At 34.4% G+C, this 72,089-nt stretch overlaps 3 protein-coding genes, 2 long non-coding RNA genes and 1 pseudogene across 5 annotated transcripts; 1 reads left to right on the forward strand and 5 right to left on the reverse strand.

Moving 5' to 3' along the window:
* Positions 1–9,381: 9,381 nt before the first annotated feature.
* LOC118046657 (uncharacterized) lies at positions 9,382–10,295 on the reverse strand. The gene is made up of 3 exons (XR_012168655.1): positions 10,188–10,295; positions 9,665–9,746; positions 9,382–9,526 (listed from the first exon to the last, which is right to left on the reverse strand). It is a non-coding gene; the product is annotated as an uncharacterized lncRNA (long non-coding RNA).
* Positions 10,296–14,706: 4,411 nt separating this feature from the next.
* On the reverse strand, positions 14,707–16,665 carry LOC118046656 (uncharacterized). The gene is made up of 3 exons (XR_004687214.2): positions 16,453–16,665; positions 15,647–15,703; positions 14,707–14,931 (listed from the first exon to the last, which is right to left on the reverse strand). It is a non-coding gene; the product is annotated as an uncharacterized lncRNA (long non-coding RNA).
* A 12,225-nt stretch (positions 16,666–28,890) lies between these two features.
* On the reverse strand, positions 28,891–30,285 carry LOC118046654 (histone deacetylase 9). The gene is made up of 3 exons (XM_035055630.2): positions 29,412–30,285; positions 29,134–29,246; positions 28,891–29,028 (listed from the first exon to the last, which is right to left on the reverse strand). The coding sequence occupies exons 1-3, from the start codon at positions 29,611–29,613 to the stop codon at positions 28,891–28,893; spliced, it is 453 nt and encodes a 150-aa protein (XP_034911521.2). The 5' UTR covers positions 29,614–30,285.
* On the reverse strand, positions 28,908–56,479 carry LOC140954960 (uncharacterized). The gene is made up of 3 exons (XM_073406190.1): positions 56,308–56,479; positions 54,342–56,165; positions 28,908–28,992 (listed from the first exon to the last, which is right to left on the reverse strand). Exon 2 carries the CDS (start codon positions 56,081–56,083, stop codon positions 55,136–55,138), a length of 948 nt encoding a protein of 315 aa, XP_073262291.1. The 5' UTR covers positions 56,084–56,165; positions 56,308–56,479; the 3' UTR covers positions 28,908–28,992; positions 54,342–55,135.
* LOC118046649 (putative disease resistance protein RGA3) lies at positions 36,296–42,078 on the forward strand (annotated as a pseudogene).
* On the reverse strand, positions 43,885–45,516 carry LOC140954965 (pentatricopeptide repeat-containing protein At1g30610, chloroplastic-like). Its single transcript, XM_073406204.1, has 3 exons — positions 45,323–45,516; positions 44,484–44,726; positions 43,885–44,306 (listed from the first exon to the last, which is right to left on the reverse strand). Exons 1-3 carry the CDS (start codon positions 45,350–45,352, stop codon positions 44,184–44,186), a joined length of 396 nt encoding a protein of 131 aa, XP_073262305.1. The 5' UTR covers positions 45,353–45,516; the 3' UTR covers positions 43,885–44,183.
* Positions 56,480–72,089: the final 15,610 nt, after the last annotated feature.

Genomic DNA, 72,089 nt, shown 5'->3' on the forward strand with positions numbered 1-72,089 from the left:
AAATGCCACAATCACCGACGTCCATACCGATGAAAAGTAGTCCATCGGCATCTCACAAAGAGTTCGAAAATAATTACACTGAAATACCACAATGATCGACGTCCATACCGACGAAAAGGAGTCCATCGGCATCTCACAGAGAGTTCGAAAAAAATTACACCGAAATGCCACAATCACCGACGTCCATACCGACGAATATATCGACGTCTATACCGACGGAATTTTTCCGTCGGTTAGTTGTCGGTGGGCAAATTTTACCGACCAAAATACCGACGGACTGCACGAATTCCAAAGGGTGTGAATTGAATGCACCTCTGACCGTGTCAGATCACCGACGGACCGCGAAAATTTTGGAGGGCAATTAAAAAATTCGGAGCGAAATTCAAAATTTACCGACGGCTTGTTTAACTGTTATCGACGGATTTAAAAAATTAATAATATTTTTTTAATATCCGTCAGTAAATCTGTGACATAACATATAACTTCCAGCGGCCGCCGCTTCCCCTCATTTTTTCTTCTCCTCCGTTTTTCTTCTCCTCCGGACAAGCAAATTTTTAGTTTTTTGCTCTCAATCCTTCAACGCTTTCACCTTGAATCTCTTGCAAGATTTGAATAAAGATATGTGGTTTTTTCTATTTTCTTTTATTTTAGTTGTAGTTGTTTTTATTTTTGTTATTTTATTGTTTTGGTGTATTTTTTTGTAATGTAGATAAAGTTTTGAATTGGACATATTATTAAGGTATGTATATTTCGTTCCTTTTATTGATGTAGGTTTTTTTTTTTGAATTTTTTTGAATATTTTTTTGAATTGTGTTGTTATAATTGGTATTAGTTAATTTATTGGATGTTTGTTGTTAAAGTTGAATCTAACTTAGAATTAGTAATTGTTAGAATAATTAGTAATTTTACTCTATTATTGCATGATTTGTATTTAATAATTTCCATTGATTTTAATTGTTAGATTATTTCCATTGATTTTAATTGTTAGATTATTTCCATTGATTTTAATTGTTAGTTTATATATTTTTTTAATTTATTGAATATAATTTATTGTTGTATTGCCATTTATAATTATTGATTAATTTGTTGAATTAATATTGTTAATGTTGAATTTACTTTAGAATAATTTTATTGTTGTATTGCCATAATGAATATTTAATAATTTGTTGAATTAATATTGTTAATGTTGAATTTATCTTAGATTTAGTAATTGAATATGTTGGAAGAATTATTAATTTTACTCTAACTTGATGATTTGTGTTTAATTGTTTATATTTATTTTGAATTTATAGTTTTGTTGTCAATTGGTTTGTGGATTTGGTAGTATCCAAGTATATAGGGAGGTGTTGCCGAATTTTTTTTAACATTTCAATTGAATTATATATTTATTTATATAAAATTGGTTAGATGCACAGAATGAAATCCAGAGCTTCACGTCCAGTCGCATCAAGTTCGTTTAGTAGCAACGAAGACATTTCCTTAGGTGCCTCTCAAGAAGAGGCACCTACACCACTTGCGTCGTCAGCTGATGCTGCCGCTTCCAGCGCAGCTTCACATCGCAGAAGCGGCCTGCCTTCGCAGCGGAATTGATTTAGCCGCAAGTACGAGGCACAATGGAAGGACGATCTTTCAATGTAAGTTTGTTAAGGTTTAATTTTTTTTAAAAAAAAAACAAATTTATGTAGTCACTATTTAATTAATTTCAATTCTTTTCAGGTTCACAAACATTGAGGCCGCTCGAGTAATATCATCGACGTTTAAAGCGTCGATGGAGATTCCATTGTTTCAATGGAGTCAGATATCTAGATATCCTGAATGGATGCCTCAAATCAATGCATGGTTTTCCAGATTTGAGGTTCGTGTTAATATATAATTTTCAGCTTATTTCTAATAAATTCTTAATATAATTGTAAATAAATTATTAACATTTTTAAAAATTATTTGTTATACACAGAAACAATTCTGCTGGGATGACGAACATAACAATGTTGTGAGGAGGGTGTGGGAAAATCATGCGGCAACTAGGTAACATCGAAAACAATACAACTTTTTTTTACAAAAAAATTTATGTTTTGAAATGTAATTTTTTATTGCGTTAAGTAGGTTGCGTGATTTTTGGTACGAAGCCCAAAAAAAGGCAAAAAAAACTGCGAGGGATAGGGGGTTCCAAGGCTGGAACGATGTTGCGGTTTAGAGGGATTTCAAACCGATATACATCCCGGAGGATATATGGCCGCACTATCTTGAGCACGTGACGTTTGAGCGGTTCACACGACGCTCACAGTCCGGTGCTGGCAACCGGAATTGGCCAATTCATGGCTCGGTGACAACGCACACCGGCGGCTCCGTTCCGTTTGCTGCACATGCGAAACGGATGGTAAGATTAATTTAAATGAAATATATCGTTCAATTAATTTGTTGTTAATAATTTTTTTTCATTATAGGCTACGTCTCTTAGACGTGAGCCGAGCCCTATGGAGCTGTTTATGGAGACGCACGTGCGGAGTCAAGACCGCCAAAAGGGGGTGCAACAGTTCGTTGACAGCCGCGCCCAACATTTTGTGGTATGTTTATTCATCCATTTTATTTTTTAAGTTATTATTATGTTTATTGAATTGAATATGATTATTACTTTTTTTTTTTATTTTCAGGAGACCTATAATAATCGGTTGAGGGAGGCATACGGGGACGATCCTTCGACCCATCCGGAGTTTGACCCAGATTTGTGGATGGAGGCTGGATCGTCAGGTGGACCCGATAAGAATCGGGTTTACGGGCTCTCCAACACTAGGGCCGACAACTTGCGGACGACCCGTACTGCTTCAACTGTCGGGAGCTCCCAATCTAAGGAGTACATGGCCTTGCAGCAAAGGTGCGACCAGATATCAGAGGCGTACACACAACTCAAACAACAATACATAGCAGAATCTGCACAACAAAGAGCGGCCTATGAAGAGCTTCGTCAAATGGTCATAAACATGTCACAAGGTGGAACATGTGCACCCAATCCAAATTGGCCGCATAACAGTCAGCCTCCTCCTCCTCCTGATCCTCCTCAACCTCCTTTATATTAATTTTTGATAAAAATTATTTACATTTAATGTTTTTTTGAACAATTTCATTTTGTAATGAATATTATTTATCTTACATTTTTGTTTTTTATGCTTAATAATAAATTTTATTTGCATAATTGGTTTTTTTATTACCATTAATTTATATCATTTTATATTATGTATAATAAATAATTATAAAAAAAAATCAAAAAAAATTACAAAGGGATTTACCGACGGAATAAATCCGTCGGCATTAGACAGTAGCCGCGACCATCACCGACAAATTTCCAGACGAATAAATTCGGTCGGTGTTTTCATGACTCACCAACAGATTTACCGACTTATTAATTCTGTCAGTATTATATATTACCGATGAATTCACAGACGATATATTCTGTCGGTATGTCAACAATTCACCGACTAAGTTACCGACGGACATTAACCGTCGGTATCACCGACGGAATAACAATCCGTTGGTATTATTGAAGCGGGAATTTTTTTTTTGGCGTGCAAATTTCGTCTGTAAAATCTTCGGTAAATGGTTTTTTTGTTTTGCTGACCGATATAGCGACGGAATGGGGAATCACCGATGAAAGGTAAGCCGACGGACGTATTCCATCGGTAATTGGGTCGGTAAATATTTTACCGACGTACTATCACTCACAGACCGACAGAATATTTCCGTCGGTAAAACTGTGAATTCTTGTTATGAGGGACCACAAAGCACCCTTTCAGGTCATCTCAAATTTAACAAAGCATGCTTATTGTTTAATCTGTTGATAACAACATCAGTTCATACCTAGAGAACATGCAGAAAACTATAGATTTTTAGATAACAAAGATAAGTCAAAACTTAACTTAATGGGTATCATTTGGAAAGGTGTAGATTCAATGAAAAGAACTTGTCATCCAAAAATTTCAGAGGGCTATTATGTCATCCAGCATAAGCATAAGGTGATGCAATATATTGGGTTTAGCAATTTCTTAAATATCCATAACATTAGCTTCTACCTTGATAATAGTTTTGAACTATCATGTATTTCCGGCTGACTTTGAGCACATTCCCACAAACACATGCATGTAGAGTTAATTGTAGAATTTCAGGTTATAAAAAGAAAAGTTTGTAGAGAAGAAGATGAGAAGATTTCTTGTATTTCCTTTGTATTTTTTCTTACTGTTCCATTAGTGTAGAACTCTGCTTTTATACACATTTTTTTTATGTAATCAATAACAGAATTCTAGACTTTAGGAATCAATTCATCTCAACCATTCCTTGATTGAGGGCTATGATTCTTACACATGTAAGAAATGGTTTGTAACAGAAAAAACAGTTATAACAACTATAACTACTTTAACTGTTTTTTAACTGCTGTAACTGCTTGTAACAGACTCTTCTTCTATTAATTCATTCTTCGTCCATTCTTCATTCTTCTCGTTATCACCACAGGATTTACTTCTGAAGCTTTAACAACAAGTAATCAACTTAACTTCCGACAGCCTCTCCTAAGTTGCTTACTGGTTTAACTCCAAGATTCAATCTTAATTGCTTGAATCTGTCTTTAGGTAATGCCTTTGTGAAAATGTCTGCAAGCTGTTCTTCACTTCTGCAGAATTTCATATTTATTACTCCCTCTTGCAGAGCCTCTCTTATGAAATGATACTTCTTGTTTATGTGTCTAGTTCTTTGATGAAAAACAGGATTTTTAGCCATTGAAATTGCTGACATGTTGTCATAGAACAAGGATGTTGCTTCGGCTTACATTTCACAAAAATCATCAAGAACAAATCTTAACCAAATTGCCTGAGCTGTTGCTTCAGATGCTGAGACATACTCAGCTTCTGCAGTTGATAATGCCACTGTGTTAAGTTTCACAGAAGCCCAAGAGAATGCTCCACTTCCAAAATTGAATGCATAACTAGAGGTGCTCCTACTGTCATCTTCACTTCCTGCCCAATCAGCATCACAAAATCCAATAAGAGTTGTTGATTGATCCCTTACGTATTCAATCCCATAGCTTAGAGTTCCTTGCACATATCTTAGGACTCTCTTTGCAGCTCCCATGTGAATTTTGGTAGGTCCAGTCATGAACCATGACAGTAAGCTTGCAGCATACATCAGATCAGGTCTTGTTGCTATCAAATATACTAAACTTCCTACTATTTTTCTATAAAGGCCTTCATCAGCCAACTCACTCCTATCCACCTTCTTTAGTTTCTCACCAGTGACCAAAGGAATAGAGACTGGTTTACTGTCCTCAAGCCCAAACTTCTTAAGCAAGGACTTTGCATACTTGCTTTGATGAATGAATACTCTTTGATTAGTTTGCAGTATTCCCATGCCCAGAAAATGATGAAGAAGTCCAAGATCAGACATCTCATATCTCTGCATCATTTCTCTTTTGAATTCACTAAGCATTCTTTCACTACTGCCAGTATATACAATATCATCAACATAGATTGAAACAATGATTAGGTTACCTTCTCGATCAGACCTTGTATACAAAGTAACCTCACTTGTGCTCCTTTTGAATTTGCACATAGAGAGGTATGCATCAATTTCACTATACTAGGCCCTCGGTGCCTGTTTTAGTCCATATAATGCCTTCCTCAGTTTGTAAACTTTGTGTCCTGCATTCTTTACAAGAAAACCTTCAGGCTGCTCAACATACACTTCTTCTTTAAGTACACCATTTAGGAATGCTAACTTGACATCCAATTGAAACAACTTCCACCCCTTTTGTGCTGCAAATGCAATCAGAGTTCGAATTGTGTCTAACCTTGCTACTGGTGTAAAGATTTCATTGTAATCAATTCTAGATTTCTGTGCATATCCCTTTGCTACAAGTCGAGCCTTGTGTTTTTGAACTGTTCCATCAAGATGTAGCTTAGTTTTGTACACCCATTTCACTCCTATCACAGGTTTATCAATAGGTCTCTCCACCAATTCCCAAGTATTGTTCTTCTCTATCACTTCCAATTCTTCCTTTATAGCCTCCTACCAGGCTTTGTCTCCTGAAGCTTCTTGATAATTATCAGGTTCTATGATGCACATGTGACACCTTGCATATATCTCTTCCAAGGTTTTCAATTTTACTAGAGTAGAGCTAGGTGAAGATTGTTGACTGTTATTACTGTCAATATTCTCAGCTAACTCTCCAACTGTAGAATTTTGATTGTGTTTTTCTACATCATCGGGTTGGACTGCAGCAGAGTGTTCCTCAGAATTTTCACCTCCAACTTCACCTTCTTCAAGATTGAAAGACAAATGACTTGGGTTCATCAGATTTCTTTCCCAACTCCATGCTCTATCTTCACTGAAAATCACACTTCTTGAGAGAACAATCTTCTCAGTTTTCAGGTCATATATTCTATACTCTTTCTCACAGCTGCCATATCCAACAAACACTCCCTTTCCATCTTTGCTATCCCATTTCTGCCTTAGTGATGATGGGATATGAGTGTAGCACAAACAACCGAAGACTTTTAGATGCTTGACTCCTGGCTTTCTACCCATGAAAGCTTTAAATGGAGTCTTTTCGATAATTGATGTTGTATAACATCTATTTTGAATATACACACCTGTATTCATAGCTTCTGCCCAGAAGATTACTGGCATTTCTTTTTCTATCAGCATGGACCTTGCCATTTCGTAAATTATTCTGTTTCTCCTCTCTGCAACTCCATTCTGTTGAGGAGAGTATGCAATTGTCAGCTGCCTCTCCATTCCTTGTTTTACACAGAATTCTTCAAACTCATTTGAAGTATATTCACCACCTTTGTCACTTCTTAGCTTCTTCAGTTTATATCCACTTTGCAGCTCAACAAATGCTTTGAATTTCTTGAACACATTGAGTGCATCAGATTTGTTTCTGAGGAAGTATACCCAACATATTCTTGAGTAATCATCAATGAATGTGATGAAGTATTTGTTCCCTCCCACATATTCATTCTGCATTGGTCCACACAGATCAGTGTGGATTAATTCCAGTGGATAGCTTGCTCTCCATGCTTGCTCTTTGTTGAATTTCTCCCTGTGATGTTTGCCTGATGCACAGCCTGCACAAACATCTTCTACTTCAGTCAGAACAGGGAGCCCACATACCATCTCTTTCTGCTGCATCTTCTTCATGCTGGTAAAATTCAAGTGTCCCAGTCTTCTATGCCATATCCAGGAATCCTCAGTCACTGAAGCTTTTCTTGTTGCGGGTGTGATGGACTCAAGTGAAAGTGGGAAGCATTGATTTCCTCCCATGATCACTATTTCTATAACATTGTTGAGGCTTTCATCATCAAATATTACTGCTTTGTTACCTCCAAACAGAATGTAATAACCATGCTCCATCATCTGGCCTACACTTAGTAAATTTTCATCCAATCCGGGAACAAGCGATACTTATTTTATGTATCTTTTCCCATGCCGAGTTTCCACAACCAATGTACCTTTTCCAGTTGCTTGCACAAGGTCTCCTGAGCCCATCTTTACTTTGCAGGTTACTGTTCTATCAATGTTGATTAGTTCAGATTCTTGAGAAGTCATGTGATTGCTGCAGGCACTATCCACAAACCATACCTTCTTGTCTTGCAGACTTGCAGAATGACAAGCATAGAACATGGTTCCAGTGGTGACTCTTTCTTCTTTGGCATAATTTGCTAGTTGTTTGTGACTGTGACTTTCACAATCTTTTGCAATATGACCAAACCGATTGCATCTTCCACATCTTGGCTTTGGCTTTCCTTTGTGTCTGCATAGTCCAAAGTGTTGCTTCTGGCAGACTTGGCATTGTGGCTTTACACTCACTTGACTACTTCTGTAGGCAGTGTTGTTCCAGCTTGAATTATTGTAGTTGGTTCCGTTTCTGATTAGAAATGAATTTGGTCCTCTCTTGTCCTGTGATTGCCATCTTTGAGGAGGTTTGCCTTGGAAACCCTTGTGTGAGCTGTAGGCTTGATTGTTTCCAATCTTTAAACTGCTAAATGCTTTATCTGTTCCTGTTAGCTTATCCCTTTCATCATGTAGATCCTCCCTCTTGTCATAAACTTTAACAGAAGCAATGACTTCTTCTGCTCTCAGAACATCAAGATCTCGTGTCTCCTCAATGATTGACACAATAGACTTATATCTTCAGCTTAGACTCATTAGCAGTTTCTGCATAATTCTGTTTTCTGATACATCTTCTCCTAACGATTTCAGGTTATTCACAGTTGCAAAGAATTTAGCTAGATATCCATCTAAGCTTTCACTATCTGCCATTCTCAGGTATTCAAAGTCAGCTCTCACTGCTTGAAGTTTTACAGCTCTAACCTTTTTATCTCCTCTCAAGATGTCCCAAGCTCCTTTTGCAGTCTTCTCATTTCTTATACGTGGGAAAAGATCATCTATTAATGCTCCTTGTATGAGGCTTAACGCCTTTGCATTCTTGATTTTTTCTTCTCTGGATGTCGTGGATGCATGCAATGTAGTTTGCTCAGCTTCACTCTCTTCATCGCCTCATCCAGTTGCAATCTTAGGTGATTGATGAGATTTTATTCCAACTTCTATTACTTCCCATAGATCAAATGCTATGAGGATTGTTTCTATTTTTACAGCCCAAAAATCATAATTTGTGCCATTAAACTGTGGAGTTCTTAAATCTCCTCCAGCTGAGCTTGATCCTACCATTTTTTTGAGTAATTAACAGTTTAATCAATCTGTTTTTCACAGTATACGCCCCTCTTAGGAATCAGTTTGTGAGCTCTGATACCATGTAGAATTTCAGGTTATAAAAAGAAAAGTTTGCAGAGAAGAAGATGAGAAGATTTCTTGTATTTCCTTTGTATTTTTTCTTACTGTTCCATTAGTGCAGAACTCTGCTTTTATACATATTTTTTTTTTTATGTAATCAATATCAGAATTCTAGACTTTAGGAATCAATTCATCTCAACCATTCATTGATTGAGGGCTACGATTCTTACACATGTAAGAAACGGTTTGTAACAGAAAAAACAATTATAACAACTATAACTACTTTAACTATTTTTTAACTGTTGTAATTGTTTGTAACATACTCTTCTTCTATTAATTCATTCTTCGTCCATTCTTCATTCTTCTTGTTATCACCACAGGATTTACTTCTGAAGCTTTAACAACAAGTAATCAGCTTAACTTCCAACATTAATTACATGTGACATGCTTGGGACAACTAACAGTCATCAATATGGGTTTTGAAGTAAAAATTATAGTGCAGAGGTTACAGACAAATGTTTTCCAGATATAGACGGCTACTTTACTGCCAAGTGTCACTAACCGCATTGTAGACAACAATATCAGGTTCCAAACTTAGGTCCCGCTTCCCAAGTGCCCCAGATTTGAACTTCGTGGGAGGAGATCGCATGCTATCTATGACATCAAAAAGTTCCTTCATATATCCTGCTTGCCCGAGAGTGACAGCTATAGAACGATAAGCTACTAGGTCAGGATACAAACACATTTCTTGCTGGAGAGAACAGGGGAAAAAAAGAAGAAGAAGCAATGACCCAAGTCAGTGAGGATTTCCTTTTATATTGTTCAATTAAATAACCTTGTATTAAACGAGAAAGGAGCAAGGCATCAGATGAAAATTCTTTAGCATTACCTGCATTGCATGAAATAAATTGAGTGCCTCCACTGGTCTTTTTGCCTTGCCAAGTACATGAAGTGCAGTTGTGTAAACATGCCTGTATCACGACATGATGATTTACCAAAATTACCAATCAAAATTTACAATTTTGTGAACTAATTCAAGAGAGGATGAAATTTTGGATTGAGTGATACAAGTCATGAAAACTATATTTAGAAACAGAAAAAGCTTTTTTTCTGCAACTTTAAAAGGTAAAAGAATACATGTTGCAAAAAAGCTACACTCCAAAGAACTAAAGTGGGCTTCTCTTTCCTTACAGGAAAGAGATTCACCCTGCAGTATGATGATGTTCAATTTAATCAATTATGTAGAACAATCTAGATTTTGTCTGGGAAGAAATTCTGAGAGATTATCTTTGAAATTTACCAAGCATCAAGATAAATTCAATTGCTCCTTGAATTTTAGTACTCCATACTCTAGAAAGGTATTGTCGTTCATGCATACAAACAGCAGTGCAAAGAAGATGAGAAGATGTTACCTTAGCCTGTGGGATTTATAGCGTTCTCGTATGTTAAGCCACTCGATAACTTGTAGCTGTCGCCTCCAATTGCCCAATTTACCCAATATCTGGATAATCCTCAATACAAATCATTCTGTATATTTAACTCTAGCACTACGCATTGCCTTAGAGAACATCCACTCAGGCATATCAATATCAGCACCATTTAACCTGCCGAAATGAGCTACTTCAACTTGGCATGATAAATGAATCATCAAAGATACAAAGAATGAGACTGGTTCAAATGAAGCATAGAAAAGATAGATGTACATATTTAATGTAAGAGAATTTGTATGTTCACAAGGTTATTGACACAAGCACACATGCCCACATTGAAAAATGAATAGACAACTAATAGAAATTAGAAAGTTAATTTGATCTGATGTAAAATTGGGAATAGACAATTATTAGGAATTAGAAAGTTAACTTATCTATGATGTAAAAATTTTACCTAAACTTAATATTTATGACTTGATTTTATACTGGTATATAAAAATTACATCTAAAAATACAAAGAAAGGATATGCTAAAAAACCAAGACAAAAAAAACAAAATTTGAATTAGAAATTATCAGGAACAAATTTCATTCCTTGTAAAATAAAAAATTATTAGGAATTGCTAAAAATATTTAGAATATGAGCATTTTAAGCACATTGATTTAGTTAGGAATTCCACTGGAATGCAGGCTCTCGAGAATTACTTTCTAAAACAAAACATCATCCACACAAAAAGATATTCCCTTCATTGATGTCCTAACAACTTGTTACTCCATAATTTGTTTACTTTTATATGAACTGTTCCACCACAACAAAACCAGGTAAGAAACCAGTGGCACCCCTTGCCCCCCAAGGCTAAGGCTGTCCCACCACAACAAAACTGCTTGGTGTGACTGTAATCTAAACATGGAGTGAGGAGAAGGGGCACATTAATCTCTGGACCACTTGTTACAGTGGCAAATAAGAGTCGAATGAATCTATCAGGTATCAGTACACAAAGTTGGAAAAATAAACAGGGACGGACACATTGTATTGGAAATGCTTCTTTTGACATGAATCAGATTGCTTTGCTCTGTTACATGAAGACTGGTACAATTACACAGCATAGATCAAAATACAAAATAGCTTAGCTACACAGAATTTGCACACACATGCCAATAGAATCTTGTTAGTTGTAATGAAAGGATAGTTAAAGTTCAGTTGAGCTTATGAAGAAAAAAAGAGAGAATATATAAGAGTATAGATTACACACCAGTTTCCTAGCTTCTGAATCTTCTCCTCTATTTTCCACATCGGAACTTTTGTCTTGCCAATAACATCATTGGATTGCTCAAAGCTTTTGAAGGCAGCCCTTTCCACTTCAAAATCCTCACCATAGCCCCTTTCAAGAAAAGCCTGATCACTTCTTCTTGACAATCCGTTTTTCTACACATATCTCTTGTCAGTAATTTTATCAGCTTGACTACGATTCCTGACAATTCCACCGTTCATTTTGTCAGTAATGTGTTTGGTTAATAATGCTTTTAAAATTGAGGTTATAAAATAATTTTAAAAAATATATATTAAATATTGATGATTTTAATTTAAATATTGTGGATTTAACTATTGCTATTACATTATAAAATAAATCATACTTTATATAAAATATTTTTTTTTTCAAACCACAATCACAACAGCTACAATAATACCAAACTCTTGTATTGTTAGCACTTGATTCTGCTCATATGCTCATTTAACAAGTATTCTTAAATCTTCATTTTCACACACACTTTAACATATGATTGTGGGTTACACATTGGATTATTACATTATTTATATTTTTTTGTTAAAGGTAACAACTAAGGGAAATGGATAGTACATAATTTGCAAAAAAAAAAAACAAAAAACAAAAAAAATAATGATAATAAAAAGGTAGATAAGTTTGGTTTCGTAGCCTCCCTAATCTAAGCAATTAAGCCCGAAGGGGTGTTTTAACACTTAATACCCTAAAGTCAACTGACTTGGGAGCTATTGGCACAACGCTTGTTACATGGGTTGAGGAGAAAAGCTTAAGAGAATCAAACATTGCACTATCTACGTATCAGTATCTGCAACCCGAGTTACTAAGCTCGTAGGGGTGTCTCAAACACCTAATGCCCTAAGACCAACTGGTCTGGGAGTCATTAGCCGAAAACTCGCTACATGGGTTAAAGATGCATTGTGTTTTAAGTTATATATTATATATATATATATATATATATATATATATATATAAAGATAATAATCTTAACCCAAGGAAGTTAACCTTAAACATTAGAGCAAAAATTTGTTTTTCTTCCAAGTAAAGCCTCAATAACTATATGTTGATTTTTGAGCACAAAAGAAAGGTTTAGTAATATCTTGTTTAAGAGGTATTGAGCATATATATGCATTTAATGAGAGTTTGTTTATCTGGATAGATTAATGGAAGTTGAATGATGAATGCCTTGCTTTATAGAATTTGCAAATTGTTTTTCTATTTTAACGCTTTGATTACTAGGGACTAGTGATAAGCTGGTTAGGGGGTGTGATTAGTACTTAAAAGTGCATATTTATTAAGGTTTTATATCATCATTTTGCACTTAAAGTATTACTAACTCCTTAACTAAAGCATGTTTTATAATAACAAGTCTAATACTATAAAATGCCTTAATATATAGTAAATGTTCATCTTAAATGCAGACCTATCACATAAATCAAAGGATTGGTTGATGAGTTCAAGTATGGAAATTGAAAGGACAACGAGAGGGTCAAACTTAGAAAAAAGATGTTGGTGCAGTCCAAAATGGAACACTATTCGGTAATTGGGTCATATCTCGAGTTCTAGATGTCCAAATGATCTCAAATGTTTACACAAATTCAGTAAGACATAGGCCTACAACTTTCATGTGGAGGCCAAGATCTAAGAAGGTCATTTTCAAGTCCAAATTATAGCAACAACGGAGAAGCCCGAATCTGTCTTGCAGCCTAGACATTGTTCAGTGTTCAGCCCATAACTGGAGTTCTAGAAGTCCAAATGAACTCCATTTTTTTTCCTGGAAATATGAGTCAATTTCCTACAACTTTCATGTTTTCAAGTGGTCCTAGTTCTAATGCTAGCAATTTCGTTTTATTCAGACAAGAAGATAAGGATTTTCACAAAGTCAGGAGTTGGCCAACCACTCAACAATTAGTCATCAAATCAATAATTCTGAATTTTGGACTATAAAAGGAGGCATTTGCCATGTATTTAGGGGCTTGGTGGTTCAGATCAAGAACTTTCCCTTCCTCTCTCTCTTTATATTTTTGTAATTCTTAAGTTTTGCTTTCATTAATATCTTGTTTATGCTTTTCATTTCCTCTCCTTTACTTAGTTAACTTGTATTTTCTGTATGTTCTTGTTTTGTTTATTTATGTTTCTCTACTTCATTATGTTTAGCTAAGTTTATTATGTCAAGGTGAAAAAGTTACACTAATGGTGTAAGAATAAGTATAGTGTAAACTCAACATGGACCTTAATGTTTAATATTAACATGTCTTATCTTTTTATCTTACTAATTCTTAATATCTTGCTTGTTAAATGGTTAATCTAGATTTGTGTTGTATAACACTTGTTACAACAAATGCTTGGCACTCTCATAGCCCAACCGTATGGTATTACCTACACCTGTGCTATGAAAGGAACTTGATTTGTTGTCAACATAAGTTAGCATCATGAATTCCTGATAATATTTAAAAGTTTGGTGTTACGTAAATAAGATCATTAATATGATCATGATAATAATTTATAATGAGCTATTAATGAGAAATCAGCCGATTGGAACCTCTTTTGTGTGTGGTTTCCAGTTGAGTAATAAGAGTTTATACTATACTTGTTTGAAATACCATTAGTGGATCCTTTAACCTTGACATTTGTTTTTATCATTGTTTAATCTTTATAGTAATCTTCCATCTCAAAGTTCTCATTAATTTCTTCCTCTTCTTCTTCTTTTTTTTTTATTATTATTATTATTTACATTCTTGTTATATTCTATGTACGTTAAGTATGCTCTATGTTTGATCAAGGATCCTGACATTGTTGGTCTTGCCTTATTCATTCACATCAAAAATCTGTTTATATTATATAATATATCTCTTTGATTGTAACAGTCTCAAATCATAATGTCATGAAATTTCCAAACATTTATTTACCAATGTCAAGTATTGGGTAATATGTCTAAATTTATGGGATTTTTTTTTTTTGAAAATTTTGGCAGAATTTCCTCTATTTTTGTTGGTACCAAGTTATCGACAACACTTCTAATATGTATCATTATGACTTCCATCTTGATCCAATCATCCTGGATCATATTCCAATCATCAAACAATAACGCAATGCTTATACTTATCAATTAATAATCAACATAAATGTACTCCCAAAGCAACCCAAAGGATAAACAAATTCATCACAAACATAATAAATGCTAACTAACTAGATAAATACAACATTAAGATTAAGAGTCATATTATGTTTATAATAAATCTTATCTTATCATTTTGAAAATGATTTGATCATACTAATAACTATACATATATATAATACATCCACTACCTATTACACCTTCTACTTGATTTTTACATCACAAAAGGATTTACATTGAAAGTAAAGACATGAATATTACATTCCAAAATGGTAATTCATAAACAGGAGAATTCCTACATCTAACGATCTGCATCACCTCGTGGCATACCTCTTTCAACAACAACCATATTAATTAACTTTCTCATTATATTAATCTAACATTAAATAATTACTCTTAACCTTTGAAATTTAGTACTTCTACTTCAATCTAACTTACTCCTATAATTTACATAATCTTTCTAGGACTTAAAAATCCAACTAATTCCTCTTAATTACCAAAATACATCTAACACTTCCATATAGATACCAAAATTCATTTTTTTCCTTCCTCGGTTACCAATAGACCCAGTAATTCCATTCGAATTACCTATCATCCAGCTAACCTCTTTTGTTAGCCAATCAATCCGGTAATTCCATATAAATTACTCTTTATCCAGTTAACCTCTTTGTTAACCAATAAACCCGGTAATTCTCTTTATTACCCAAAAAACCAACTAACCCATTTCGGTTAGCAAAATCAATCCGGTAATTCCATATGAATCACCCAGTATCCGGCTAATCTCTTTTGTTAGCCAATCAATCCGGTAATTCCATTCGAATTACCTAGCATCCGACTAATCTCTTGTATTAGTCAAACAATCCGGTAATTCCATATGAATTACCCCATATCCGGTTAACCTCTTTGTTAACCAATAAAACCAGTAATTTCACATAATTATAACTCAAATTATTCATTTGCTCCATTCATTTAATATCAATTAAATAAGCAACATAGATAATTAGGAAAACTAAAAATTACAAAAAGAGGTGACGAATTCACCTACCTTCTGTTCGGGATGACTCAGCTCCTCCTGTCTGATAACCAGCTCCAGACACAGCTCCTGAATCAATCAAGTGTCATTATATCATTAGTCCATCAATATTTTTTTCTTATGTGCCGAAACATAAAGCACATAATATTTTTATTTGTAATTTGTTCTAATAAAAATTCATTCTCAAATATAACATCATTATTTTACATACAACCTCATATTTAACTCAAGTTACTTCTTTGTTTTCTCTATGTTCATAATTCCTCCATCAAATTATTCTTCTATTCTTTATACCCTCACATCATATTATTTATTTTATTTAAATACTATATTCAAACACAATCTAGGCATCTTGTCTTCATATTTTCTTTTAACTAGTTTATTTCTCTTTTAATTTGAATTTACATATTATTATTATTATTATTTTCTCAACTTAAATGCTATCTCTTCATTTAGTCTTTCTTACATTTTCATTTATCATGATTAAACATGGTTTTTTTCTAAACATTAACATCAAAACTAATTCTCCCATTTTTATTTTTTTTCCTTCATTGGCCGAATGTGATGTTTCTTTTTGCTCCCTCAAATCTCTCTTCATTTACTTGTTATTTCAACTTGTTTTCATTCTATTCCTCTTCAACTTCATCATTTTCCCTTCCCCTCCTAATTCCCCCAAATTCACATAAGAACCCTAAGTTCAATAATCTAGGATTTAAGGGAAACTAAGGTAAAGTTCCATGAAATTACTTCCTAATTTAATCAAATAAGCTTAGGAAAAACATCTAAATCAACATTAAATCCAAACTTCTCATGCTTACCTATTGTTTTTCTTCCAATTTCTCTTCTCTTCCAAGGTTAGCTGAATTCCCCTTCTCAAATCCTCCTTCCTTCACTTGATTTAGTGTTTTATAGGTTTAACTTGCAAGTTTATAAAGTTACTCTCTCAATTTCCTTATTGTTTTTCTTTACTTTTCTCTCTATCTCTCACGTTATGCTCTGTTTTTCTTTTCATCTTTTTGTTTCTACCCATTCGGCAGTTAATAAAAGAGAAGGAGGGCTTATATATTTTCTTTTCAATGGCAAATAACTATTCTACCCCTAATGAGCATTTTTGCCTCTATTTGATGGTCCTTATTTTTTTTCTAGCACTACCGAGCTCCATTCATCTTAAAATTTTAACCAGGTTTTATTTAGTATATTTTAAGGTTCCTCAAAAAATTTCGGCTCAATCCGATGGTCGGATTAAAAATTACGTCCAATAACGTAAAACTAGTCGAATTGTGATTTTTCGTCAAATTTCTGAATTTCTCTAAAAATTATGAAATTTTAACCCAAGCTAAGGCATGATATTAGAACACTCAACGCAAATTTTCAGAATTTTCTGATCACCCAATCAAGAGTTACAAATTATTTTGTTTTACCTAAAACTAGTCAATTTATGATTTTTCTTCAAATTTCAGAATTTCTCTAAAAATTCTGAAATTTTAACCCAATATAAGGCATGATATTAGAACATCCCACGAAAATTTTCAGAATTGTTTGATCACTCAATCAAGAGTTACGAATTATTTTGTTTTACCTAAAACTAGTCAATTTATGATTTTTCACCTGGAGGTTTTACATTGATCTTTTCATAAAATCAGTATATAGGCTGGAAACCTGTGACCCGATCTTTTAGATCATTCTCAAGTATAACAACGTCATGTACTGAGTATTATTATTGTTGTTGTTGTTGTTGTTGTTGTTGTATTGTTATTTATAATTTATACAATTAACCTCTTTGTGGTTCGACCCCGGTCTTGTCGGGTTATATATTATTTCGACACTCCTGCACTTGGGAGAAGACATCAATCTTTTGGTCGTGTCACCAGGTAATGTTCTTCGCACTTCACCTGAAAAATTTTTTAGATCATGCCTTATCTGCTAAACACACTGTTTTCTCTAACCAAAAATTTTGTTTGCTGTGTGTTTTCTTTGCCAGAACCAAATACACCATCGAAATCATCCTCCTGGAAAGCTGAAGGCCAAGCATCTTACCAATCTCTGTCTCGGTTGCAAAGGAAAAATCAAGGTCAGTTTCTGTTGCACAATTAATGTAGTCTTTAATTTTCAATTGTTGTGTGATGTTTGAGAATAAAAATTTTTGTTATTGTTGTGTTTGATTATGTATTTTTCGGTTGAATTATTCTGTTACTTTGTTATGCCAATTGTATATTACATTTTATGCGTTGTTGCTGCATGATATGCTTTTCTTCCGGTTTGTGATGCCCTGTTACTGTGTTTGTGTTCCTTTTCCTTTTTATTTGGACTTCTTATGTGTTATAATTATACTCTGTTTTTTTAATGTCAAAAAGAGTGGTACCTACGAGTGATTTATTCAGCTATCTCTCTTGTCTTTTCTGTCTTTCATGGTATAACATATGTACATGTATATTCTAAATTTGTAATCCCCCTATCATCTAGTGTTAGTTCAGGTTCTTCAAATATTTTTAAAATGTATTGTGTTGTTACTCATGTGGGGTTCTGTTGATGGCCTAAGGTTGAGTTCAAATATGTGCGTTTTTCTGAGTGCCTAAGGTTGAGTTTAACTAGTTGATGTGTTTAAGATTAGAAAACAATTTCAGAACTGAAGGAGGATTCCATTTTAACATGTTTTTAGTAATTTCTTCAAAACTCCAATGCAAATCAGTACTTGAATATTGCTATATACACTGAAGGCTGGACATTGTCTCTTTAGCATGCCTTCTTACGCTTAGGCAATGAATACATTGGCTTGTACACACTTTAATGGAAATAAACCTATCAATTTGGTTAAAACTGTGGTTGAAATTGAGGTTGAAGAAAAAATAATTTAATGTGTTTGGTTAAGAATGCTTTTAAAATTGAGGTTATAAAAATAATTTTAAAAAATATATATTAATATTGATGATTTTTAATTTAAATATTGTGAATTTAGCTATTGCTATTACATCATAAAATAAATCATACTTTATATAAAATATTTTTTTTATTATTCCATTGAACGATCTACAATTCCATCACGTCTGAAATACATCCGACAATTTTCTTGGTTTCTTTAACACGCAACAACATAACTTGTAAAATATAATCAGGAACAAATTAGAATTGTGATCAAATTTTGCAAATACTATGTCATCAAGCAAATAAAACACAATTAAAAAATAAAAAAATATTTTTTTTACTGGGTCGGACCCGGTTCAATGCATTTTACTACTCCATGAAAGGCAACCATGCTACACTGTTCAGTGAGCAGTGTAGCATGGTTGCCTTTTGTTGCCGCGCAAGAAAGCAGCAATTTATTGTGGGACCGATGCACATTAAGTATTTTTTTTCCTTAACCAAACATTTATTCAGTGCGTTTTTTAAGAAACGCAAACTCTAACGCGTAGCCAAACGGGCTCTTAGTGGCCATAGAAATGGCCGTCCCAAGCCACCGTCGACTTGCTCCTAGTGTTGTTACTGGTTTTATAACAGTTTGATGGCATTATAGTAAATTATAAAAGAAAATAATTCACGACACAAGAAAAACTTAACCAAGATTTCTTGATGTGTAATTGTATAATAATATTTTATACATTGTCGGATGGGAAAAAAAATCAAAGCTAAAAGTATTTAATTGATTAAAAAAATGTGGTTAAATTTGTGATATCTAATCCTTGATCAGTAGCAACTATATGCTATATTACTCTATTCACGAAAATATCTTCATATTGGACTTTAAATTAAATATAATCTCAGTTCCATCTAATACATATAAATATCACCAACAAGTGATATATATGTTGATAGAGCTTTCAAAATAACTTTTAAAAATCTTTCAAACACTTAGCTTTTAAGGGGGGAAAAAAGGAGACAAAAGCCACTAGTTCTCAAACAGGCACTAATAGAGTGTTCAAGAGTGTGATTGTGGTTATTTTTAAAAGTATTTTTTTACTAAAATAAATTAAAATATATTTTTTTTATTTTTTTACAAATTATTTTTAATATCAGCACATCAAAATGATATGAAAATACCAAAAAAAATATCAATTTGAAGCAAATAAAAAAATAGTTTTTTAATTTTTTTAAAAACACTTCTGAAATGAAAAAAACAAACAGAGTTTAAATATACTATTTGCCTTACATTTTTTAAAAACAAAATAAATTATCGTCCAAAGAAAAAAAAATCTTAAAATCTTAAAAAAAAATATATTAATTTAATATTTTTCAAGTAAAATAAACTCTTTTTTTTTTTACTCTTCATTGATCATTTTATTCATTTTCATCTCCTTTTCAGAGATAAAAAGAAGATAGCAAAGAGATGAAGGCATGTGTAGTAGTTTTTTTTTTATTTTTGTTGCTGGAAAATGACACGATGAGAATGGCTAAAAAGTCCTGAAGATTAGTAATAGTTTTATATTAGTATAAGATTTAGACAGTCCTCCTAAAGCTTTATTCCCATTGCATACAAAATTTGATTTCTTGTCATTTGATATCACTTCAAGTATAATTAGACCCATCAAACAAATTGCAAGTGGTTCGGAGCATAGTTATCAAACCCGGTCTACGGGTTGACTTGGCTAAGGAACCGAGTCCCGGATTTTATGGGTCAACCCAGGTTAACCTAGAAAAATTTTTAAAAATTAAAAATTTCATATTTCATATTTCATATGAATTTTTTTAAAAAAAAATCAATGTGAATATATGTTATACATGTTGTAAATAATAAAGTTTAAAAGAATATTTAAAAAAAATTATCGCACATTGAAAAGATACTATGTTATGCTTTTAAGTTGAAGTATTTAAACTAAAAAAGTATTTTATTCCATATTGAAAAAACATAACTTTTTTTCTTGTGAACATAAAGTATATTTATACAAGGACTTCATATCTCATTGAAAAGATACTATGTTATATTTTTAAGTTGAAGTATTTAAACCAAAAAAAAATTTATTTTTTATTTAAAAAACATAATTTTTTTACATTGAAAGTGTGAAAAAACTCTTATGTTTTAGTTTATTTCTTATTATTGTAAAACTATAAAATAAACTTTATGCATTTATAATTTTTTTGAATAAAAAAACTAAAATAATTATTTAATGGATTGGAATAAAAACCCTCCACGTCACCCCCCAGCTTAGGCAATTACTGCTCTTCAATCTTCACCCCCTCCCCAGCTCACTTTCTATCTAAAATGAAAAAAAACCGCTCTCTCCATCAGATCCCACCTTCACTGGCGATCGCCATGTCCTCACTCCTCAGCAACCACTGCTCGATCACTTCCTCTTGTTGACTTCATTTCCCACCTTCTCCCCTCTCCTGCTCTTCCCCTGAGTCAGTAGTAACTTGTGAGCTCGTTATTTAAGTTTTATGTGTTTCATTCCCGAGTTTAACTCAGATCTGATAGTTTTTGCGAGATTTAAATGTTATGTTGATTATGTTCATGGATCGAGTTTTGATTTTGCAAATGGCAGTTTATGCATTACAAACACCGGGTCTCGTATGGATTTGCTCGGGTCGCCTAGGTCTTGCCGGTTTCTTGCATTTACCGGTCTTTCTCCTAACCCGAACCGGTCCAGTCACCGGGTCGACCGGTTCTCGGGTTGACCCGCCGGTCCAGTCCGGGTTTAATAACTATGGTTTGGAGAGATCGGATTTTCGCCAAAGACTAAAGAAGATGGATGCTTGCCATAAGTGTTTCATGTATAAGCCTTCTAAGCCCACTAAGTATTTCAACTGGAGAAGGCTTCCATGCTAAAGAAATGAGATGTTCCTCGTCAGAATTCAACAAGAACTAAATCCATTGGAAACTTGAATTGAACTCTTTGGTTGGTTTGGTTTGGTTAGTGTTGAGGATTGTAGAAACAGATGTAAAAGCGACAAAAACATATTTGGTTGAGGAGATGATTCTTCGCCATGTGCCCCAAATGGCCACAGATAAAACAAGGCCCAACATTATTGAAACTGCTAGTATTGGAGCGAAGGAAACTCATGGATCTGCTGCTGTTGCTGCTCCCAGTGATGCTCTCTCCATGACCAAGTTTTCTGCTGTTTTGAAGCAATCTTCCACCAGGAGCTGTGACATTAATGGCTTGTGTTTTTCCTTTAGAGCCCCTGAGGATTTCGTCCTCGATGGAAGTGTTAGGCTGCAGATGTAGGCAGCCATCTGATTTAAGAAATACATTTTTGCTTCACAGCATGTTGCTGTTCTTCAGCTGGTTTGCAGTGCACTGAAAACAGACAAGTCAAGACTAGAAGATACTTCTACGCGGCAGCTTTTCCTTCTGGGATGAACAGAGAATGGTGATACGAATACAATCTTTCCTTGAGCACAGGAAGCATCAACCGGAATTTTCCATACCATGGGAAACTTAAAGCAACAATCTTATATATCAACACAGAACCTAAAGAAATCCCTGATACAACCTTTTCCTCCTGCCCAAAACAAAATCTTTAGGCATTCAGCCAGAAAATGAATCGAATGGATCTGATCTGATTCAACCACAGATAACCCTCAAGTTTTCTTGAATCACATCACACTTCACACTTTTTCTCATAATATTCAATATCTATAATGAAAGAAACCGTCAATGTTATAAATTGTTAAATGCAGATGCAACCATTTGATATGGTAATCGATTTTTGCAATAAGAGCAAACATAAAATCTAGAATAACTTCTTGGAAACCATCTTACATTTAGACATGTCCTTGTATGGAAAAGCAGGCACGTCCAAATTTCTCTGATCTAACCAACTGATCATGAATTTAGATGTTTGATTACGCCATGTTTCACAAAAACCATCATGTTTCCGATCATATCATACATATCGACAACATGTGTGTTATATGAACTCAAGTGAAAGCTAGAAACTGTTAGGATACTAGCATGCAAGCCCGACAAGACAAAAGGCAAAGGATAGGATAAATGAGAAATGAGACACACAAGAATTTACGTGGTTCACCCAATTAGGCTACGTCCACGGGCAAGTATAGAAGGATTTTACTAAGTAATGTGGGAATTACAACCTCTCTCTAATAATAGGAGAACAACTGAAACCTCTCTATTATTAGGAGAAACACCTCACTTACTCTCCTCTTGCTCTCTCTTAATTCTTTCTTGTGATATGCATAAGGCAAGGATGCACTGCCTATTTATAGGCAAGCTTCCTTGCCTTAGTCATCTTGTAGCACCGAATTGGTGCCTACAATATTTATTTAATTGGCTGGCACCAATTCGTTCCACCACTTCGCGAACAAAGTGATACTGAACATCTATATGTTTTGTTCTTGAATGAAACGCCGGATTCCTTGCAATATGCAAGGCACTCTGACTATCACAATACAAAAGAATCTTCTCTTGTTTGTGCCCGAGCTCCTCCATAAGTTTCTTCATCCATATTGCTTCTTTGCAAGCTTGTGTAGCTGCCATATACTCAGCTTCTGTTGTGGATAACGCTACAACAGTCTGAAGTTTAGAGACCCAGCTCACAGCTCCTCCTGTAATTATGAACACATAGCCTGTAGTGGATTTTCTTTTCTCAAGGTCACCAGCAAAATCTGAGTCAACATAACCTCTGACAGTGAATTCTGATCCTCCATAACATAATGCGGCATCTGAGGTACCCTTGATGTATCTCAAGATCCTCTTGATAGTATTCCAATGCTCTCTACCAGGATTTGCCATATATCGACTAGTTGCTCCCACTGCTTGTGCAATGTCTGGTCTTGTACATATCATGGCAAACATTAAACTTCCCACTGCTGATGCATACGGTACTTGAGACATCTCCATCCTCTCTGCTTCATTGCTAGGAGACATACTTGAGGATAATTTGAAGTTAATAGGAAGTGGGGTGGAAATTGGCTTACAATCTTGCATGTTGAAGCGTCGCAAGATTTTCTTCAAATAATTCTTCTGAGAAAGCCAAATCTTCCTCTTACTTCTGTCTCGGTGAATTTGCATCTCTAGAATCTTGTTTGCTGGTCCCAAGTCCTTCATATCAAACTCCCTAGCCAACTGTGCCTTCAATTCTTGGACTCGATCTTTGTTGGGGCCTATTACCAACATGTCATCCACGTACAACAACAGAATGATGAAAACATCATTTTCTTCAAACCTCTTGTAATACGTACAATGGTCTGAACTGAGTCTGTTGTACCCAAGGCTAATTATGAAGGAATCAAATCTCTTGTACCAACACCTCGGCGCCTGTTTGAGACCGTATAGAGATTTGTTCAACCTGCAAACCAAGTTCTCCTTGCCTGTTTCAGCAAAACCCTCTGGTTGGAGCATATAAATTTCTTCTTCAAGTTCTCCATGAAGAAATGCAGTTTTCACATCTAACTGCTCTAAGTGAAGATCAAATATAGCACACATTGCCAAAACTACTCTGATTGTAGTAAGTCGTACCACCAGAGAAAATATCTCATTAAAGTCTATTCCTTCTTTCTGAGCATATCCTTTCACCACCAATCTTGCACGATACCGCTTCACTTGATCATTGCCATCACGCTTTATCTTGTAAACCCATTTGTTGCCAATGGCCTTTCTTCCTTGTGGTAGCGGAACAAGATCCCAAGTGTTATTCTTGTGCAGAGCTTCAATCTCCTCTTGCATTACTGTCATCCACATAGATACATCTGTGCTTTCGATAGCCTCATAGAAAGTTGATGGCTCTCCATCCTCTGTTAGAAGACAGTATGCAATATTGCTCTCAGTAACATATTCTGAGTGTCAAGCCGGTGGTTTTCTTTCACGAGTTGACCGTCGAACTTCAGGAGTTTCAGACTCTATTTGTTCTTGTTCTTCATGCTCTGGTGCAGCTTCAGAAGAAGTACGATTCTGAGTATTTTCCATCTGGACTTCTATAGTCTCCTTTAAAATGCTATTATTTTCTTCCATTTGCATTTTATCTTCTGCAAATATGACATCTCTACTGATGACTACCTTGTGGGCAGTGGGATCCCACAAGCGATACCCCTTCACTCCATCAGCATATCCCAAGAATACACATTTTCTGGATTTTGAATCCAGCTTGTTGACCTCTTGAGTATTGTACATCACGTACACAGGACTTCCAAATATATGCATTCGAGAATAATCAGTTGGCTTTCCAGTCCACATCTCCATCGGTGTCTTCAACTCAATTGCAGTTGACGGAGATCGATTTATCACATAACAGGCGGTATTGACTGCTTCTGCCCAGAATGACTTTCCTAGACCTGCAGCCTTCAACATTGCTCTTGTTCTTTCTAATAGAGTTCTGTTCATCCGCTCTGCCACTCCATTTTGTTGTGGAGTGTATGCCGTTGTGAACTGCCTTTTGATACCTTCATGTTGACAGAAGTTATCAAATTCATCACTGGTATATTCTCCTTCATTGTCAGTCCTCAAACACTTGATCTTCTTTTCAGATTCAAGTTCTATCCGCGCTTTTAATGTTTTAAAGACTGCGAGCACATCTGCCTTCCTTCTTATTGGATACACCCAACATCTCCTGGAGAAGTCATCTATAAATTATACAAAGTATCTTGCTCCTCCCAAGGATACAACCGGTGCTTGCCAAATATCAGAGTGAATCAGGTCTAAGATGCATTTGCTCTTAGTTGTTGATGTGCCAAACTTCAACCTATGTTGTTTGCTTGTAACACAGTGCTCACAAAAAGGTAAAGTAACCTTTGTAAGCCCAGGGAGTAACTTCTGATCAGAGAGAACCTTTAAACCTTTCTCTGACATGTGGCCTAGTTTTTTATGCCACATCATCGTCTTCTCTTCTACAGGACTGGCTGATGCGATTGATGCTTCTGCCTCATGATGTGTTTCTCTCATTAATACAAACATGTTTGCAACTGTCTTTCTTGCCTTTAAAACCACCAGCGCGCCTTTGACAATTTTCATGATTCCATTGTCTGTTCGGATCTTACAACCAAGACTATCAAATTGTCATACGGATAAAAGATTCTTCTTTAAGTCTTTCACATGTCGCACTCCTGAAATAGTACGAATTAAGCCATCATACATCTTCAATTTGATGGTGTCAATGCCAGAAATCTCTACAGCATGATTATCACCCATGAACATTGTGCCTCCAAAGATAGGTTCTTATGTATGGAACCAATCTCGTCTAGGGGTCATATGCCATGTTGCTCCTGAATCCATTAGCCAGACCTCAGTGAGCTCTTCTCTATCTGTAGAGCTTGTTGCTGCTTCACTATATAAAATCTCTCCATCTTCTGAGGTGCTTACAACACATCCTTGAGGTCTTGATGACTCCAACAATGCCTCAGCTTAGTTTGAACTGTTTCTGTCTCCTTTGTTTTTGCGCCTATTTTCTTCTTCCAAGATAGCAGCTGCAACATCATCGAAGACTAAATAGTCTGAGAGGATATTATTGGTCAAGTTGATAATGAGCTGATCATACGAATCAGGAAGACTTTGAAGTAGAAGCTCTGCACGTTCATGTTCCTCTATTTGTTGACCCAACGTAGTGAGTTGTGAAAATAGAGTTCTTATTGTGTTGATGTGGTCAGTCACCGACGTGGTTTCTGCCATTCGAAGGGTATAAAGTCTCCGCTTTAAGAAAATCTTATTATGCAAAGACTTGGACTCATATAGCTTAGTTAGAGTCTCCCATATTTCCTTAGCTGTTTTCTTCTCCGCCACACTTGATAATACTTCATCAGCTAATGCTAAATGTATGTTAGCAATAGCATTGCCATCCATCTCATTCCATTTTGCATTATCAGTGATCTCCGAGGGCCGATCCCCAATTGCTGCCAAGCAATTGTCTTTCCTCAAGATTGCCTTGATTCTCATTTTCCACAGTGAGAAATTGCTCCCCTTGAACCTTTCAATCTCGTACTTTGCTGCCATTGTATTCACCGAGATCTATTCAGCTATCACCGTTTCACAGATCTATAACGTATATAGAAATAGTATCGTGTGAATAATACTTCACTAAGTAAGTTCCTAGAAAAGATTGGAGGGGTCACAAACGGTCCCGCTTAAAACCTAATCTCCTTAGACAGAACTTCCTAGACTGTATTTAATCACCGCACTGACTTTCTATATACGCCAACAGTAGCGTAAATGAATAGTACCGTATGGATGAATAGTGTCGTATAGGTGAATAGTGCCGTAGACGTGAATAGTAACCATATACACTAATAACTTTTGTGTGTTAACAACACCAACCAAGAAGGCTCTGATACCACTGTTAGGATACTAGCATGCAAACCCGACAAGACAAAAGGCAAAGGATAGGATAAATGAGAAATGAGACACACAAGAATTTACGTGGTTCACCCAATTAGGCTACGTCCACGGGCAAGTATAGAAGGATTTTACTAAGTAATGTGGGAATTACAACCTCTCTCTAATAATAGGAGAACAACTGAAACCTCTCTATTATTAGGAGAAACACCTCACTTACTCTCCTCTTGCTCTCTCTTAATTCTTTCTTGTGATATGCATAAGGCAAGGATGCACTGCCTATTTATAGGCAAGCTTCCTTGCCTTAGTCATCTTGTAGCACCGAATTGGTGCCTACAATATTGATTTAATTGGCTGGCACCAATTCAGTGCCTACAATCTTTGACTTAGCTGGCACCAATTGGTGTCAGCTAGCTTCTGGCTTCTTCTAGCTTCACAGAAACTTGTATTAGAGCAAGCAGAACATCCATAGGAACTATGTTCGATGACTAGGATAGAATAAGAAAGACTTGTCACAAATGGAAAAATATAAAGCTCATAAGCATAAAAGTCTACAAATCTCTACAAATAGGATCATCATATCAAAAACTCTAATTTAAAATCTTATTTCTCCATAATTTACCGTACCAAGTAGTATCATTTTACAATTCCTTAAATAAATTAAGAAAAACAAACTTAACAAATTAGGAAAGCTCTAAATAAATTTTAAAAAAATAGAATCATTAAGCATAAGATTTATTTTTCTAAGATAAATAGGAAAAAAAATAAGAAAACAAATAACTTTTTTTAAAAAAAAAAAAATCCTCTTGCATCAATCTCTTTAGATTGAAAAGAACTCATCCTTGAATTGTGGTCATCCATCCGTCTATATTGTTATTATCAACCATTAAAAATAATATTAGCATCTTTACATTCCATTGACCTCTGGTCTGCTAACACTATATAGTTAACCAACTCAGATAAAATAGGCCAATAATCAATTCCTAAAATGCTCTCAATCTTTGAAGAAGAAGCAATGACACAAGTCAGTGAGGATTTCCTTTTATATTGTTCAATTAAATAACCTTGTATTACTTTTCCACCCACCTTATGATTGAACTCTCTAATTCTACCTCCTCTGTAATCAAGCTCAACATTAACTACATCTTCTTGACCAGAGCATCCATCACTATTGTCACCAAACTCATCACTTTCCATGACTCCAGACACCTTTTCTCGATTGTTAAACCTCCTCAAATCCACATTGCTTTCATGTCTTACTGATGAAGGGGCATCACTCTCCTCTAAATCACCCTTCAAATTATAACTCCTATAATTGAGGTCCTCCAAGTCTGAATTCATGCTACTGGTTCTATTCCTCAACCATCGCTCATCACTTGTAGCTCCTCCCATATTCTTTCTTGCATTAGCATGCACGTGACTTTCTTTGCCACCCACCTTATGATTGAACTTTCTACTTCTACCTCCTCTGTAATTAAGCTCTGCATTAACTACATATTCTTGACCAGAGCATCCATCACCATTGTCACCAAACTCATCACTTTCCATGACTCCAGACACTTTTTCTCGATTGTTAAACCTCCTCAAATTCACACTGCTTTCATGTCTTACCGGTGATGGGGCATCACTCTCCTCTAAATTACCCTTCAACTTATAACTCCTATAATTGAGGTCCTCCAAGTCTGAGTTCGAGCTCCTGGTGCCATTCCTCAACCATCGCTCATCACTTGTAGCTCCTCCCCTCTTCCTTCTTACATTAGCATGCGCATGACTTTCTTTGCCATCCACAACCGAGTTACTATCACTTCATTCATATCTAATCAAGCCAAAAACTTCACAAGGTCAAACACATTATTTAGACCTTGCCGTGAACAATCAAGTAGTCATTCTATCAGCGGTAAAAACCACATCCTTTCACCCCATTCTTCACCTAAACAAAATTCACTTTCATAGCTAATCATCCATAAACCCTAACTCATTCCACGTCTAACAAAAACAACAAATACTTAACAACACAAATAAAAGAAAAACTTCAACTAAATTTCACAACAAAAGAGCCATACATCTAGCCAATTCCCCTGCAAACAAGTGCTGAGTATCCGGCGTAATCCGATGCAAAAATTCAACATAATCCTCGGAATGAAACTGAGCAAGCTCAACAGGATATGCCTTGTGTGGTCTCTGCATAACAAATTCGACAAACAAAAACACCCCACGTCGTTTTTTTTTTTCCCAGAAAACTACACAGAAAAATACTAGAAATATCAAATCTTTAACCTAACTTACATAAATTTCCATCTTCTTGTGTAGCTCATAAGAGAGAACAAGATGGTGTGTCATACAAAGTCTGTGTGGCTTCATTGGATGGTTTGGTCCAAAATAAACACTGCCCACATCACCTATATCAACAAAAACCCATCTTTATAAATCTTCCATAAATTCGTTATAAAAAAAACACTGCAAAGAAAATTTTGGATGCTACATCAGTGAATGCTTGATTGCAAAGATCAAAACAGCTTAAACAAAAACAAAAGACATAGAAAGTTCAAAACTTTTTCACTGACCATCATCGAAATAGGCAATTCTGTCTTTGGAGCGCATTCTCTCAGAGAAAAAATTAGCAACAATTCTGTCAGTGAAATAAATGGCTTCTTCAACACCATCACCATGATGAACATCTATATCACGAGCATGGTGTTTCAGAAGCTCCAAAATCCCCAAAACCAGGTCATTGATGTAACAAAAGCCAGAGGTTCCATCGCTCATCACTTGTAGCTCCTCCCCTCTTCCTTCTTACATTAGCATGCGCATGACTTTCTTTGTCATCCACATGATAATTGAACTCTCTAATTCTTCCTCCTCTGTAATCAAGCTCTGCGTTAACTACATCTTCCTCACCACTGGACCCATTAGCATTCTCGCCAAACTCATCACTTTCCATGACTTTGGACACCTTCACTCGATCCTTAAACCCCCTCAATTTTACACTCCTTTCATCTCTTTCCAACAATGGCGCATCATTCCCCTCTAAATCATCCTTCAACTTATAACTATTTGACTTATGTACTTGATTCTTTTCTCTTCCAGTCTTAACAGACTCCATAGCCTTCAAATACTCACCAAAAGATGGTTTAAATTCTAACTCTTTCTCAATAACCCCACCACCACCAACCAACCGATTATCAGACTCGTCTTTTTGCAATGCCTTAACTCTTAAACCAACAACTCTCATTGCTTTCCCACGCTTGCTCTTCAATGGAACACCAGAAATTGGAGGTCTCCAAGAATTCTAAGGGCCACATGAAGAATATGGTTTCCAGCTACAATTACAGGTTAAGTTCCCATTTCTTTCAAAACCAGATAAACCGTTTTGCCCATTTGTCATAATTATCACCTCCATATTATCAATTCACACCACACAGTCTCACAAGCCAAGCAAACCTCTATCTTGGAGTCACTAATTATATTGATCAGCCTGTTTTATAATTTGATTCGAGATTTGGGTAATGGGTTAAATATATAAAAATTATTGATTATAACGATAAGTTTAACGAGTTTTTTTAATGAAATAATATTATTTTATATAAAAATTATTGATTAGATAATCTTACATGAATTTTTATTGGATTAATCTAGTCATCAAGTTTATCAAATCGAATTAAATAAAGTAAACTGTTCAAACAATTCAAAAACCATCATGATTCGAGAGTTATCAGGCTATTGAATCAACCCAGCACAGGCGGATTTGAGATCTATGAAGAAAGATGATGTAGACGGGTGAAGTAATGCGTTGAACTTCCGCCATAGCCTACACAGTTGACGAAGAAGGTAATTGGGTAATTTGTCACCTCTTTGCCTGTGTCTGGTCTGCATGGATACATCTCTTTCCAAGTGTCTGTCATGAACACTCCCAAAAACACTTAAAAAATGTTTGTTTTTTTAGGTAACTTGTTATTTATGGTTTTTATTTTAAAAAATAAGTTTTTTAAAAAATATAGTTATGTTTGGTTGTTGGATTTAGATATATATTCGATAAAAATTACGATTGAAGTTTATGTATAACAAAAAATATATATAAAATGTTTGGTAGAAGTGTAGTTGCGGTTGCTTTTTACTTGGAAATGCATTAGAATAATTTTTTTTTTATTTTTAAAAAAATTATTTTTGATATTAGTGTATTAAAATGATCTAAAAACATTAAAAATATATTAATTTGAATAAAAAAACATTCAAATTTTTTCAAAAACATTTTTAAAACGCAAAAACAAACAGGATTTTACGAAATTCCGTTAAGAAAACATGTAAAAACTAAAAATTACTATATAAAAACTGCATTTTAAATTTATATTTTTAATAAATTCTATAATATAAAACACAATTTAATTTATTATCAAACACCTTACCATATGTAAGTAAAAACAAATAAAGCCTAAAGCGAAATGAAAAACATAATTTGCATCGTCTGAGGGCCTCTTTTCCCCTGTTGAGGTTTCAATTTCTTGGCCCCCTTACGTTTTCTACTAGAAAGTGATGGGCAAGACAATTCAACACGTGTACAGAGTTTTATAGGACCAAAATCACAGGAACAGAGGTTCTCGGTTGGTTTTTTTTCTTCTATGAAATGTCGGCTGGTTTTTTAATAGGTATAAAATAACTTAGATTATAGGTAAATATATAAAGTTTTTTTTTTAATAAAAGCTTTGTGTATAAAACCATGGTGTTATGTATGATTGATTGATTGATATCTTGATAAGAAGTTAGCTGAAAAAGAACACATCGTTTTCATGGATACAATGAGTTGCTATCATGTTAAATATGTATATATATAAAAAGAATTGGCAGAAAACTGTAAGATTAGGAAATGCAATTAAATATGTTTGTTTTTGTATATCATGTTTTTAAATATGTTTATTTTCTAGATTTCTTGCTTTATTTTGGTATTTTAATGTGAGTTAATTACTTACTTAGTTTATTTTCTTTTTAAGATTTTCTAGTTTTAATATGGATAATATATCTTCTAGATTTGAAAGGCAAGGTAATCTTAGTATAAAAGCCAACTGTAGAGATATTCCTCTAGGTGGCTGGCTACCTAAATGTGCAAGAAGTTATTCTAAATACTTACAATGCTGACAGAGACGAATGTTGAATTTTCTCAGCCGTGGCATGACAAATTGACAATGGTGGTTCGTGGTAGATGCTGCCAACATCCATCAATCAATTAGTATAGGAGGAGGATGTGATTTATTTTATTTTTTAATAATAAATAATTATATTATTTTTAATGAATTGTTTTGTTTTTATTTGATGTTTTTTTATTAGTAGTACCAAACTTCATTCATTTTAAAAGTATAACTAGATTTTATTTAATATATTTTTATATTTCTCGTAAAATTTCAACTTAATCTGATTGTCGAATTAAAAATTACTTCCAATAACGTAAAACTAATTAAATTATGATTTTTTTATCAAATTTATTAATTTCTTTAAAAATTTAAAATTTAATCCAAGCTAAACCATCATATTAGAAGGTTCCACGTAAATTTTCAGAATTTTTTCATAATTCAATCGAGAATTATAAATTTATTTTTATATAAAACTAGTATAAAAATATTGATAAAATCTTAACCTGGGCTATAATAAAAAAAATTAAAAAAAAATAAAAAGGTTAAAGGAGGTTTTGATAGTGGGAAGCTTAGAGGGAGTTTCTTTCTTTCCGAAGAAGCAAATGCGGTTGCTTTGCTTTATGGAAAGAAGAGAAGGGAACAGAAGAAAAGAGAAAAGATGTGTTCACCAAGGGAAGCAATCAAGAATCTTTGCTTTTCCACACAAGAGTGTAGTGCAGGGCAAGGCAATATTACTTTCCTTTGTTACTGCGTCACGATGTCTTTTTGGAAATTTATTGGTATTTAATTTTAAGATAATTAAAATAAGTATTTGTCAAAAAATTGATAAATTAATTTTACATAAAAAAGTCAAAATTCTCTTTTATTATTTATTTTTTATCTTGACAAAAACATATATATTTTTAATTAGCAACATAGTTGTTTTAATAAATAAAAAACTTGGTAATTTAAATAAGTATTCAAGAATTTTTAATTATTTAAATTAAAAGGGAAATCCTGAATGGTTGTTAATAAATTTGTTTTGCTCTCTGTTTTTTAGTCACTTTTTTTTTTTTATATATTTTGTTATATGCTTTGTGTTGGATTCCACTTGTCCAGGCTTTCTTAACATTTGTAGATGGAGCGCATGCGCAGTCCTTCTGCCTGAAGAGTATACCAGTGAGGGTTGAATCGGTCATTTACTATTATCTCACAAATTAATAAAGATGAAATCATAGTTATTAAGATTTTACTTTTACAATCTTTTGATTTATGAATATGCTTTTTTTTTCTTGATTTTTAAGTTTAAATCCTCAAATAAACATTTAGAAATACTTAATAAATTAATTTAAATATAGAAAATCAATATAGAAGCATTACATTTTTATAAAACAGATAATTTAGCCTGGTCACAAAGAGTTTTTGATCTATTAATTGTGGATTTTCTTAAAACCTCACCCCCAGTTTTTATGGGAACACATAAATAAAAAGACTCCCAAAATCTCTTTTCAAATCTAGTTGCAAGTGAAGGATTAGAAGAGCTGCCCAATCTATTATGGATTGGGTGCTTGAAATTCTTCATACTTTATTCATCTTTAATTGTGAAAATCTAGAAAATTTGGCCTTAGAAGTATTTGGATGTGAAAATCTTAGTAGCTTGATTTCTTTGCCAGGAAGCATAACATACCTCACCACTCTAGAAGAATTTTGTATTATTGAAGGTAAAAAGCTTGATTTGATAACAATAAAAGAAGAAAAAGAAGAGAAAAGCTTAGTTATTGGTAAGTCCAAATATTAGAAGGGAAAATGGTGAAGAAACATTTCATTAGGTACGGGTTATGAGGATTTAAATATATCATATTTAGTTTCACATTTGTATCCATTCTTCAATTCCTTTTATTTCGCTTAAATTAATTTTCCTGAAAAGAAAATGCAATGTTTATTTGACAAAACCTCATGTTTTGGAGGGGCAGGTTCAAGTGGAACTCCATCAGATTTAACCAGAGCAAAAGAACAAGACTTGGCATGTCATGATAAAATGCAAAGTTAACTAATTTCATTCAGCAATTTAAATTTCTTTGAACTTAATACTTCATTACTAAATTCTATGTTTGTCTAATTTCTTCGGGTTTACTACTGTGAGGTCCTGTCGGCTAATTTCTTTAATTTCCTTGGCTAGCTGTGTGTGACAATTTGTCATCAATAAATTGATAAACTTTTGGTTGTTCTGAATTATTGGCTTGCCTCTTTATTTTATTCAACTTATCTTATTTAAAATAATTATGTTTAACATATAAACTCGTCCTTTTAAACAAACTGAAAAACTGAAGTTGGGAGGAGATCGAAGTAGCAATTATGCTACTTGTTTCAAATAATACAACAGTCATCAAGAATTTCAAACTTACCGCAATGTCTCATCATGAGTTTCAAAGATCTTAAAGAAGAGACATCCATTTCCGCACCCTTCAAGAACACCTACCCTTTCTTTATATCTGCGGCTAAAAATCTAGTGATAAATTGACGAAAAATGTGGAAGAAGTTATTCTAAATACATACAATGCTGACAGAGGCGAATGTGGAATTTTCTCAGCCGTGGCATGACAAATTGACACCAGCCATTAATCAATTAGTATAGGGAGGAAGGGACCCTCACGCAACTTTCTCTGCTTTAATGTTCAATGCATTCCAATGCTCACTTCATTTCATCTTTAAAATACTTCACAATTAATTTTGTAAAAAACTTAATTTGAACAAAAAAAATTAATTAATTTTTTAAAAAAACATTTTTGAAGATAAAAATAATTATTTTATAAAGTATTTTTTATTTAAAAATATATAATAATAATAATAATAATAATAATAATAATAATTTTTTAAAGCTACCTTTAAATCTGGCTTTCAGTGGGGCAAATCTATATGGAACGTGACTTTCACTTTTTGTTTACTATAGGAATGGGGAGATCCTAGGAAGGAGGTGTTCTACCACTGCATGAAGTCATATTCTCTTGTTGATAATGGAAATAACCTCAACTATAATATTTTTACCAAATACATATCTAAATCCAAATAACCTTATCCAACCATACTTTTTTAAAACTTAATTTTTTAAAATTATAAACACAAAAACTATCTCAAAAATAAATACACCATCAATTTCTCAGGTTCATGATCAATAGCTTGGAATCGTTTCCTCCTGTCGGCATGGTATTTGTATAGTTTAAAAGTGATACCAAATACCATGCCGACAAAGGTTATGAATAATTAGTAACCTTTTAACTTATCTATATATGTTAAAAAAGATGATCTGTGTTGATCTGGAAAAAAAAAAAAAAGATGAATTATGTACGAACTTTTAACAACATTGTTGTTTCCAAACAACTCATGTTTGCAAATCACGACAGAACTGTTAATGGTGCTTACATTAAAGACTGTTGGAAATCAAGCTTTCTACCAAAAAGTTTTTTTTTTTTTAAGTAAACATCGGTCTCTAGGTTTGTTTATATATTTTTTAATTAATTTTATAAATTTTAAAATTAATAATAATATAAATCTTTAACAATATGAAAAAATTCAAACGGATAATTATTAAAAATACAAATACAAAATTTAACCAAAAATTATCCCGTCACTATTGCTTTCTAAGAATAGGTGACAAAGGGTTTCGGGCTCGCTGCTAGTTGTTCAACTAAAAAAACAATCCTATAAATGGGCAAGTAGAATGGTCTTTTTGGTATATAAATAGTGCTCTAGGCAACCACATGGCCCCCACAACCGATCTAAAAACAAAGAAAACATATATTTTTGAGTGGAGGCCGGAATAAGATGCCGAGAAGAGATATTGATAAAAAAAACAAAAAAATAAAATTAAAAGGAGTGGTTAATGGGCTGCTGCTAACAAATTCCCGCCACATTGCATGGAGGTTTGTGTTTGGGCTAACTTTTGTCCAGAGAATATAGCAAGGCTGTTGAAAGGATTTGTCCCCACAATACAGCAAAGAGAAGTCATCTTCATGGATTCTTGACTGGTTCACGCAATTCATGGATTGGTAAATGACGATGAAAGTCATTAATTATTTGTCAGCAGCTTCTGCTAGCAATCAATCAAGATTAGTTTTGTTGTTTATAAGGTCACTTTCTTGATGGGTGTTTTTTTGTAACGTGGAATTTTCTTAGCCATGCCATAACAACATGACAGTAGTGGTTCGTGGAAGATGCTGCCAACAGCCATCAATCAATTAGGGAGGAAGGGACCCTCATGCAACTATGCTCCGTTTCATCTTTTAATATTTCACACCATGCTTCTCTCTCTCTTGTGCTCAAAATTTCTTCTTTGATCCCCCCCCCCCGGGCCCCCCCCCAAAAAAAAAAAACAAACAGAGACGGAGAATATGGCAGCAGAGCTTCTTCTTACGTTTGCCTTGGAGGAGACTTTGAAAAGGGTGAGTTCCATTGCTGCTGAAGTTATCGGACTTGCTTGGGGATTGGAGGGCCAGCTGCGAAAGCTCAACCAGTCCTTGACCATGATCAAAGATGTGCTCCAAGACGCAGCCAGAAGGGCAGTAACAGACGAGTCTGTGAAGCGTTGGCTGCAGAACCTACAGGATGTAGCTTACGATGCTGAAGATGTTCTGGACGAGTTTGCTTATGAGATTCTCCGAAAAGACCAAAAGAAGGGAAAGGTACGTGATTGGTTTTCACTCCACAATCCTGTTGCATTCCGTTTGATTATGGGTCAAAAAGTTAAGAAGATCAATGAAGCCCTGGATGAAATCCGGAAAGATGCAGCCGGATTTGGGCTTGGATTGACATCTCTACCTGTAGATAGAGCTCAAGAAGTTAGCTGGGACCCAGATCGAGAGACACATTCGTTCCTTGACAGCTCAGAAGTTGTAGGAAGGGAGGATGATGTCTCTAAAGTTATGGAATTGCTGACTAGCTTGACCAAACACCAACATGTCCTTCCGGTTGTCCCTATAGTGGGGATGGCTGGCCTTGGAAAGACTACTGTAGCAAAAAAAGTTTGTGAAGTAGTGCGGGAGAGAAAACACTTTGATTTAACAATTTGGGTTTGTGTTTCTAATGATTTTAGTAAAGGGAGGATTTTAGGAGAGATGTTGCAAAAGATTGATAAATCTATTGGTGGGTTGACCAATCTAGATGCAATTATGGAAAACCTTCAGAAAGAGCTGGAAAGTAAGACATTTTTTCTTGTTCTTGATGATGTGTGGAATGAAGACCGTGATAAGTGGGATGATTTGAAGGAGCAACTGTTAAAAATTACCAGCATGAATGGGAATGGTGTTGTTGTTACAACCCGCAAAAAGCAAGTCGCAGACATGATGGAGACTTCTCCTGGTATTCAGCACGAGCCAGGAAAACTAACAGATGATGAATGTTGGTCCATTATTAAGCAAAAGGTGAGTGGGGGTGGACGAGAAACAATAGCTTCAGACTTGGAGTCTATTGGAACAGAGATTGCAAAGAAATGTGGAGGGCTTCCGTTGCTTGCTAATGTTTTGGGAGGAACTCTTCACGGAAAGCAGGCAGATGTGTGGCAGTCAATTCTAAAGAGTAGAAATTGGGATTCTCGGGATGTACATGAAAAAGCTTTGCGCATATTGAGATTAAGTTTTGATTACCTGTCATCGCCTCCACTGAAAAAATGTTTTGCATACTGTTCCATTTTCCCTAAAGATTTTGTAATTGAAAGGGAAGAGCTGGTTCAACTTTGGATGGCTGAAGGTTTTCTCAGGCCATCAAATGGGAGGATGGAAGACGAAGGCAACAAGTATTTCAATGACTTGCTTGCAAATTCCTTTTTCCAAGATGTTAAAAGGAATGAGTGTGAGATCGTAACAAGTTGCAAGATGCATGATCTAGTGCATGATCTTGCATTACAGGTCTCAAAATCAGAAGTGTTAAATCTGGAAGAGGGTTCGGCTGTTGATGGTGCATCTCATATTCGTCATCTAAATCTCGTATCTCGTGGGGATGACAAGGCAGCATTAACAGCGGTTGATGCTAAAAAATTGCGAACTGTTTTCTCAATGGTTGATGTACTCAACGGGCCTTGGAAATTCAAAAGCTTGAGAACTCTCAAATTGCAACGGTCTGATATCACAGAGTTACCAGATTCAATTTGCAAGCTGAGACATTTGAGATATCTTGATATCTCGGATACTGCTATCAGAGCATTGCCGGAATCCATCACCAAGCTCTACCATTTGGAAACATTAAGATTCACTGATTGCAAGTCACTAGAAAAGCTTCCCCAGAAAGTGAGGAATTTAGTGAGCTTGAGACATCTTCATTTTGATGATCCAAAGCTAGTGCCAGCTGAGGTGAGACTCTTAACACGCCTTCAAACTCTGCCGATATTTGCTGTGGGTCCAGATCATATGGTTGAAGAGCTGGGATGTTTGAAAGAACTAAGAGGAGCATTGAAGATATGCAAGCTTGAGCAAGTGAGAGACAGAGAAGAAGCTGAGAAGGCAGAACTGAGTGGAAAAAGAATGAACAAATTGGTGTTTCAATGGAGTGATGACGAAGGTAACAGCAGTGTCAATAGCGAGGATGTGCTGGAAGGCCTGCAGCCTCACCCAGACATAAGAAGCTTGACAATTGAGGGTTATGGAGGTGAAAATTTCTCATCATGGATATTGCAACTCAATAATCTGACGGTGCTGAGATTGAAAGGCTGCAGCAAGTTGAGGCAACTCCCAACACTTGGATGTCTTCCTCGCCTTAAGATTCTAGAGATGAGTAGGATGCCTAATGTGAAATGTATAGGCAATGAGTTCTATAGCAGCAGAGACAGCGCAGGTGTACTGTTTCCAGCACTACAAATACTCACTCTATCCATGATGGATGGTCTTGAAGAATGGATGGTACCAGGTGGAGAAGTTGTTGCAGTATTTCCTAGTCTTGAAAAGTTGAGCATTGAGTTTTGTGGAAAGTTGGAAAGCATTCCGATATGTCGTCTTTCATCTCTTGTAGAATTTAAAATTAGCATTTGTGATGAGCTGAGATATTTGTCTGGTGAATTTCATGGCTTCACGTCTCTTCGAGTTTTAAGTATATGGTGCTGTCCAAAGCTGGCATCCATTCCAAGCGTACAACACTGCACAGCTCTGGTGGAATTGGATATATCGAGCTGTCCAAAGCTGGCATCCATTCCAAGCGTACAACACTGCAGTAAGTCGATCTCAATTCCTGGTGATTTCCGAGATTTGAATTCTTTGAAGAAATTGAGTGTTAATGGGTGTAAATTGGGAGCTCTTCCAAGCGGACTACAATGTTGCGCTTATCCATATCAGTGATTTACAAGAATTGTCTTCGCTTCGAAGATTAACGGTTGTTATAAGCTCATCAGTATTGATTGGCATTGTTTACGACAATTGCGATCTCTTGTTGAATTACAAATCACCGCGTGTCCCAGTTTGAGTGATATCCCAGAGGATGATTGGTTGGGCGGCCTCACCCAACTGCAGGAATTGAGCATCGGTGGTTTCTCAGAGAAGATGGAGGCTTTTCCTGTAGGAGTTTTAAACTCAATCCAACACCTCAACTTGAATAGGTCCCTCAAATCCCTAAGGATATATGGATGGGATAAACTGAAGAGTGTACCACACCAACTTCAACACCTCACTGCCCTCGAGACATTGTGGATAATGGATTTCAAGGGAGAGGAATTTGATGAAGCATTGCTAGAATGGATGGCCAACCTTTCTTCTCTTCGATTTCTTTGGATTTGGGATTGCAAGAATCTCAAGTATATGCCAAGTTCAACAGCCATTCAACGCCTCTCCAAATTAAAGGAATTGACTATCTGCGGATGTCCACATCTTAAAGAAAATTGTAGAAAGAAGAATGGCTCTGAGTGGCCCAAGATTTCTCATATCCCAACAATCTTTATAGAAGGTACACGTGTATAGGTAAGTTGGGGTTTTAATTATTCCTACTTTGTAGTATGCTGAGGAGAGAGAACCAATTAAATTATTCAAATTAATGAAAGCAATTATTAGACTTCATTCTTTTAAGAATGATTTATTTCTCATATCCCAACATTCTTTAGACTAATATCAAAATTAACCAAATCAATCATAATCAAAAGCAATTATTAAAGACTAATATCTTATTATCTTTTATTATTATGTTAACCAAATTTATACTTGTGATCAATGATAATATCAATAACCATAAATCATTATTTATGTGGAATATATAGGACGGACACTATCAAATGTCATTATTATTTAGTGTAATGTTTTGAAATAAATGAGTTGGAAAATACAATAAAGCCCTTGAAGGCTTAAAAGTTGGAATAAATGAATGAGGGGTATAGTTGTAATTAGACAAATAGTTGATATATATAAATAGGAAGTAAAAAAAAGAAAAAGAAAAAGGAAAGAGTGATTTGAAATTAGAGAGCAGAACCGTGAGAGAGAAGGGAGAAAGAAGAAGAGAAAAGAGGGAAATTGGAAAGGAAATAGAAAGAAGTTGGAGGAAATAAATAAAAAGATAAGATTATGTATATATATGTTTTATTGAAGTTTAAATTTCGGTTTTGATGAATGTTAGGGTTTTGAGAATTTGTGTTTTGGGTTTAATTGATGAATTAAATTGAAGGTTAGGGGTTGATTGTTGTGGGTAATTGATTATTAAGTTGATTATGGAAGATTATGATGATTTTGTTTGAATGGTGAATTTGTGTTAGAAATCAGGGGATAACAGTAGGTGATCTGTTGAAATTCTGGGTTTGAGGTTGAAGATGATGAAAATTCAATTTGGTCCCTCAATTTACAGAAATTACAGTTTAGTCCTCCAATTTGACAAAAAGTACGGTTTGACCCTAAAAATTTAGTAAAATTCCAGAATGATCCCTGGAGCATAATGATACATCCTGGACAGAATTGAGGATTAATTAAGGTCAGAATTTCAATATATTCATGGATTTATGACAAATTTCAGTTTGGTCCTCCATTTGATAAAAGTTACAGTTTGGCCCTAAAAATATGGAAAAATTCCTGATTAGTCCCTAGCTGCAATATTAGCTTTTACAGATTAGTTTGATGAATATTAAGGGTTATTTAGTGAATTATTACCCATTTTATTAGTTGTTTTTATTATGGATTAGATTTCGGGAAAATCGTTAGATTTTGGGTTTTTGAGAAACTTGACTAGTTAATTTAAAAACATATAGGGTTACGGAATACACCCTTAGTTAAGTGTATTAAATAGGTTAAATGTTCTTTCGAGTCATTCTTGAATATGTCTCCTTTGTATTCAGATAATCTTGATATTCTACCGGCAGGACGTCAGTAGGATTTCCTTCGGTTTCAGCTTGTGAGTGTTGTTTGCTTTTAAGTCAGGTGAGTGGATAATTTTCCATATGCATGAGAAATACTATAAATATTTGATTTGTTAATATGAATTGGATCATGCTTCGTGATAATATATATGTTGATTATTATCTTGTTATGATAAAGCATGATCAATTATTGAATCTGAATTCTTGATATGAACCAAGATATATTTTGAATTGACTTCTGGATTGATAGCTCCTCATTTGATTGATGTCATGAGTTGAGCTTTGAGATATGAATATGTTTGTTTGATTATGATTATGACCCTATGATATGTCAGTCAGAATACCCATGCTAACAGGGTAGTGTTAGTCTTTGTGCACATCGTATCTGAACCCTAGTTGGTCGGGGGAGTCACCAACCTGTGTGGACTGATCATCCCACAGTACGGAGCCTCATGCTCATTGCATTTTGATTTTCTGACGAGTTTTACCATATGATATTCTTGTTATGGCCTATTTGATAAACCTTCGTATAAGAACTAAAGCCATACTTGTATATATATTTCTCATTGTTATATTACCTCGTGTGTGTATATTGAACGTTATCTACTCACTGAGTTGTTGAACTCACCCTCTCATTATTTATTCTTTTCAGGCTTATAGCTTGATAGCAGGTTAGTTTTGTTGAACCTTCCGAACCTGCTTTTTGGTTGTAATTTGTATCTTCCTTTTTATGTCAAGTTAGTGCTCCAAAACTATGAAATTATATTAACTTTTGTATTAAGACAATTGAATTATGTTATTAAGTTAATTTGTTGTTAATGATGTGTTAAACTCTGATTGAGTTGTTTAAAGGATTGTATGTAAGTTTGGGTTCGTATAGGCTTGGAACCTTGGAGGGGAACCTTGCCTATGTGCCGGTCATGGATCCGGGATTCGGGTCGTGACATTTAGCTTCTACTATGTATCAAAATATACACATATTAATGATAAAATCAATAGCAATCCAGCATTATTCTAATATCATTCTTACAAAATAATTTAACTTATATTTATTGCATTGTCTATGCAGTATTATTTATTTTAAAATCATCAACTTTATATACAATTATGATTCTTAAAACAAACCATTAAATCTTAGCTAATTTCATTTAATAATCTTTTGCTTTCTAAAAAAATTACCTAATCATTTCTTCCCTAACCAATTTTAACTTAGCTAATTTCATTTAATAACAACCAATAAGATTATTATTGGGATTACTAACCAATCACTTTTTAGTAGCAAATACAATTAAAGCTAAAAACACTCTTTAGTTGAGCCCATGATTAAAAAAAAAAAGAAAAAAAAAAGGCAAACTTGGCTCCAGTTTATATAAAATATAGATTTATAAATTATATATTGATAATATATTATCTAACTCCAACTATTTTGAATTTTAGTGTTGTTTATCTTTCAATGGCTAACACCATGTTAGCTATTTTAACTCTTGTAGGAACCTCCAAGATGTGACGCAATGGAATGGTTATTTGAAGCTTATGCAGACTAGTGTTTATCGGGCTAAATGGTGGATAAAATATGTGACTTGCATAGTTTTATGTGGTATTTATGAGATAAGTGTGTTTGTCAGAAATGGATACTTAGAGTATGTTTGGTATTATTGTAACTGTTGTGATTGTGGTTTGAAAAAACAAATAGAGTTTAAATATACTATTTGCCTTACATTTTTTAAAAACTAAATAAATTATCGTCCAAAGAAAAAACAAGAATTGATTTTTTTAACATTAAAATCATAAAAAAATATATTAATTTAATATTTTTAAAGTAAAATAAACTCTTTTTTTTTTACTCTTCATTGATCATTTTATTCATTTTTATCTCCTTTTTAGAGATAAAAAGAAGATAACAAAGAGATGAAGGCATGCATAGTAGTTTTTATTTTTATTTTTGTTGCTGCAAAATGACACGATGAGAATGGCTAAAAAGTCGTGCAGATTAGTAATAGTTTTATACTAGTATAATCTCAATCTTTGTAGAACCATTAGTAGCCACTAATGACTTATTCCATATCATACCCTTTTTCATGTTGTCTTGATTCTCTAAAATCTCCCTTTTCTCTCTCTCTTTTTTTTTTTTCATTTCGATAAATTAGGATAAAAAACAACATATTTTTATGTTCGGTCATAACAACTTCCCTTTTCTTTCATTACTATATTAAGGGTATAAGTATTACATTCTTTTGGATAATTGAGGTAGCACCATCATTATCTTAGAAAACCTCCTCACTACCATATTAATCATCATAAATAGGATCACTTCTCTTCTCATTATGCTATTTTACTTACAAATGTTTACACTTACGACTCTTTGATTTATGGCACTTATAAATTCAATGTCCTAATTCATCATATCTAAAACAGTAAAATTTAAAATCATATCTAGAACTTGAACTTTAACTTGTGATATATTTAGTTATCGATTCGGGCTAAATGAATGATATTTTTTTTTGTTAGCGCACACCTCCTTATTATTTTGGTCAAATCAAAAGCCACCTTTGTTAATTACCTAATAACCTATTGTTTATCCATAATCAAAGCTCTCTTATAGGCTTACAAAACCATTTATAAAGAATGCAAACACAATACATCTTGCATGAACTATTATAATCTACTTTAAGTACCAAGCAATCACAACCATTCTAGATCTTGAACAAGTAGATACATCTGAAGCCATTTTAAAGGCTTACCTTCATAGAACATACATACCTATAACAAGCTTGACAGCTTGAAATGTTACCTTCATTGAACTTAGATACCTATAATAGGCTTGACAACTTGAAATGTTCTAAAGCATAGATCCCATCGAGTCCTTTTGCATAGTAGCAGGTCGCCAAGCCCTTTACAGTGGTTTCTTGATAGATTGCGGAGCTTTATACTGATAGAAACTCCTTAATTGGCCCACATAGTCTTGAGGCATTCTCAGGACGAATAATTTCAAGATTCATTCTCAACCTAAACCTTATCATCATTACTAGGACATGCTGGTTTGCTAGCTGCATGAGTGCATTCCATTAAGATTTCAAGGATTTTCAAGATTTAACTGTACAAAAAATCTATGTTTGATTGAATCCAGGAACCTTTACACGAGGCCTATTATAATCACTAGAGGATATTAATAGATTTTGCAATACAGGGTTTGGCGAGTTGCTTTGAGCAGCAAGCACACGCACCTCATGCATTAGCCGCGTGAGGGTGTCCTTTCTAAACCGCTGAGCGTTTTCTTCGAATACATTCAACCAGGCACTTTTGCAGAATGCTTGAGACTCTCCAGCAGAATTTGTGGTAATACAAGCAAGAGCAGAATCGAAGTCTTCTTTTTCAAGCATCATGCAAAATCTTTCTTTGACAAGAAGCGGTGGAGGAATCCTATCTTCCTGCTCCAAGTGCTTCCAAGTTATTTCCAAAACTTCTCCCTGCAGTCACAATGGGAATTTGTAACTTCTCTTGAATTGAAGATTAGAAACAAAAAGAACACTATTGATGCTGTTTAATCGTTGCCACTACACACATACTACATGTATTTTTGTTTTTATTAATATAGGCATGAACAATTCTTTTGTACTAAATCTGAAGTCTTGAAAGGATAAAGTGAGAAATTTCAATTTCCCTAACAGTTTATATCTAAAATTTGAAGAGGATAAGGACAAGAAAGTTAGATTTCCATAACTCTGAATTCTGAGATTTTACACTTCCTAAAATTTTCAGAATTCAGAATTTTCTAACAGATGAATTACCCAGAAGCATTTTACAAAGATCGCGTCCAAAGTGTACTAAAAAGATAAGTTCTTATCATCCCTCCTAAGGAATTCAACAAGGCATCCATTTTATTCCTACGAGTGCTTTTGACTGTTCTCATATAATAGCACCTTGAATCAGGCTATTCAGTCAGGACGTAGATGCAGTTTGGCAGCCTAGTGTTATTTTTATGGAGATGCTATTAACATCCATTTCAATAATATGTTCACGTACAAGTGTAATTTCAAATAATCACAATAGATTTGAGAAGTACCTTTCCAGCTCTAGAAGCATCCAGTACCATTCAAAGATGACGGTTTGCATTGAAGTGGAACCCATGGCGCAACATCTTTTGATAAACATACTCAAAATCATCCCACCTGTTCTCTGCAATGCTTGCATCAAGCATGGTGTTGAAAGTATAGATATCTGGTATTACCCGAAACTTGTAATCAGATCTTCTACTGATATTATTGTCATCGTCTAACATCTTGTTGAAAAGCTCGTTTGCTTCTTCAAACAATCCATGTTCTAGATACGCTTTCAGCATTATGTTGCAAGTAACAAGATTTGGGGGGCAAAAGTTCCTCATTTGATTGAAGATGTACACAACATTTTGAATGTTTCCAGAGTCCAGACAAGCTTGGATTAAGCCAGTGTAAGTTACTACAAGCGGCTTATTAGCAACCTTGCATATTTTCTCAATCTGTGAAATGAAAGGAGGTTGTGATGGACTGTTTGTTCAAAGAAAAGCTAGTGGTAATAATAAGCACACAAATTGTAGGTGGTCGAAGTGACACCAAACTGGTTGCAATCTACTTGTTTATATCATGGAGTTTTACAAAAGCATCAATGAGTGTACAAAATATATAACTTTAAAGCTTGCAAACTATTAAATGCCCAAAGAGACATCCCAGCAGTTAGGAAAGGGCCCCAATTGTGCAGCCCAAGGCTTCTTCAGTCTCTCAATGAACCAAAGACACACTTGCAAAACATGCATATTCTTTGTGCATTCAACAGTAGTATAAACTGAAACCTTAACTGGGCAAGCAACAGTTATCAATACACAGATTTCTGCTTTTTGCAGTGATATAGCTCCCCGTGCTCATAATATTGTATATGAGAAAAGGAAAGCCCAATCAGAGAATTAATATTGTACAACAAGTTCATATGACACCCTATTCAACCAAACTGATGTACTTAGGTTAGGTTACTAACTTCATACTGCAAAAATCAAAGTCCTTTTTCTGAATTAAACCTTTTATTTAGCACTGGGTAAAACCTGGGGTACGTTCAAACCTCTCAGCCATCATGCACCAAGCAACAGGTGAGATGAATCTCTGGATGACACCAAAGAGGTTGGTGGTAGGATTTGAACTAACAATTCATGATGTACTTGTACTCAGAAAAAATAAGTCCATATGCTTAGATTAGAAGTCTAGTTCTATGAACAGCTCTCTGAAAGTTGAAATATGGAGTGATAATCATAGTAGCAAGTCAGCAAACAATTAGCTGTTTATCAGAACAATGATAAACTCATACAACAAGGTATTGCTAAGAATCTAAGATACAGGTTCTGCTGATGTGAAATATTGTTAAGAACCATGGATAGTAAAAACAACTATTACCTCCATAACCAGTCCATACGTTGCAGTAGAAGGTTGCACATCCTTTTCCTTCATCTGCTGTAAGACCCAAAATGCACCTTCCCATTGTTTTCGCCGAACACAAGCATTTAGGACCTACATACAAAAGGAATGTCAAAATGCCATGGATGATCATAGCTGGATTTATGCATTATGTAAATTGAAATGATTCACAGATAATCAGCATGTCATGGCACAAGTCCATCCTTGGTGTTATACCCAATTAGTGGGAAGAGATGCAATGGATGAGATAGTCGAAATTCTTAGAATGATCTTAAGAGTACATAAAATATGCCCTCTCAAAACAATATACAGTAATGATTTTACTTTGCTGTTACAGGGACCACAAAGCACCCTTTCAGGTCATCTCAAATTTAACAAAGCATGTTATTGTTTAATCTGTTGATAACAAGATCAGTTCATACCTAGAGAACATGCAAAAAAACTATAGATTTTTAGATAACAGAGATAAGTCAAAACTTAGCTTAATGGGTATCATTTGGAAAGGTGTAGATTCAATGAAAAGAACTTGTCATCCAAAAATTTCAGAGGGCTATTATGTCATCCAGCATAAGCATAAGGTGATGCAATATACTGGGTTTAGCAATTTCTTAAATATGCATAACATTAGCTTCTACCTTGATAACATTTTTACCTTGATACGCACTACCAAAGGGATGAGGGCTCAAAGTCACACTCAAAATGGAGGTGAGGACTCAAAATGAGTTAAGGGCTCAAAGGCGCACTCAAAAGGAGATAGGGTTTAGAAAACGCACTACCTAAGGGATGAGGGCTCAAAGGCGCACTTAAAAGGAGGTGAGGGCTAAAAGGTGCTCTCAAAAGGAGGTGAAGGCTCAAAGGCACATTCAACCGGAGGTAGGGTTAGAAAACGCACTACCAAAGGGTTGATGTTGAAACACTAATATATCAATGTTGAAAGAAAAATGCATTATGAGTGATATGCATGTATACTTACCTGAGAAATATAGGCCCCCATTTCTTCATGGTGTCTTTGTTTTCTCTCAAAAGTTGTAGTGTTGGTAGTAAACTTCGATGGCTTTTCCACTTTTGCTTACTCGGGTTACATATTATGATCTTGACCTCTGGGAAGGGTTTGATGTCATCATACATCTTTGTCCTTCACCCTTTATCTCAAGAGTTGCCAATTTTACCCGACATTTTCCTTAGAAAAGGAATCATGGAGCCAACCCTACCATGTGTGTTTGATTGCCCCCCAGCTTGATCATGCCCCCCAAGTGTTCAACTTGGGTTTAGTTTGGGGTGAGGATATGTGAAAGTTTGGGTTTTTTGTACAATGAAATGTTTTCATGCAAAATTTTTGGAACTTCCAAGTTATTCCAATCACAAAAATGATTTTGACATTGGTGCAAAATAAACTTGTTCTTAAAAATTCAAGTGAGTCCTATGGACAGGTTTCTTGACGTGATGAAAGCTTTTTGCTTTTGGTTTAAAGATGAAGTGACCTCTGGTTGGTCAAAAAAGGTTTAAATTTCAATTTGAGGGTTATTGAGAACCGAATTGATTCAAAGCATTTATTTTATTTGCATGAATAATGATTTGACTCGCACGAGAAAGCATTGCATACCGATCCAGATTGCTTGCCTTTGATCAGAAAGGGCTTTATTAGGTATGTAATGTAGGCTTTGGTTATTGGTTACGAAGAAAATGGATATGTTGCAGGCTCAAAAGGTGTTTAAGGGATTTCAAAACTAGGGATCACTTATGCTTGTTTCCTGACCTTTTGTCTTTTGGATTTGTTGTTTTCAAAATAGTCTCCATGCCCCCCAGTGTCGGGTTTGGGCTTTTCTCTTTGTTTTCTTCATTTTTGTTTGGTTAAGGACAATCATATCAGTTGTTTTTATGAGAAGCTCAAATCTTTTAGATCCTTTGGATCTTCTTCTTTTCTTTTCTTAACCAATCACTGCTTCATTTAGATGATAATGAAAGATTAAAAATTACATGATCAATTCCAGCACCCATCTTCACTGCTTTGTCTGGATGGTAAAAACAAAAAAAAACTCTCTTATTTTGCCCCCTAGTGTGGGGTGTGATTCTACTCAAGATTATTTCCAAAAAACATTACTAGGCTCAAAATGGGACTGCAAAGGACATATTTCAACCTTATGCAAGGATTATCAAAGATGGTCTTTCCTCATCTCAAATGCACTGCATTGAGGATTGATAGGTGTTGCTTTCATGCGCGTATGCAAAGTGATTTATTCAGTCAAATAAAACTCAGCTTTTGAGTCACCTCATAGTGTTCTTTGTCTTTTTTTTCTTTTAAGTTTTCTAGGTACATGTGTACCTATTTAAGGAATCACTTGAATTTCCAAAATGCATTTGTTTTTGGACAAATATCAACACGATTTTTGTTTTTGTACTCACTTTGGAGGTCCCAAAAAATATCCTTGAAAACATATGAGATTCTTTATGATTTTGGAAGAAAGGAACACCAAAGGATTCTTCATGTTGTAGTTTTGTGAGCAAGAGTTGTGCTCAAAGTGTTATTTACATGTAATAACAACAAAAAAAGAGTATGATATGAACATAAGAAAACACATGATCTTATTTAACAAGAAAAGCTCATTAACAGAGAAAGTCTTGTTCAAAAACATTAACAAAAGGCAATAACAAGGCAGGTTTCATTCCTCTATTTTGGCAAATCTGTTCATAGGCTAACCTTCTCTCAAAAGCTCTGCGTAGATGACTCAAAGACAACGCGGAACAACACCACGGTCAAAATTTGAGTTCTACAAAATTCAAGCTATCATGCTGGACCATTGATGCTTTCCAATTCCCCAAACATTCCATCCTAATATGCTTCAAGCATGATTAGGCAGCGGGTTCGTATTCACATTGGGGGCGTCTTCCAATTCTATCCAACTAGCCTTGATTAATTGCAGAAGCTTTCTCTTGAAGGCGTTGCAGGTATAGATGCTATGCCCAGTAATACCAGCATGGTATTCATAATTGAGTTCTGGCTTGTACCAATTAGAATAAGGTGGCTGCAGAGGTGTTAGAGGTTCTGGAGCTATTTGCCCGATACTCAATAGCTTTTGATACATCTCATTCAGGGGTAACGGTAGTGGAGGTAGTTGTTCTTGAACCCTTTGGACATTTCCAATTTGGCTTTTGGCTTGAAAGTTTTGGGATTCAGGTTTTTTGATGTTGGCAATTTGGGATGGAGTATGGTAATTTTGGGATGTATTTTTTCTACCCATGTAGCCATCTTCAACATGGCGAACCTCTTTTCTTTTGAAGCCTCTTTTCTCGGTTGGTGCAAAAATTCTACCACTCTTGACACCTTGCTCTATGCGTTCACACACTACCACAACATCAGTGAATTGTTGGGCTGAACTACCCATCATATGTTCGTAATATGGTGCTTTGAGTGTGTTGGCAAATAAAGAGACCATCTCTTTGTCCAGAAGTGGGGGATGTACTTGAGCAGCTAATTCTCGCCATCTTTGAGCATATTCCCTTATGCTTTCTTTATCCTTTTTCTCTATATTGGACAAACTGGTTCTGTCGGGCGCAATGTCCATGTTGTACTTGTATTGCTTGACGAAAGCATCCACAAGATCTTTCCAGTTGTGAATTTTTGTGTTATCCAATCTCATGTACCAACTCAAAGTTGCCCCACTTAAACTGTCTTGGAAAAAGTGCATTAGTAGTTTTTCATCATGTACTACCTCAGCCATTTTATTGCAGTAGGACCTGAGATGAGTCATGGGGCATTGTGTTCCACTGTATTTGATGAATTCAAGAACATAAAATTTATTTGGGATAATCACATTTGGGACCAAACACATCTCTGCTGCCCGTACCGGGTCATATAAGTCTACCCCTTCAATGGCTTTGAGTCTGGCTTCCAGCGCCTCTATCTTAGCTTGATCAATGCTATCAGATGAATTAGCCTTGTGGGACTCGTTAGCAGATGCCTCCATGATTGTTGGGGATGGTGCAGGTGTCGTTGACTGCACAAATGTTAGATTTTGCTGAGGCTCTTGACCATGTTCGCTTATTCTTTCTTCAGGTTGAACTGTAGTAGGAGCCGGATCAAAGGTGATCGGTCGATTAGAAGGACCTTCATCAGAGGTATTTCTTAGTGTTTGCTTGAGTAAGCTAGTGAGGTGAGCCACACTTGTTTTTAGAGACTCCAACTCTTCTTGCAAATAGGCATCACGTTGAGCACGCTCTTCATCTTCCATGTTTCGTGCTCGAAGTCGGGTGTTGTAGACTTTTTGGGGACCTATATTTCAATCTGGCATGTATGCATGTTAAATGTTTAAACATGTAATTTATATGATAAACTTGCCCTTCAAGGGGTGACATATGATTATAACTCTTGCATGATGAAAACAAGAATCTTGATTCTTGCCCACACTTTACAATGAAAATTTTCTGAGTGACAGTCTTGAGTTCAAGATGCTTCAAGAAGGGTTTGCCTTGATGTAAATAAAGATAGCACATACAACCTAAGGACAGGTTCTATTCATTATATGAATATGAATAGGTTTTCTACCTGGTCTCAAAAGGGTCTCATATCTGCCCAGTGACGATCTTCGTAAAGACAGTATAGGGGCGTTGCCAGAAATGGTTAAGGCACGTATACCCACCATTATCAAGCATGCATTCAGATATGAGTTGGGTGTTTCACACATCTGAACCCTGACCAATGGTCATAAGGCAGATCGCTAATTCCCCACTTAACTTAAAAGCTTGTGTGTGCTTGAAAAATATAAAGCATGTGATGCATGAGGCAGTTCTATACAATGCATGAACAAATATGTATAAAAATTAAAGCACGTAAGAAATAAATAAAGGAAAATGCATATTTAAAAATAAACACGCAAACCACAACAATAAAACACAATAATCAGACAAAAACAAAGCTTAGTCCACAAAATCCCTAGTGGAGTCGCCATTCTGTCGCACGTGTGCGGCGGCGCGGCGATCATCCACCCTCAAGGAAAACAAAAATGGAATATGGATTTATTCCTGGCAAATATGTAGAGACAAGGAATTCTTGTCTCCTATCAGTGGAACATTTGAATGGGAGTCGCCACCTAGTATTCTACTTACTAGGAACCCTAACTGGTCTCAGAGATGGGGTACGGAGACTAGTTGCGCAAAGGGAAGGTATTAGCACCCCAACTACACCCTACCTAAGGTAGGCTGCATTGTTTTAATGTCTGATAAAATCTAAGATCGTGTTGTGGTTTCTTATTGTTCGGAATACGCATTACATATAATGTCATACCCTAGGTTCTATTGTCCGAGAAAAAAAAAATTAAATATCCGGAATATGCATTAAGTGTAATGTCATACCCCGGATACCAAGAGACAAACAAAATAAAATTTTTGTTGTTTTTGAAATTTTGGCCAATATTCTCTTGACTTTAATAAACTAGTTATTAAAGCCAAAATGCATGCTAAAACATTGTTTTTTTGGTGTATGAAAAATACAAAATGATTTTTTAGCTTTGAGACACTTGGCCGTATGCACAAAAATATTTTTTTCTCTTTTTTTTCAATTTTTTTGTATTTTTGGAAGTTTTGACGAAAACCGGGTATTTTAATATCAGATTTTGTATTTTTACGACATAAAAATACTGCCCAATATTAATCAAAATGATATAAAAACTACGCGGAAAAAATATAAGATGCTGAAACAAATTTTTGATTTTTTTTTATCTTTTTTCTTTGAAATGGGCCGGGTCAGGCCCAAATACATGGGTTGGGCCGAACCAGGCCCAAATGCATGGGTTGGGCTCAGCCCAGCCCGTGTGTACAGTGCCTTACACTGTTCACATGCTACGTGAACAGTGGAGGCTGGCAACGGAGAAGAAGCAGGAGAAAGAAGAAGGGGAGAAAGGCTGACCTGCGGTGGCTGTCGTCGTTGGCGGAGCTGCTGGTGGCGACAGGAAGCGGCGCTGACAGTGGGGTGGCCGGCGGGGCTCTGCGTTTTCCTTCTCTCTCTCCTCTGTTTTTTTTTTTTGTTTTCTTCTCTGCTGCTTCTTCTTCTTCTTCTTCTTCTTCTTCTTCTTCTTCTTTTCGGTTTTTTCTTTTATTCCCTTCTCTCTCTTTTCTTCTCCTCTGCTCTTTTCTCTTGGTCCCCTCTCCCTCCTTCTTTTTTTTTTTTCTCTCGGCCCTCCCCTGTATTTATAGGAAAACAGGGGAGGGCGAACGTGCTGAGGCGGCCACTGTTGGCCGCCCCCTCCACTACCTTTCAACGGATAACAAACCTAGGCAAGTGGGTGTCCATGGTGGGCGTCTTTTTGAGCAAAAACCAGGAAAGAAATTAGGCGAAAAGTGGGGAAGAAAATCTTCTTCTTCCCCTGCCTCGCGCATCCAGGGAAGAAGAAGACCCACAGTGCCGTCAAAACGGCACCGTTTCGGGCTTCTCCTTTTTTGTTTTTGTAACAGTGAATGAAACGACGCCATTTTTCCCAAAACGCGTCGTTTCATTTAAATGAATTTTGGCGCCAAATGCGTCAGATTCAAATATAGGCCTGCAATTTGCGCGTGTTTTGCATTTTAGTCCTTGGTCTCGGATTTCTTCAATTAAGTCCTTAATTGGCCATTAAACTTCAATATTTATGCAATTAAGCCCCTGATTTGACCAAATGAACTTCCAAAAATTATAATTTGACCCCAGAACTTTAATTTCTTCCAATTAAAGCCCAAATTAACTCCGAAATCAATTTTTCTTGCAATTAAATTCTCCATAAATTCCATTAAACCTTTAATAAAATTTAATTGAGTCCATAAACTTCTGATTTTGGATTTTTTCTTCCTCAAATTGAATTTTCTTTATCATCGGGGCTCTCATCAGTCAATGATATACTGTCAAAAATTAATTTTTATATTTTTGAACATCCTCAATCAATTTTTGAGTATTTTTAGGGCGCTCTGGCATTTTTTCATTGTTATATTTTTTTTATACTATATTTTTTTGAATTTTTTTGTATTTTATTATTTTTTATGTGGGGACCCAAAAATGGGTTACAACAAGCACATTAGTTAGGAATTCCACTGGAATTGAGGCTCTCGAGAATTACTTTCTAAAACAAAGCATCATCCACACAAAAAGATATTCCCTTCATTGATGTCCTAACAACTTGTTACTCCATAATTTGTTTACTTTTATATGAACTGTCCTGCTTTTTGGAAAGAACAAACCAGGTAAGAAACCAGTGGCACCCCTTGCCCCCCAAGGCTAAGGCTGTCCCACCACAACAAAACTGCTTGGTGTGACTGTAATCTAAACATGGAGTGAGGAGAAGGGGCACATTAATCTCTGGACCACTTGTTACAGTGGCAAATAAGAGTCCAATGAATTCAAAAATCTATCAGGTATCAGTACACAAAGTTGGAAAAATAAACAGGGACGGACACATTGTATTGGAAATGCTTCTTTTGACATGAATCAGATTGCTTTGCTCTGTTACATGAAGACCGGTACAATTACACAGCATAGATCAAAATACAAAATAGCTTAGCTACACAGAATTTGCACACACATGCCAATAAAATCTTGTTAGTTGTAATGAAAGGATAGTTAAGTTCAGTTGAGCTTATGAAGAAAAAAAGAGAGGATATAAAAGAGTATAGATTACACACCAGTTTCCTAGCTTCTGAATCTTCTCCTCTTTTTTCCACATCGGAACTTTTGTCTTGCCAATAACATCATTGGATTGCTCAAAGCTTTTGAAGGCAGCCCTTTCCACTTCAAAATCCTCACCATAGCCCCTTTCAAGAAAAGCCTGATCACTTCTTCTTGACAATCTGTTTTTCTGCACATATCTCTTGTCAGTAATTTTATCAGCTTGACTACGATTCCTGACAATTCCACCATTCATTTTGTTGACTCCAGAACCAATGTTCTCTTCTTCAAAAGCTTTCCCCTTTATTCCGAACATATCCAGGGAATCTTTAGCATGAGCTAGATTTTCTTTTAAGCCCATAGTTCTATCAATGCTTTCAATATATTATAATACCATAGGACTTCGTTGAGCAATTCGAGTCTTCATACTCTTCATGCTGCTAGTATGATCCCTCAACCATCGTCCATCACTCATTGCCCCTCCCATTTTCCTTCTAAAATCAGCATGCAGACCACTTACTTTTCCACCCACCTTATGATTGAACTCTCTAATTCTACCTCCTCTGTAATCAAGCTCAACATTAACTACATCTTCTTGACCAGAGCATCCATCACTATTGTCACCAAACTCATCACTTTCCATGACTCCAGACACCTTTTCTCGATTGTTAAACCTCCTCAAATCCACATTGCTTTCATGTCTTACTGATGAAGGGGCATCACTCTTCTCTAAATCACCCTTCAAATTATAACTCCTATAATTGAGGTCCTCCAAGTCTGAATTCATGCTACTGGTTCTATTCCTCAACCATCACTCATCACTTGTAGCTCTTCCCATTTTCTTTCTTGCATTAGCATGCACGTGACTTTCTTTGCCACCCACCTTATGATTGAACTTTCTAATTCTACCTGCTCTGTAATTAAGCTCTGCATTAACTACATCTTCTTGACCAGAGCATCCATCACCATTGTCACCAAACTCATCACTTTCCATGACTCCAGACACCTTTTCTCGATTGTTAAACCTCCTCAAATTCACACTGCTTTCATGTCTTACCGGTGATGGGGCATCACTCTCCTCTAAATTACCCTTCAACTTATAACTCCTATAATTGAGGTCCTCCAAGTCTGAGTTCGAGCTCCTGGTGCCATTCCTCAACCATCGCTCATCACTTGTAGCTCCTCCCCTCTTCCTTCTTACATTAGCATGCGCATGACTTTCTTTGCCATCCACATTATGATTGAACTCTCTAATTCTTCCTCCTCTGTAATCAAGCTCTGCGTTAACTACATCTTCCTCACCACTGGACCCATTAGCATTCTCGCCAAACTCATCACTTTCCATGACTTTGGACACCTTCACTCGATCCTTAAACCCCCTCAATTTTACACTCCTTTCATCTCTTTCCAACAATGGCGCATCATTCCCCTCTAAATCATCCTTCAACTTATAACTATTTGACTTATGTACTTGATTATTTTCTCTTCCAGTCCTAACAGACTCCATAACCTTCAAATACTCACCAAAAGATGGTTTAAATTCTAACTCTTTCTCAATAACCCCACCACCACCAACCAACCGATTATCAGATTCTTTCCCACGCTTGCTCTTCAATGGAACACCAAAAATTGGACGTCTCCAAGAATTCAAAGGCCCACATGAAGAATGTTGTTTCCAGCTACAATTACAGGTTAAGTTCCCATTTCTTTCAAAACCAGATAAACCGTTTTGCCCATTTGTCATAATTATCACCTCCATATTATCAATCCACACCACACAGTATCACAAGCCAAGCAAACCTCTATCTTGGGAGTCACTAAAAAAGATTCCATAGCTTTGCCTATGATTGAAGAATTACATTATCATAATAAAAAGTTGATCTTTTTCGATAATATACTGAAAATTGACCTTCAATAATCTGAATTTGTGAATAAAAACAAAATATAACCAAGAGAATTAGAAAAGAATCCAATGTAACTTACAAAAGCTCCCAGGAGAAAAGAAGCATGAGAAGAATGCTAAAATACTATAAAGTCGAGTTCCTTTTAAGGTTTTGTTTCAGTCACTGTTTCAGTGCTTGTGGTCGAGACATAACACGATGACAACCTTTTACAAGGAACTTATCGTGGCACCAAACTCCGAACTAGCAGTTCTGCCTGTTTGCACAATAGAAGCCGATGTCTGTCATTTGGGCCTTTGGATTAATATATGATGTTAATCTAAGGGCTACTCAATTTATTGGGCCCAAAGTGTAACCTTTCGAGTTCTCCTACTTCCACTTGTAAACAAATAATCAAGACAAGACCCAGATTTTAAATTAGAAGAATCAACCCAATTGATCTTATTTTTTTAGCCGAAAGAATAAAAAACAACATCATTCGTTTAACTGATTGAAAATTGGAGTTTTGATTAGGTCAAAATCTAGGATTATTAAGTTTTTTTTATTTGATGGTAAAAGTATTTTCAAACTAGCCTTTACATTAACTGAAATTATAACTTTTTTCAAATGATGTTAACGCCTTGTTTGTTTCTAAGAATTTAAATTTTTAGAAATCATTTTTCATATTTTCCCATGTTTGATAAACATAAAGAAAGTTGGTTAAGGAAACTAAATTCCAGTCAAAAGAAAAAAAGAACCCTTTTATGATAGGAAAGTGTTTTCCTTTCCTTATTCTAAGGAAAACGCTTTCATTTTCTTTGTTGATGAAATGTGTACTGTCCAAAATACAAATCCCTAACTCTCTCTCTCTCTCTCTCTCAAATCTCTTACAGAACAATTGAAGCATCTCTTAGCTCTTCTTCCAGGTAATTTTTGTTCCTCAAATGTTTTTGTTTATCTTATGTTTTCATCCTTTTTATTTTTAATCTGTAGTTATAATAATGGCATAAATCTTGTGATATATTTGCTACGTTTTTTTCATGATTATCTTGCTAATTTACTGCAACCTATGCTCTGTATTTTTTCCAAAAACCAAACAAAACAACGCAACCCATTCAACCACAGCAAACCCAAACCCCTGGGAAAAACCAAACACAATAAACCTAAATTTTTTCCTAGAAACCAAATACAGCAAACCCATACACAAACACAACAAACTCAGAGAATCACCATTCCTTCGTTTCACCACTTAAAGAATCATAGCAAACTCAAAGAATCACCATTCCTTCGTTAAGCCGAAGGCACCCTTTGTTTCGCCATTCCTTCCCTATCAAGCCACCTCTCTTCGCCAGGCAACCCATACACAGCAAACCTAAACCCCTGTATTTTTCCTAGAAACCAAACACAACAAACCCAAACCCATTTTTTCCATGCTGTGATTTTTTCACAGAAACCGGGTTTGCTGTGTTTTTTTCACAGAAACCAAACAAAACATTTTGTTTGGTTTCTGTGAAAAAAACACAGCAAACCCATGCTATGTTTCTCCTTTTGTTTAATCAGAAAGATATGCTTTCAATTTCCCTATATCTCTTCATCTTCCTTTCCTTTTCTTCAATTGCTTATCTTCTAGTAGAACCCGACCCACTCAATGTCCCCTTCCCAAATCTGCTACCTGTGGCTCTCTTTCTCCTTCTTTTATTCTTTCCTATAAATGCTTTCCTTCTCTATTGATGATATGTGTTTCATGTGCTTTCTAGGGGTGATATGCGTGCATTAATGATGATGCACAGTGATGTTGTGTGCGTTAATGATGATGATGATGCACAGTAATGAAAGGGGAATTGGTTTGGGTAGAAATCTTAGACCGTGAAATATTATATACGTTAATGATGATGATTATACATAATGATGAAAAATGAAATGGTTTAGGTAGAAAACTTGAGACTGTTAAATATTTATATACATAATTCATTAATAAATTATTGTATTATTTGTTTTGGGATACATAATTTATTATACAATTATTTTCTTTAAGGCATTGTTTGTTTTGGGAATCAGCTTCTTTGAGCATAATTTATTGTATTGATTATATAAGTATTTTATATGCTTTTTTAATGTTTATTTCCCTAAATTTTTAGGTTTTTTTTGTTAGCAAAAAACTTAACTTTTTTGTTATGGATAATAAGATTATTCATGCAGCATGTATGGGAGCAGTTATAACTTTGATAGCTACAGGGATAGCTATTATTGAACAAGAAAGAAATAGAAATTATATACCAAAAGAACCACGTATAAATGCAATTGCTCAATGAGAATTCTATATGGATAGCATTTTGAATCAAGGTGATAGACATTGCATTGAACAAATTCGTATGAAACCAGTTGTCTTATATAATTTGTGTGATGTTCTCAAAAGTCATGACCTATTACGATTAACTCAAAATGTTTCTATTAGGGAGCAAGTAATTGTGTTCTTATAAATTATAGGCCAAAACCAAAGATTTCATTTTATTAGTGGTATATACTATAGGTCTGTTGAAACTATCTATCATTACTTTAGAATTGTTTTTAAAAGCAGTTTTTAAGTTATACAAACACCTAATTAAAGACCTAGGGGATACAGTTCTCGTAGAGATAATGAGTAATCGAAGATTCTATCCTTATTTTAAGTTATGAGAACAATATTAATATTTTTATACATTAATTAATTACATCTAGAAGAAAATGTTATAAATTATTTTTTAATGTTTATATAGGATTGTGTGGGAGCAATTGATGGTACCCATGTTCCTGTATATGTTCCTATTGAGATTCAAGGAAAGTTTCGAGGTCGAAAAGAAGAAACAACACAAAATGTTTTAGATGACTGGGAAGGAAATGCACATGATTCACAGGTTTTAAGTGATGCATTATCAAGATTTAGTGGTCTAAAAATTCCAAAAAGTATATAATAAAGTATTTATTATATACAATAAACATATAAAATGTTTAATTAGCTAAAGATAGTAATAGGTTTTTTTTTCTAATTTGTAGGGAAATATTATCTTGGTGATGCTGGTTACGATATTCGAAAAGGAATCATTTATCCTTTTCGTGGAATTCGATATCACTTGAACAAGTTTACAGAACATTCACCAGAATATAAAAAGGAGTTATTTAATCTTTGACACTCTTTGTTGAGAACTGCTATTGAGCGAGGGTTTGGTATTTTGAAGAGTCGTTTTAGATCAATTGATAGAAAATCTTTTTGGTCTTATGAAACACAAGTAGATGTTGTGCTTGAATATTGTATTATTCATAATCACATTATGGGAGTTGATCCTTATGAGTCTTTTATGGAAGAAATATATTCGGAAAGTGAACTAATTAGACGAACAATTAACTTAAGTCAACGGAAGGAAAGGGAAGAGAATAGGGAGTGGATAACAAAAAGAGAAATGATTGCATCAACCATGTGGAATGATTATAACACTCAAAGAACTAGTAATTAAGTGTTAATTATATGTGTGTTTTTTTTATTATGTCTTGCTTGAGTTTGTATTATCTTTGTTATGTATTTGGATTGTTTGTTGACTTTATTATAATTTCTTATGTATTTTATGTATTCTCTTTTAAATATTAATTGTAGTTTTTATATTTAATTTATTAAATCTAAATATTGTATGATTATATTTTGTATAAATTTGTAATTTTTTTTTGTAGAAATGAGTACCACACAGAATAAAAAATGCAAGGGCAAGCACTTTACATGGTCTATGCCTATGTCTCACATGCTATTTGAGATATTAGCAGAGGAGACACTTAAAGAAAAAAAACCTTCTTCCACCTTTAGAGTAGAATCTTTTGTTAAGGTAGCTACATAAATTAGTCAAAAGTTCAACGTGCAATGCGAGCCTAATCATGTTAACAATCATCTCAAAACTGTGGAAAAAAAAAGGGGAATAATAACCAAACTTAAAAATAAAAGTGGCTTTGGTTGGGATGATTGTTTGAAGATGATTACAGTTTCGAAAGATGTATATGATGAAGAAATGAAGGTATGATAAATATTATACTCTTTGTAATTTTTATATTTACTTTTGTTTCCAAAATATTATACAAGGAACTAAACAATTGCATATTCTAAACTTTATGAATATGCACATCCCAATCATGAAAAGTATCTCAACAAAAAACTTGATATGCACGAGCCAATGACAATTGTTGTTGGAAAAGATATGGCAACCTGAAATTATGCCAAATCATATAATGATGTCAACTTAGAAGAGAACATTGAAGAATAGTCAATTTCAATTGAAAATGAAGGGGAATATGAAGATACTTCAAAAAGAAAAGAGACATCTTCCTCTAGTGCACAAAAGAGGCAACATAGGAAGAGAAATAACATGTATGAAGATGATAATGTTGAAAAGTTGTCTAAAAAGATTGGAGATGTAGCATTTGCAATCCAAAGCCTCAACAAAAATCAACTTGATGTTAATGAGCTATATACACAAGTGATGAAAATTGAAGGCTTTGATGAGATCACTCTTGGGGATGCATTTGATCACTTAGTCTAACATGAAATGTTGGCAAAAGCATTTATGGCAAAAAATACTAACTTGAGGAAAATTTTGGTTTAGAATTTTGTGAACCAATGTTGCTACAAGCCTGATTGCTAAGATGATTTTACTATAATAAAAAAGTTTATGTTTGTAATTTGACAAGTATGTTTACTTACTTGTTTAATTCGGTCTAGTATTTTTATGTTTGTTAATTTGAACTAATATGTATAAATATTACATCAAAACTTAATATTTATGCATGACCATGTTTGTTGTAAGATATTTATATTTATTTCTTAATGCTTATTTGATATATATTAAAAGGATATTAAAGGGATAATTGCCTATACCTGTAAAAAATAAAAGAAATCTTTATCCAAAAAACCCATCAAAATATTTGTATTTATTTATCTTTTAAAAAAATCTTCATACCAAAAAACCCAAATATCTAACTCTTACTTAATACCATAAACTAATTTGCTCTCTTCATATGAAAAAAAACATATTTAAGCTTTTAAAATTTTAAAAAAATATTAATAGGTTTTATTTATGAAACATTTCACAAGGTTATATCTATATAATATTATACGATATATCTCTATAATATTATACGATATATATAGTTATATTTTATAAAATAAGCTATATATGAATATAGGATATAATAAAAAAATTCATTATTACACTTTTTAAATTTTATTCTTTTATTGTAAGTGATTAAATACTTATATTTAATATTTTTTATATATTAGATAAATTTGAAAAAAAAAAACTTAATTCATTAATAAATTATTTTTCAGTTTATTTTTCTATAACATAACCAAAAGTGTTTTCCGATTTATTTCCCATAACATTACCAAACATCAGAAAATAATTCTCTTTCCAGGAATTTACTTTTCAAATTTGTTTTTTTTAAAATACCATTTTTCTGCAAAAAAAAAACATGACCTAAAAATATATTCTTCACATGGACTTAGATGAGTTTAATTGGAGTGTTTGAGGACAGAGTGCTACATGTGTGCCATAATTTATCCCAAGGAAATCACTGGTTTTTTACTTGGGCGAATGCACGGAGAAGTTTTACAAATAAGCAACAATTTACAATAATTCATAAGCACAGACAACAAGACCTTTACATCTTTACGTCTTCCCTTTCCTGTCAAAAGTTCATCCTCCCAAGGAAACAAAAAGCTAGTTTAGTTTCCTTTAATCCTTTTGCAAAGCACTGCAGATTTGACTAATTGAATCTTTGATTGGTTAGCTTAGCTACTTAACAAATACTTGCATCTAACTCACCTCTTGCATCTAACTCACCTCTTGCATCTGTACACTTGGAGCATGTTGGATGCAACGGAGATTTTCTAGTACTTGCATTTTGATTGTGCTAAGATAAGATTTGCTATTTAAGTTCTCCTGCTCACTCAAACAAAAAAGAAGAAATATTAGGAAGGCTGCAAGAATGCAGGATTGGCACTGACAATTTAAACTAGGTCAGACTTTAATAGCAAACCAGAAATCACAGGGAGTTTCACTTTCTTGGAATGGAAATACATCAATGTAGTTCGGGTATTTTTATTTCATAAAGGAAATATGCTATTGATATAATCAAGAAGTTCAAACTTGAGTCATGTAAAGAAGTAGCAACTCTTTTGGAACATAATGAGAAGATTTCAAAGAATAATGGTGAGAAACTTGAAGATCCCTCTAGATTTAGAAGCTTAGTGGGCAGTTTACTATACTTGACAACAACTAGACCTGACCTGATGTTTCTAGCTGGTTTGTTGTCAAGGTTCATGAGCTCACCTAGCAATATTCACATGGGAATTGCTAAAAGGGTGTTGAAGTACATTAGAGGAACAACTGATCTTGGCATCTGGTACTTGAAGACAGGAGGAGTAAAACTAACTGGTTATGCAGACAATGACTGGGCAAGGAGTATTAATGACATGAAAAGCACCTCTGGTATGTTTTTAACATTGGTTCAGGTGCAATCTGTTGAAATGCAAAGAAGCAAGAGGTGGTGGCACAATCAACTGCAAAAGCAGAGTATATCTCCATGGCAGCGCTACAAATCAAGCAATTTGGTTGAACAAGTTGCTTGGTGATTTGGTTCAAGAACAAAGCTCACCAACTGAGCTTTATTATGACAACAAATCTGCTATTACTATTGCTCTAAATCCGGTTCAACACAGTAGAACCAAGCACATCAATGTGAAATTTCATTCTATAAAAGAAGCTGAGAAGAATCTGCTTATAAAGCTACACTATTGTCCAACAGATGTTCAACTTGCTGATATAATGACTAAAGCTCTTCCTAGATCAAGACTGGAATTTCTAAGGATGAAACTTGGTTTGTCCAAGGCAAGTCTCAAGGAGGAGTGTTAGAATTATGAGATTATGCCTTGAGTAAGATAGAGTTAAGTGTAGTTATATAATTTGAATTTTATATTATTGTTTTGATTCTTTAGGATTTGCAATAGTATCATTCTGCTGCAGTTTGTTATTTTCAATTCCAATAATCTCTCAAGTTTGTTGAGAGTTTCAATCCATTCCAAGTTCTATGTAAGCCTATATATAGGCATTTGAAATTAATGAAATTTATTAATCTTTCTACTCAACTCTGCCATCTTGAATCTGTTTCTCCTATACTTAAACTTTAGTTTCCAGAACTAAATATTTCTAACACTAAGTTCAAACCAATTCTCCATATTACTAGGCAAGTTAGGAGTGATCAACATACACTCCAACTTGAGAGAGAGTATTGAAGGAAAGAATTCCAAGTAATTAGATGATATACTATAATCAATGGGATTAAATAATTTAATTACCAAAGTTAATCCTAGAATAGCTCCTAGAATAGTGGATTTGATTGTATGTAAACTGTGTATATATATGTCGTGCTTCTTTGCAATATGAAGACACTGAATACATAATACAATAATATTATCATTTTGTTCAGTGTGGACTTTCATGCATTCTCCTTTCTATGACTTGAGTATTTTCTGCATCAGCATGTTTTCTCTATCAGTTTGATGTTCTATTTCTATTGAATAATGCATCATGTGGTTTTGGGCATCAACAATGTTGCTCGAGATCTTCAATAAATGTTATTGTATGAGTATGTGAATGTATTTGGGCATTCAAATCTCAAGATGACTGAGACTTGATATCATGCTTTCCTAGCAGAACAATCTCATGTAGAATGGTTTTTTCGAGCAGATACCTTGCTAGAGATTCTAAAAAAAATTAAAATCAAAAGTCAAAAATATATTAAATCAATTTATGAAAGTCGTATATGATATAATCTAACTTTAACTACTTCCTGAAATCTCTTTGTTATAATCTTAATTATATATGCTTCATATTATATTTTAAATTAAAACATTTGTTATTCTTACCATAACAAATTGTAATGTGGGCAAGATCCAAGTTATTATGCATTGAACTATTCTCCTATAATGCAATCCTTTTATAGGTTGCATAAAAGTTTAATATGGTCCTTGAAATTTTTGTTTTTCATATTTATTTAATCCTATATTGTTAAATTTTTATACTTCAATCTTAAAACTTCATTTTTATCACATTTTTAGTTATTGAATGTTGAGAGGAGACAAGCAATGTGGTGAGAAAATGGAGAAAAGAGAGGATTTGACTGATCATATTCTAGTCATAAAAAGACCGATTTTAATATCAATAGATTCATCTTGAACATGAGAGTTTCATTAAAATGATCTTGTTATTTAACTATTAATGATCTTAAATAAACATTTACTTGATTTAAAAATGAAAAACCAATCTGAATCTAAATTAATTATCGAGTCATGATCTATTTTTTTCACTAAGATAAAGAAAAAAAACTGAAATAGAACTCTTATCGTTAAATGAAATCCATTCACATTAAGAAAAACGAGTTTCATCACTAAAAAATTGTCATTCATTAACTTTATTTCTTCTTTATAGTTTTTCGACAACTCTCTCTTTTTATCTTTTCTCAAATTTAAAAACTAAAATACAAGTAAAATAAAGTTTTGTACCAAAAAGTTATATTTCTAAACTACAAAAACCAAAAACAAATTGTCAAAATCTCAAGGTGTAGAGGTGTTAACATAATTTGTACCAAGGATGAGCATAAAGTTATTGTCAATGTCGTTACAGAGATAAAATTGCTTAGTTCTTTATATATATATAGATTTCTGATGCGAATGAACAAGGCAAGACCAACAATGTCAGGATCCTTGATCAAACACAGAGCATACTTAATGTACATAAAATTTAACAAGAATTTAAATACATAAAATTTAACAAGAATATAAATTATGAAAATAGGATCTTACTTAAATTTGTAAATTAACAAAAGAGATATTGGGTACAAAGGAGAATTGATATGGGTTACAAGTTATGGGTTACAATGGAGAATAAGGTTCTTTCTCTAGGAAATAACAGTCTGCGTTTTGAAGCATTTGGAGTCCCCTTTTATAGACGAGTTGGCATGGAAGAAGCCAAAATGCCTGGTGACAGAAAAGAAAGATGCCCATGTGGTGATAGAAAAGGAAGATGCCCATGTTTTTTATGGGACCTTCATCTGATGTCTTGCTGCTACCGACACTGATATTGGTTGTTTGTAGTAGTAGTAACAGGTAATATTTGTAAAAAAAAAGAGCCTAAAACAAACAGGTTTAAAATAAAAAGGGACTCAAATAGGGCTCTTGTACAGATGAGCTTGAGAAAGTTTGAAAATGTTTTTTTTTTTTTAACTTAATGTCGCTTGATAGGTGGTAAAATACCAAAACAGTCATCTTCATTATCATTTCCAAGGGAAATGGCAGGAGATGTCGATCCAGATGAGCTGGATTGGGACAAGACCGTGTTCGAGTCTTGGCTTTGTATAATGCTTTGGACTATTTGTAGGTATTCTTCCTCAGTTCTAGCAGAGGCTAGGAGAGCTGCCGTTTGATCCTTTCTGGCTAGAAACTTTGATTGAGGATGATGATCAATGATGGGACCTGTTTGATGTTTTTGTAACCATTCCGTAACTGCTGATTTGGAACTTTTGGATTCAGCTGCAAAAGAATCCCACCATTTGATTTTGAACTTGTGAACCAGAACTGGATGTCTATTTTGTAAATTATAATCATAGAACCATGAACATACCCACGGCACAAAAAATTTTGTACAGAAAATGAGTAGGGAAGAGAACTTCTGTTCAGAAGGGGCTGGTTGGAAGTTGTTTTTGAAATGGAGGTAGTCGTTTTCAACCAAAGGATGGTCTTTAAGGTAATCAACATGACAACCATAGTAGTCCCACCATTGGAGGAACCAGAGGGGGAGGTTTGTAGTATTCATGTCATTATGGAAGTAGAAAAGCCAAGAATGACTATGGTTTGGATTTTGGAGGAGGAAGGCATTGAACCATGCCTGTTGGTAATCCCAGTATGTATAGGTGGTTTTGAAGTCCTGGGGGTTTGTACGAAAGTGTATAGGGAAAGAAAGAGGTTGATGCAAGGGTTGTCCCCAGTCTTTAGGGTGAAGGATTTTGTGAATGATACATGTAGAATATGCCGGTTCAGTGTGATCGGAATGAAGTTTGAAGTGTTTGAATTTGACAGAATTAGTAATCTCAAGGATTGCGGCATAATAGGACTGTGGTTTGGCTAGATTCCAGGGTTTGTAGTACCAATTTGGAGGGAAAATTTTTGAAGCAGCAATGGAAGGGTTTTCATGATAAAATCCTTCTTCCATAGTTAAAATATTTTGAAAAGTAGTTTTGAAAATATATTTGGATTTGATTTTTGGAAAACTAGTTTGTTGTAAAGAAAGGAGGGGTTTTGAAATGGAAATGCCTCCTTGATGTTTTGAAAGTGGTTTAGAAATACTACCTGTTTGAGGGACAGAATCACCGGAGGTCTGTTGATAAACTTTTTGTAGTGCCAGGAGTAATTGGGTCGACCCAATGCTAGACTGCTTCGTCCTGTTGGGGTTTTGTAGTTTCTTCTTCTTCAATAACTGCCTCATACCAAGATTTGATTGGTTTAGCAGCTGAGATAGCTGAAGACATGAGTTTTGTAGAAGGTTTGAGGTTCTCTGGTTTTGTAGGCTGGGTTTGAGGGGCTTTCCCCTTGTCTTTGGCCTTTGCTTTCGGAGGCATCAAGACCTGTTTTGAAGGAATTCCCGGGTTAGGAAATCAGGAATGGAATTTGAATCTCCTTTAATGTACACAATATCAAAATAAAAAATGCTTAAAATAGCTTGCCATCGGGCAAAAATTTGTTTTGAAGCAAGATTTTAGACATCTTTTTGCAAAACTTCTTTTGCGGATTTACAATCAACACGTAGAAGAAATTTTTGATTTAGTAAATCACTTTGAAATTTTGTAATACAGAGAACAATCGAAAGGATCTCCTTTTTTATAGTAGAGTAATTTTTCTAGCAATCATTCCAGTGGGCGGACATATACTGGAGGATCTGTTCTTTGTTATCTTGAACTTGTTTGAGAATTCCACCATATCCTAAGTCAGAGGCATCAGTCTTAACTATCTTAGGAGCTAACGGGTTAGCTAGATGGAGGAGGGGAATGGTTTGGACCTGTTTCTTAATGTGTTTGACAAGGTTGGTATGAAGGTTGGACCAAGGAATGGGGTTTGTTTTTAACCTATCATGTAAGGGTTTTGCTAGACGGCTAATATTGGGGTAGTAGTCTAAAACATAATTAAGTCTGCCTAAAAACCTTTGCAATTGGGTTTTATCAGTGATTTTATCAGGAAATTTGTTTGTAAAGGTAAGGGACCTCTCTATTGGTGTTACAGTGCCTTGGCAAATATAATGGCCTAGGAATCGGACACGAGTTTGAAAGAGAGAAATTTTTGCTTTAGAAACAACGAGACCATTTTGTTTGGCAGTATGAAAGAAAATATGTAGATGTTTGAAATGTTGATCAATGGAATGGGAAAAAATAAGCACATCGTCAATGTAAACAATGCAGAATTTTGAATGTGCATTGAAAATGTCATTCATGATGCGCTGAAATTCAGATGGAGCATTTTTTAGACCAAAGGGCATGACATTCCATTCATATTGACCAAAGGGAATTGTAAAAGCAGTTTTATATCTATCTTTTGGATCAATCTGGATTTGCCAAAAGCCAGATTTCATATCGAACTTAGAAAATATGAATGCAGAATGCAATTTTTGTAACAAATCTTTTTTTGTTAGGGATTGGATATCTGATCCATTTGAGAGCGGTGTTCAGAGGTTTGTAATTGATCACAAGTCTTGGTGTGCCTCTTTTGATTTCAGAGTTTTTATTCACTTAGAAGGCGGCACACGACCAGGGTGATCGAGACTTTTGGATAAGACCTTTAGACTCGAGATCATGGATTTCAAGTCTGCAATGCTGTTCTAAATTAGCATTCATTTGTATGGGCCTTGCTTTTATAGGTATTAGTTTTTCTAAAAAAGTATCTTCATAAGGAAGATCAACAATCTGTTGTTTTCTTTTCCAAAAAGCATTAGGTAGGCCCGAACAAAGCTGTTGCTCAATCTTATTTTGTAAATCAACGATTTTCTTTTGTAAATCAGGGTTTTGTAGTTGTTTGGTTATACGACAAAAAGAAACATGGTTTTGTAAATCATGTAAATGGAATTGTTTTCCATGAATTAATGCATTGATTTGATAAGTATGTATGGAGCATGCTTTAATTAATTTCAAATTTCTAGTCTTAGACTGTTCTAAAAATGGGAAAACAAGTTTAATGCCATTGGTTTTGGAAGTAATGCAATTATGATGTGCTTGATATAGAGTGATCATGTCAATGAATGGAGTACCGAGAATGATGATATGATTAATATCTTTTGTAACAACAAAAAATTTCTTAAGAGAGAGGCCTTTGTTGAAAACAGAGGCTTGAGTTTTTCCTGCAATATGTAATTTTGATTTATTAGCAGTAAAGAGTTTTTCAGATGTATTTTGCAAAAATCTTTTTGGAACCACTCCTTCTCTGATGCAGTTCCAATTTGCACCTGTGTCAAATAAGGCGATGGTGTCAAGTTTGAAATCTTCTGAGAAAATAAGAGTAATGCTAATTAAATATTTTTTGGAAGATATTTGTGTTAATACATTTAGAAAATCATCTGGAATATGCTCAATATCTGTAAGTGTATGTGGTAATGCATGAGTTTCAATGGTCTGATCTTCTATAACAGACTCACTATCAGACTGGCTTTCAATTTTGGATAAAAGATGTTGTAGTATGGCAGAGTCTTTTTGTTGGGCTTGTTTAAGGGATTGTAATTCGGATTTGAGGGTTTTTATCTCAGAATGTAATTCTGGAATGGTAACAGTGGTTTTGGATTTCTTTTTATTAAGGATTTTTGTAAGAACATAGGTATTGGTGCTGGTAGAGGGTAATATATTGCGGTTAGATGATGGAGGGTTTTTTGGCTGGTTGAAATCTTTCAATAATTTGTCTAGATAGGTCTTTTGAAGGTGAGGATCATCAAGTCTTTTGATAGCTTTAAGAATGAATTCCTGGTCTTGGGTTAAGATGTTGATTTGTTTGGAATTGGTAGAGGTATCTGAAGCAGCACTGGTAGTTGCTATTTCATCAAGTTGAAATTCTTCTTCAGAAGTGTCTGAAGAAGAGTGGTCAGTGTTTGTAGCTTTAATGTAAAGATTTTGTAGTTGGTTGATGGTATCTTCATCTATTTGAAGCTCATGAAGTTTTGTATTGACTTTGCAAAAACAGAATGTAAGTCCTTTCTGGTTACATTTGTAACAGGTAACGTTTTTTGGGTCAAATTTTGTTTTTGGTTTTGACTGGAAAGGTTGCTTGACCGCTTTTTATGATCGGCTTGTTTTAACTCGCAAGTGCACGAGTGTGCAATGTAGCAATTAACTCGGTAAGATCGAGGTCATATCCACAGAGAGCTAGATCTGAAAATTAAGCTAGGTAACAAAAAAAACTCGAGTGAAATTAAATTAACAATAACTTGGTTGAAAATAATTGATGGATTTGTTTTCAAAGATGAAAAAGTGTAAATAGATTTTAAATTACAAGAAAAAGTAAGTCTTGGTCCAAATCAATTTTAATGGTGATTTATTGGTGATTTCTTCAACATATATAAGATAACTCAACCTAATATCAATGATGGTGATATTAGATCGAAAGATATTACAATGAAGTTTAAAAAGATGAAGATTGATTATTGCTTAAGAATGAACAAGTACTTTCATATTAAGTAAGACATTGAATCAAGCAATCTCTATACCAAAACTAAGGTTTGTGCATAAAAATTCAAGATTATAACATTACTTAAATGATTTCTAAAATTTCTTTGCAATAATAAAACATTCATGAAGAAAATAGAAGATAAACATTAAGATTCATTCATATCTTAAATAACTCACCTCAATCACCATCATCCTTGATTTGGATCCAAGAAAGAGATTAGCCAACCATGATTATATATAAGAACACTTTAATAAACATGAAATAACTTGAATCAAACTGAAATAATGAGTTTTACAAACTAAAGAACCGAAATCTATAAAGAAGAACACAACACAATTTCAGTAAAAATTCTGACACAAATCTGACTCTAACTTTGGACAACAATTAGACCCTCTTAGAAGTCTCCTTTGGAGATGTCTATTAGACACATATTTATAGGCCATTCGGTTAGCTTTCCAGAGTTTTAAAGAACAACTCATTTGTACATCTGAGTCAAAAGTTATGGGCAAAACATCGGAAGGTGTTCTGAAAAATCAAATCAGGCCAGCTTGGAGAACACTTTGTTGCACGTTTTTCTTCCTCCTTTATGAGCTGTCTCTTTCTTCTTTTTGACCCAAAATAATGTCACAATGTCCCCTCCAGCTTTCCATCCATGTGCTTGCCCTCTTGGATCAATGAATTGCCCAAAATAAAGCAAATGTTATTTGTTGTGTGGACATGTAAGATCATGGATTATGCTTGGGCTGATTTGGGGCTGAATTTGAGCATCAAATAAGTATACAAATGTACCGATTATTTGAGCTAAGATTGACATTGAAACCTTGAGTGTTTAATGGTTGAAGTTTGCACACAACATAAGGCAAGTTTGGGCTTGAAATAGATCATATGATATTCTTTTCTAGAATTGGAATAGAATTGATTTTTGGGGCAAATTTAGAGCACTTATTTGAACCAAGATTTGCTTCAATCTTCAACTAAATTTCTCTTCAATTCTTTGTTCCGAATTCTGACGTTGAATTTTCTGAAATAATTCATTTAAGCTCTAAAAACCTATCGAAACATTAAAAGAAACTTCATTACTAAAAAGCACATCACTTATTACAAAAACCCAAATAAAAACAATAAATACATATGTAAAATAAAAGACTTAATGATACTTTTGATGCACAATCACTCCCCCCAACTTAGATTTTGCTAGTCCTCAAGCAAAACAAAACATAAAACCTTTGAAATAAAAACAATAATAATGACATAATTAGGCTCGACTCATCACACTTAAAGGACCTATCATGCAAACATTGGTATCTTTAACTTAGTGCACACAATAGCAAATAAAGAAAAATAAGCATTTATCATGCAACCAAAATAATTGATGCACGCGAAAACTCAACTTGTAATCCTCCCTTCTCACTACTTCAAACAAGGTAGCAAACCAGAGAAATATCTATATACTTTTTTTTTCTTTTCTCTTTTTTTTTTTTTTGAAGATATTATTTATTCTTTGTCTTTAAGTGGTCACTTCCCTTTTGATGTGAATACAAACATTTGTGATGAATGCACCCGGTTACTCACAAAGTCACAAACTTAAAGTGCTTTTGTATACTCATATTTCAAGCTGCCGTTTGACGTAAAGATAAACATTTGTGATGAATACCCCTAGTTACTGAGCAACTCAAAACATTGGAGTAGATAGAACTTTGTACACATTTATTTATTGAATTGTCTAATAATTATTACTCTATTTACTTAAACCTTGTTTAGGACTAGATCAAAAGGGATGATCACAAGTAAAGCATCACACTCATCTTTTATGCATAATCACACAACTCACACAACTTTTACAAGGAAAAATGTACTTCAATAATCTTAAAAAAAAGTATGCTATATCTTGCTTTATAAGATATTATATATCCCAAATTAAAGCATGCAATGTTCAACACAATAATGAATCCAAAAAATGTAATGTTGATCCTAAACAAGTCTCATTCACATACGAATGCAAGTTTTTTTTTTTTAACAAGCATGGTTATCTCAAGCATTCAACATAATCAAATATCTAAAATTAAGTTTTACATTATCCTTAATGTAAAAAGGAAAGAGAAGAAAAGTATAAA

This window comes from Populus alba, chromosome 1, assembly GCF_005239225.2.
Source record: "Populus alba chromosome 1, ASM523922v2, whole genome shotgun sequence".
In the NCBI taxonomy this organism is placed as follows: Eukaryota; Viridiplantae; Streptophyta; class Magnoliopsida; order Malpighiales; family Salicaceae; genus Populus; species Populus alba.

Coding starts and splice junctions, on each gene's coding strand:
- LOC118046654 (XM_035055630.2), bottom strand. CDS start 29,613: ATGAGCGATGGAACCTCTGGCTTTTGTTACATCAATGACCTGGTTTTG. Junction 29,247..29,411: donor AATTGCCTATTTCGATGATG/GTCAGTGAAAAA, acceptor TTGTTGATATAG/GTGATGTGGGCAGTGTTTAT. Junction 29,029..29,133: donor ACAAGAAGATGGAAATTTAT/GTAAGTTAGGTT, acceptor TTTGTTATGCAG/AGACCACACAAGGCATATCC.
- LOC140954965 (XM_073406204.1), bottom strand. CDS start 45,352: ATGGTACTGGATGCTTCTAGAGCTGGAAAG. Junction 44,727..45,322: donor ATGCTTCTAGAGCTGGAAAG/GTACTTCTCAAA, acceptor TTGTGACTGCAG/GGAGAAGTTTTGGAAATAAC. Junction 44,307..44,483: donor TCACGCGGCTAATGCATGAG/GTGCGTGTGCTT, acceptor GCACTCATGCAG/CTAGCAAACCAGCATGTCCT.
- LOC140954960 (XM_073406190.1), bottom strand. CDS start 56,083: ATGGAGGTGATAATTATGACAAATGGGCAAAACGGTTTATCTGGTTTT.